A 72089-nucleotide genomic window follows, 5' to 3' on the forward strand; every position below is an offset into this window, starting at 1 on the left:
TGGTGGAACACTCTGGCCTGGCAAAATGACTGAGGCTTGATTCTGGAACCCTGTGGCCTGGGAACTTGACTGAGGTTTGGTGGCAGAAACCTGTGGAGTGGAAACATGACTGTGGTTTGATTGTGGAACCCTGTGCCCTGGCAACATGACTGAGGTTTGATTCTGGTTTCCTGTGGCCTGGGAACATGACTGAGGCGTGATTCTGGAAACCTGTGACCTGGGAACATGAAATCTGTTTAGATTGTGGAATACTGTGCCCTGGCAACCTGACTGAGGCTTGGTTCTAGAACCCTTTGGCCGGGGAACATAACTGAGGATTGATTCTGGAACCCTGGGGCCTGGAATCATGACATCAGTGGATTCTGGAACCCTGTGGCCTGGGAACATGAGAACGGTTTGATTCTGGAACCCTGTGGCCTGGGAACATGTCTGAGGTTTGATGGTGGAATCCTGTGGCCTGGCAACATGACTGAGGTTTGTTTCTGGAATCCTTTTCCCTGGGAACATGACTGAGGTTTGATTCTGCACACCTTTGTCCTGGGAACATGACTGAGGTTTGATAGTGGAACCCTGTGGCCTGCGAATATGACTGAGGTTTGATTCTGGAACCATGTGTCCTGGGAATATGACTGAGTTTTGATTGTGGAAATCTGTGACCAGGGAAAATAACTGAGGTTTTCGTTGTGGAAATATGTGGCCTGGGATCATGAGTGTGGTTTGATGGTGGAACACTCTGGCCTGGCAAAATGACTGAGGCTTGATTCTGGATACCTGTGGCCTGGGAACTTGACTGAGGTTTGATGGCAGAAACCTGTGGACTGGCAACATGACGGAGGTTTGATTGTGGAACCCTGTGCCCTGGAAACATGACTGTGGCCTGGTACTGGAAACCCATGGTCTGGGAACTTGACATTGGTTGATTCTGGAACCCTGTGTCCTGGGAACATGATTGAGGTTTGATGGAGGAACCCTGTGGCCTGGGAACATGACTGAGGTTTGATGGAGGAAACCTGTGGCCTGGGAACATGACTGAGGTTTGATGGTGGTACCCTGTGGCCTGGCAACATGACTGAGGCTTGATTCTGGAACCCTGTTGCCTGGAATTGACTCTGATTTGATCGCAGAAACCTGTGGACTGGCAACATGACTGCGGTTTCATGGTGGAACCCTGTGCACTGGGAACATGACTGAGGCCTGATACCGGAACCCCGTGGCCTGGGAACATGACATTGGTTTGATTCTGGAACCCTGTTTCCTGGGAAGGTGACTGAGGTTTGATGGTTCAACCCTGTGGCCTGGCAACATGACAGAGGTTTGATTGTGGAACCCTCAGGCTTGGGAACATGACTGAGGCTTGATGGTGGAACCCTGTGGCCTGGCAACAGGACTGAGGTTTGATGGTGGAATCCTGTGGCCTGGAAAGATGACTTAGGTTTGATTGTGGAAAACTCTGGCCTGGGAACATGACTGAGGCTTGATGGTGGAACCGTGGCCTGGCAACAGTACTGAGGTTTGATTGTGGAAACCTCTGGACTGGGAATATGTCTGAGGTTTAATTCTGGAAGCCTGTAGCCTGGGAATATGAGTGAGACTTGATTCAGGAACCCTGTGTCCTGGGAACATGACTGACGTTTGATTCTGGAACCATGGGGCCTGGGAATATGACTGAGGTTTGATTCTGGCAACCATTGGCCTGGGAACATGACTGATGTTAGATTGTGGAATTCTTTGGCCTGCGTACATGACATCGGTTTGGATTCTGGTACCCTGTTGCCTGGGAATATGAAATTAGTTTGATTCTGGAAACCTGTGGTCTGCGAATATGACTGAGGTTTGATGGTGGTACCCTATGGCCTGGCAACATGACTGAGGTTTGATTCTGGTTTCCTGTGGCCTGGGAACATGACTGAGGCGTGATTCTGGAAACCTGTGACCTGGGAACATAAAATCTGTTTAGATTGTGGAATACTGTGCCCTGGCAACCTGACTGAGGCTTGGTTCTGGAACCCTTTGGCCTGGGAACATAACTGAGGATTGATTCTGGAACCCTGGGGCCTGGAAACATGACTGAGGTTTGATTGTGGAACCCTCTGGCCTGGGAACATGACAGTGGATGATTCTGAAACCCTGTGGACTGGGAACATGACTGAGGTTTGGTTCTGGAACCCTGTTCCCTGGGAACATGACTGAGGTTTGATTCTGGACACCTGTGTCCTGTGAACATGACTGAGATTTGATTGTGGAACGCTGTGCCCTGGAAATATGACTGTGGCCTGGTACTGGAAACCCATGGCCTTGGAACTTGACATTGGTTTGATTCTGGAACCTTGTGTCCTGGGAACATCATTGAGGTTTGATTCTGGAAACCATTGGTCTGGGAACATGACTGATGTTAGATTGTGGAATCCTGTGGCCTGGGAACATGACATCGGTTTGGATTCTGGTACCCTGTTGCCTGGGAACATGAAATCGGTTTGATTCTGGAAACCTGTGTCCTGGGAACATGACTGAGGTTTGAATGTGGAACCCTGTGGCGGGGGAACATGAGTGAGGTTTGATTCTGGAACCATGGGTCCTGGGAATATGACTGAGGTTTGATTCTGGACACCTGTGGCCTGGGAAAATGACTGAGGTTTCAGTGTGGAAATATGTGGCCTGGGATCATGAGTGAGGTTTGATGGTGGAACACTCTGGCCTGGCAAAATGACTGAGGCTTGATTCTGGAACCCTGTGGCCTGGGAACTTGACTGAGGTTTGGTGGCAGAAACCTGTGGAGTGGAAACATGACTGTGGTTTGATTGTGGAACCCTGTACCCTGGAAACATGACTGTGGCCTGGTACTGGAAACCCATGGCCTGGGAACTTGACATTGGTTGATTCTGGAACCCTGTGTCTTGGGAACATGATGGAGGTTTGATTCTGGAAACCATTGGTCTGGGAACATGACTGATGTTAGACTGTGGATCCTGTGGCCTGGGAACATGACTGAGGTTTGATGGAGGAACACTGTGACCTGGGAACATGACTGAGGTTTGATGGTGGTACCCTGTGGCCTGGCAACATGACTGAGGCTTGATTCTGGAACCCTGTGGCCTGGGAACTTGACTCTGATTTGATCGCAGAAACCTGTGGACTGGCAACATGACTGCGGTTTGATGGTGGAACCCTGTGCACTGGGAATATGACTGAGGCCTGATACTGGAACCCCGTGGCCTGGGAACATGACATTGGTTTGATTCTGGAACCCTGTTTCCTGGGAACGTGACTGAGGTTTGATGGTTGAACCCTGTGGCCTGGCAACATGACAGAGGTTTGATTGTGGAACCCTCAGGCTTGGGAACATGACTGAGGCTTGATGGTGGAACCCTGTGGCCTGGCAAAAGGACTGAGGTTTGATGGTGGAATCCTGTGGCCTGGAAAGATGACTTAGGTTTGATTGTGGAACACTCTGGCCTGGGAACATGACTGAGGCTTGATGGTGGAACCGTGGCCTGGCAACAGTACTGAGGTTTGATTTTGGAAACCTGTGGCCTGGGACTGTGTCTGAGGTTTAATTCTGGAAGCCTGTGGCCTGGGAATATGAGTGAGACTTGATTCAGGTACCCTGAGTCCTGGGAACATGACTGGGGGTTTTTTTTTGAAACCTGTTTCCAGGGAACATGACTGAGGTTTTATTCTGGAACCCTGTATCCTGGGAACATGACTGAGGTTTGATTCTGGAACCATGGGGCCTGGGAATATGATGAGGTTTGATTCTGGAAACCATTGGCCTGGGAATATGACTGATGTTAGATTGTGGAATCCTGTGGCCTGCGAACATGACATCGGTTTGGATTCTGGTACCCTGTTGCCTGGGAACATGAAATTAGTTTGATTCTGGAAACCTGTGGTCTGCGAATATGACTGAGGTTTGATGGTGGTACCCTATGGCCTGGCAACATGACTGAGGTTTGATTCTGGTTTCCTGTGGCCTGGGAACATGACTGAGGCGTGATTCTGGAAACCTGTGACCTGGGAACATGAAATCTGTTTAGATTGTGGAATACTGTGCCCTGGCAAACTGACTGAGGCTTGGTTCTGGAACCCTTTGGCCTGGGAACATAACTGAGGATTGATTCTGGAACCCTGGGGCCTGGAATCATGACATCAGTGGATTCTGGAACCCTGTGGCCTGGGAACATGAGAACGGTTTGATTCTGGAACCCTGTGGCCTGGGAACATGTCTGAGGTTTGATGGTGGAATCCTGTGGCCTGGCAACATGACTGAGGTATGTTTCTGGAATCCTTTTCCCTGGGAACATGACTGAGGTTTGATTCTGCACACCTTTGTCCTGGGAACATGACTGAGGTTTGATAGTGGAACCCTGTGGCCTGCGAACATGACTGAGGTTTGATTCTGGAACCATGTGTCCTGGGAATATGACTGAGGTTTGATTGTGGAAATCTGTGACCAGGGAAAATAACTGAGGTTATCGTTGTGGAAATATGTGGCCTGGGATCATGAGTGAGGTTTGATGGTGGAACACTCTGGCCTGGCAAAATGACTGAGGCTTCATTCTGGAACCCTGTGGCCTGGGAACTTGACTGAGGTTTGATGGCAGAAACCTGTGGACTGGCAACATAACTGAGGTTTGATTGTGGAACGCTGTGCCCTGGAAACATGACTGTGGCCTGGTACTGGAAACCCATGGTCTGGGAAGTTGACATTGGTTTGATTCTGGAACCCTGTGTCCTGGGAACATGTTTGAGGTTTGATTCTGGAAACCATTGGTCTGGGAATATGACTGATGTTAGATTGTGGAACCTGTGGCCTGGGAACATGACTGAGGTTTGATGGAGGAACCCTGTGGCCTGGGAACATGACTGAGGTTTCATGGAGGAACCCTGTGGCCTGGGAACTTGACTCTGATTTCATCGCAGAAACCTGTGGACTGGCAACAGGACTGAGGTTTGATGGTGGAACCCTGTGCACTGGGAACATGACTGAGGCCTGATACTGGAACCCCGTGGCCTGGGAACATGACATTGGTTTGATTCTAGAACCCTGTTTCCTGGGAACATGACTGAGGTTTGATGGTTGAACCCTGTGGCCTGGCAACTTGACAGAGGTTTGACTGTGGAACCCTCAGGCTTGGGAACATGACTGAGGATTGATGGTGGGACCCAGTGGCCTGGGAACATGACATCGTTTTTGATTCTGATACCCTGTTGCCTGGGAACATGAAATCGTTTTGATTCTGGAAACCTGTGTCCTGGGAACATGACTGAGGTTTGAATGTGGAACCCTGTGGCGGGGGAACATGAGTGAGGTTTCATTCTGGAACCATGGGTCCTGGGAATATGACTGAGGTTTGATTCTGGATACCTGTGGCCTGGGAAAATGACTGAGGTTTCGTTGTGGAAATATGTGGCCTGGGATCATGAGTGAGGTTTGATGGTGGAACATTCTGGCCTGGCAAAATGACTGAGGCTTCATTCTGGAACCCTGTGGCCTGGGAACTTGACTGAGGTTTGATGGCAGAAACCTGTGGACTGGCAACATGACGGAGGTTTGATTGTGGAACCCTGTGCCCTGGAAACATGACTGTGGCCTGGTACTGGAAACCCATGGTCTGGGAACTTCACATTGGTTGATTCTGGAAACCTGTGTCCTGGGAACATGACTGAGGTTTGATGGAGGAAACCTGTGGCCTGGGAACATGACTGAGGTTTGATGGTGGTACCCTTTGGCCTGGCAACATGACTGAGGCTTGATTCTGGAACCCTGTTGCCTGGAATTGACTCTGATTTGATCGCAGAAACCTGTGGACTGGCAACATGACTGCGGTTTCTTGGTGGAACCCTGTGCACTGGGAAAATGACTGAGGCCTGATACTGGAACCCCGTGGCCAGGGAACATGACATTGGTTTGATTCTGGAACCCTGTTTCCTGGGAACGTGACTGAGGTTTGATGGTTGAACCCTGTGGCCTGGCAACATGACAGAGGTTTGATTGTTGAACCCTCAGGCTTGGGAACATGACTGAGGCTTGATGGTGGAACCCTGTGGCCTGCCAACAGGACTGAGGTTTGATGGTGGAATCCTGTGGCCTGGAAAGATGACTTAGGTTTGATTGTGGAAAACTCTGGCCTGGGAACATGACTGAGGCTTGATGGTGGAACCGTGGCCTGGGAACAGTACTGAGGTTTGAGTGTGGAAACCTCTGGCCTGGGAATATGTCTGAGGTTTAATTCTGGAAGCCTGTAGCCTGGGAATATGAGTGAGACTTGATTCAGGAACCCTGTGTCCTGGGAATATGACTGACGTTTGATTCTGGAACCATGGTGCCTGGGAATATGACTGAGGTTTGATTCTGGCAACCATTGGCCTGGGAACATGACTGATGTTATATTGTGGAATTCTTTGGCCTGCGTACATGACATCGGTTTGGATTCTGGTACCCTGTTGCCTGGGAACATGAAATTAGTTTGATTCTGGAAACCTGTGGTCTGCGAATATGACTGAGGTTTGATGGTGGTACCCTATGGCCTGGCAACATGACTGAGGATTGATTCTGGATTCCTGTGGCCTGGGAACATGACTGAGGCGTGATTCTGGAAACCTGTGACCTGGGAACATGAAATCTGTTTAGATTGTGGAATACTGTGCCCTGGCAACCTGACTGAGGCTTGGTTCTGGAACCCTTTGGCCTGGGAACATAACTGAGGATTGATTCTGGAACCCTGGGGCCTGGAAACATGACTGAGGTTTGATTGTGGAACCCTCTGGCCTGGGAACATGACTGTGGATGATTCTGAAAACCTGTTGCCTGGGAACATGACTGAGGTTTGGTTCTGGAACCCTGTTCCCTGGGAACATGACTGAGGTTTGATTCTGGACACCTGTGTCCTGTGAACATGACTGAGATTTGATTGTGGATCCCTGTGCCCTGGAAATATGACTGTGGCCTGTTACTGGAAACCCATGGCCTGGGAACTTGACATTGGTTTGATTCTGGAACCTTGTGTCCTGGGAACATCATTGAGGTTTGATTCTGGAAACCATTGGTCTGGGAACATGACTGATGTTAGATTGTGGAATCCTGTGGCCTGGGAACATGATATCGGTTTGGATTCTGGTACCCTGTTGCCTGGGAACATGAAATCGGTTTGATTCTGGAAACCTGTATCCTGGGAACATGACTGAAGTTTGAATGTGGAACCCTGTGGCGGGGGAACATGAATGAGGTTTGATTCTGGAACCATGGGTCCTGGGAATATGACTGAGGTTTGATTCTGGATACCTGTGGCCTGGGAAAATGACTGAGGTTTCAGTGTGGAAATATGTGGCCTGGATCATGAGTGAGGTTTGATGGTGGAACACTCTGGCCTGGCAAAATGACTGAGGCTTGATTCTGCAACCCTGTGGCCTGGGAACTTGACTGAGGTTTGGTGGCAGAAACCTGTGGAGTGGAAACATGACTGTGGTTTGATTGTGGAACCCTGTGCCCTGGAAACATGACTGAGTCCTGGTACAGGAAACCCATGGCCTGAGAACTTGACACTGGTTTGATTCTGGAACCCTGTGTCCTGGGAATATGATTGAGGTTTGATTTTGGAAACCATTGGTCTGGGAACATGACTGATGTTAGATTGTGGAATCCTGTGGCCTGGGAACATGACTGAGTTTTGATGGAGGAACCCTGTGGCCTGGGAATATGACTGAAGTTTGATGGTGGTACCCTGTGGCCTGGCAACATGACTGAGGTTTGATGGTGGAACCCTGTGCACTGGGAACATGACTGAGGCCTGATACTGGAACCCCATGGCCTGGGAACATGACATTGGTTTGACTCTGGAAACCTGTTTCCTGGGAACATGACTGAGGTTTGATAGTTGAACCCTGTGTCCTGGCAACATGACAGAGGTTTGACTGTGGAACCCTCAGGCTTGGGAACATGACTGAGGCTTGATGGTGGAACCCTGTGGCCTGGCAAAAGGACTGAAGTTTGATGGTGGAATCCTGTGGCCTGGAAAGATGACTTAGGTTTGATTGTGGAACACTCTGGCCTGGGAACATGACTGAGGCTTGATGGTGGAACCGTGGCCTGGCAACAGTACTGAGGGTGATTTTGGAAACCTCTGGCCTGGGACTGTGTCTGAGGTTTAATTCTGGAAGCCTGTGGCCTGGGAATATGAGTGAGACTTGATTCAGGTACCCTGTGTCCTGGGAACATGACTGGGGGTTTTTTTTTGAAACCTGTTTCCAGGGAACATGACTGAGGTTTTATTCTGGAACCCTGTGTCCTGGGAACATGACTGAGGTTTGATTCTCGAACCATGGGGCCTGGGAATATGACTGAGGTTTGATTCTGGCAACCATTGACCTGGGAACATGACTGATGTTAGATTGTGGAATCCTGTGGCCTGGGAACATGACATCGGTTTGGATTCTGGTACCCTGTTGCCTGGGAACATGAAATTAGTTTGATTCTGGAAACCTGTGGTCTGCGAATATGACTGAGGTTTGATGGTGGTACCCTATGGCCTGGCAACATGACTGAGGTTTGATTCTGGTTTCCTGTGGCCTGGGAACATGACTGAGGCGTGATTCTGGAAACCTGTGACCTGGGAACATGAAATCTGTTTAGATTGTGGAATACTGTGCCCTGGCAACCTGACTGAGGCTTGGTTCTGGAACCCTTTGGCCTGGGAACATAACTGAGGATTGATTCTGGAACCCTGGGGCCTGGAATCATGACATCAGTGGATTCTGGAACCCTGTGGCCTGGGAACATGAGAACGGTTTGATTCTGGAACCCTGTGGCCTGGGAACATGTCTGAGGTTTGATGGTGGAACCCTGTTCCCTGGCAACATGACTGAGGTTTGTTTCTGGAATCCTTTTCCCTGGGAACATGACTGAGGTTTGATTCTGCACACCTTTGTCCTGGGAACATGACTGAGGTTTGATAGTGGAACCCTGTGGCCTGCGAACATGACTGAGGTTTGATTCTGGAACCATGTGTCCTGGGAATATGACTGAGGTTTGATTGTGGAAATCTGTGACCAGGGAAAATAACTGAGGTTTTCGTTGTGGAAATATGTGGCCTGGGATCATGAGTGAGGTTTGATGGTGGAACACTCTGGCCTGGCAAAATGACTGAGGCTTCATTCTGGAACCCTGTGGCCTGGGAACTTGACTGAGGTTTGATGGCAGAAACCTGTGGACTGGCAACATAACTGAGGTTTGATTGTGGAACGCTGTGCCCTGGAAACATGACTGTGGCCTGGTACTGGAAACCCATGGTCTGGGAAGTTGACATTGGTTTGATTCTGGAACCCTGTGTCCTGGGAACATGTTTGAGGTTTGATTCTGGAAACCATTGGTCTGGGAATATGACTGATGTTAGATTGTGGAACCTGTGGCCTGGGAACATGACTGAGGTTTGATGGAGGAACCCTGTGGCCTGGGAACATGACTGAGGTTTCATGGAGGAACCCTGTGGCCTGGGAAATTGACTCTGATTTCATCGCAGAAACCTGTGGACTGGCAACAGGACTGAGGTTTGATGGTGGAACCCTGTGCACTGGGAACATGACTGAGGCCTGATACTGGAACTCCGTGGCCTGGGAACATGACATTGGTTTGATTCTAGAATCCTGTTTCCTGGGAACATGACTGAGGTTTGATGGTTGAACCCTGTGGACTGGCAACATGACTGAGGTTTGATTGTGGAACCCTGTGCCCTGGAAACATGACTGTGGCCTGGTACTGGAAACCCATGGTCTGGGAGGTTGACATTGGTTTGATTCTGGAACCCTGTGTCCTGGGAACATGTTTGAGGTTTGATTCTGGAAACCATTGGTCTGGGAATATGACTGATGTTAGATTGTGGAACACTCTGGCCTGGGAACATGACTGAGGCTTGATGGTGGAACCGTGGCCTGGCAACAGTACTGAGGTTTGATTTTGGAAAACTGTGGCCTGGGACTGTGTCTGAGGTTTAATTCTGGAAGCCTGTGGCCTGGGAATATGAGTGAGACTTGATTCAGATACCCTGTGTCCTGGGAACATGACTGGGGGTTTTTTTTTGAAACCTGTTTCCAGGGAATATGACTGAGGTTTTATTCTGGAACCCTGTGTCCTGGGAACATGACTGAGGTTTGATTCTGGAACCATGGGGCCTGGGAATATGACTGAGGTTTGATTCTGGAAACCATTGGCCTGGGAACATGACTGATGTTAGATTGTGGAATCCTGTGGCCTGCGAACATGACATCGGTTTGGATTCTGGTACCCTGTTGCCTGGGAACATGAAATTAGTTTGATTCTGGAAACCTGTGGTCTGCGAATATGACTGAGGTTTGATGGTGGTACCCTATGGCCTGGCAACATGACTGAGGTTTGATTCTGGTTTCCTGTGGCCTGGGAACATGACTGAGGCGTGATTCTGGAAACCTGTGACCTGGGAACATGAAATCTGTTTAGATTGTGGAATACTGTGCCCTGGCAACCTGACTGAGGCTTGGTTCTGGAACCCTTTGGCCTGGGAACATAAATGAGGATTGATTCTGGAACCCTGAGGCCTGGAATCATGACATCAGTGGATTCTGGAACCCTGTGGCCTGGGAACATGAGAACGGTTTGATTCTGGAACCCTGTGGCCTGGGAACATGTCTGAGGTTTGATGGTGGAATCCTGTGGCCTGGCAACATGACTGAGGTTTGTTTCTGGAATCCTTTTCCCTGGGAACATGACTGAGGTTTGATTCTGCACACCTTTGTCCTGGGAACATGACTGAGGTTTGACAGTGGAACCCTGTGGCCTGCGAACATGACTGAGGTTTGATTCTGGAACCATGTGTCCTGGGAATATGACAGAGGTTTGATTGTGGAAATCTGTGACCAGGGAAAATGACTGAGGTTTTCGTTGTGGAAATATGTGGCCTGGGATCATGAGTGAGGTTTGATGATGGAACACTCTGGCCTGGCAAAATGACTGAGGCTTCATTCTGGAACCCTGTGGCCTGGGAACTTGACTGAGGTTTGATGGCAGAAACCTGTGGACTGGCAACATGACTGAGGTTTGATTGTGGAACCCTGTGGCGGGGGAACATGAGTGAGGTTTGATTCTGGAACCATGGGTCCTGGGAATATGACTGAGGTTTGATTCTGGATACCTGTGGCCTGGGAAAATGACTGAGGTTTCGTTGTGGAAATATGTGGCCTGGGATCATGAGTGAGGTTTGATGGTGGAACACTCTGGCCTGGCAAAATGACTGAGGCTTGATTCTGGAAACCTCTGGCCTGGGAACTTGACTGAGGTTTGATGGCAGAAACCTGTGGACTGGCAACATGACTGAGGTTTGATTGTGGAACCCTGTGCCCTGGAAACATGACTGTGGCCTGGTACTGGAAACCCATGGTCTGGGAAGTTGACATTGGTTTGATTCTGGAACCCTGTGTCCTGGGAACATGTTTGAGGTTTGATTCTGGAAACCATTGGTCTGGGAATATGACTGATGTTAGATTGTGGAACCTGTGGCCTGGGAACATGACTGAGGTTTGATGGAGGAACCCTGTGGCCTGGGAACATGACTGAGGTTTCATGGAGGAACCCTGTGGCCTGGGAACTTGACTCTGATTTCATCGCAGAAACCTGTGGACTGGCAACAGGACTGAGGTTTGATGGTGGAACCCTGTGCACTGGGAACATGACTGAGGCCTGATACTGGAACCCCGTGGCCTGGGAACATGACATTGGTTTGATTCTAGAATCCTGTTTCCTGGGAACATGACTGAGGTTTGATGGTTGAACCCTGTGTCCTGGCAACTTGACAGAGGTTTGACTGTGGAACCCTCAGGCTTGGGAATATGACTGAGGATTGATGGTGAAACGCTGTGGTCTGGCAACAGGACTGAGGTTTGATGGTGGGACCCAGTGGCCTGGGAACATGACATCGTTTTTGATTCTGATACACTGTTGCCTGGGAACATGAAATCGTTTTGATTCTGGAAACCTGTGTCCTGGGAACATGACTGAGGTTTGAATGTGGAACCCTGTGGCGGGGGAACATGAGTGAGGTTTGATTCTGGAACCATGGGTCCTGGGAATATGACTGAGGTTTGATTCTGGATACCTGTGGCCTGGGAAAATGACTGAGGTTTCGTTGTGGAAATATGTGGCCTGGGATCCTGAGTGAGGTTTGATGGTGGAACACTCTGGCCTGGCAAAATGACTGAGGCTTGATTCTGGAACCCTGTGGCCTGGGAAATTGACTGAGGTTTGATGGCAGAAACCTGTGGACTGGCAACATGAATGAGGTTTGATTGTGGAACCCTGTGCCCTGGAAACATGACTGTGGCCTGGTACTGGAAACCCATGGCCTGGGAACTTGACATTGGTTGATTCTGGAACCCTGTGTCCTAGGAACATGATTGAGGTTTGATTCTGTAAACCATTGGTCTGGGAACATGACTGATGTTAGACTGTGGATCCTGTGGCCTGGGAACATGACTGAGGTTTGATGGAGGAACACTGTGACCTGGGAACATGACTGAGGTTTGATGGTGGTACCCTGTGGCCTGGCAACATGACTGAGGCTTGATTCTGGAACCCTGTGGCCTGGGAACTTGACTCTGATTTGATCGCAGAAACCTGTGGCCTGGCAACATGACTGCGGTTTGATGGTGGAACCCTGTGCACTGGGAATATGACTGAGGCCTGATACTGTAACCCCGTGGCCTGGGAACATGACATTGGTTTGATTCTGGAACCCTGTTTCCTGGGAACATGACTGAGGTTTGATGGTTGAACCCTGTGGCCTGGCAACATGACAGAGGTTTGATTGTGGAACCCTCAGGCTTGGGAACATGACTGAGGCTTGATGGTGGAACCCTGTGGCCTGGCAAAAGGACTGAGGTTTGATGGTGGAATCCTGTGGCCTGGAAAGATGACTTAGGTTTGATTGTGGAACACTCTGGCCTGGGAACATGACTGAGGCTTGATGGTGGAACCGTGGCCTGGCAACAGTACTGAGGTTTGATTTTGGAAACCTGTGGCCTGGGACTGTGTCTGAGGTTTAATTCTGGAAGCCTGTGGCCTGGGAATATGAGTGAGACTTGATTCAGGTACCCTGTGTCCTGGGAACATGACTGGGGGTTTTTTTTTGAAACCTGTTTCCAGGGAACATGACTGAGGTTTTATTCTGGAACCCTGTGTCCTGGGAACATGACTGAGGTTTGATTCTGGAACCATGGGGCCTGGGAATATGACTGAGGTTTGATTCTGGAAACCATTGGCCTGGGAACATGACTGATGTTAGATTGTGGAATCCTGTGGCCTGGGAACATGAAATTAGTTTGATTCTGGAAACCTGTGGTCTGCGAATATGACTGAGGTTTGATGGTGGTACCCTATGGCCTGGCAACATGACTGAGGTTTGATTCTGGTTTCCTGTGGCCTGGGAACATGACTGAGGCGTGATTCTGGAAACCTGTGACCTGGGAACATGAAATCTGTTTAGATTGTGGAATACTGTGCCCTGGCAACCTGACTGAGGCTTGGTTCTGGAACCCTTTGGCCTGGGAACATAACTGAGGATTGATTCTGGAACCCTGGGGCCTGGAATCATGACATCAGTGGATTCTGGAACCCTGTGGCCTGGGAACATGAGAACGGTTTGATTCTGGAACCCTGTGGCCTGGGAACATGTCTGAGGTTTGATGGTGGAACCCTGTTCCCTGGCAACATGACTGAGGTTTGTTTCTGGAATCCTTTTCCCTGGGAACATGACTGAGGTTTGATTCTGCACACCTTTGTCCTGGGAACATGACTGAGGTTTGATAGTGGAACCCTGTGGCCTGCGAACATGACTGAGGTTTGATTCTGAAACCATGTGTCCTGGGAATATGACTGAGGTTTGATTGTGGAAATCTGTGACCAGGGAAAATAACTGAGGTTTTCGTTGTGGAAATATGTGGCCTGGGATCATGAGTGAGGTTTGATGGTGGAACACTCTGGCCTGGCAAAATGACTGAGGCTTCATTCTGGAACCCTGTGGCCTGGGAACTTGACTGAGGTTTGATGGCAGAAACCTGTGGACTGGCAACATGACTGAGGTTTGATTGTGGAACGCTGTGCCCTGGAAACATGACTGTGGCCTGGTACTGGAAACCCATGGTCTGGGAAGTTGACATTGGTTTGATTCTGGAACCCTGTGTCCTGGGAACATGTTTGAGGTTTGATTCTGGAAACCATTGGTCTGGGAATATGACTGATGTTAGATTGTGGAACCTGTGGCCTGGGAACATGACTGAGGTTTGATGGAGGAACCCTGTGGCCTGGGAACATGACTGAGGTTTCATGGAGGAACCCTGTGGCCTGGGAAATTGACTCTGATTTCATCGCAGAAACCTTTGGACTGGCAACAGGACTGAGGTTTGATGGTGGAACCCTGTGCACTGGGAACATGACTGAGGCCTGATACTGGAACTCCGTGGCCTGGGAACATGACATTGGTTTGATTCTAGAATCCTGTTTCCTGGGAACATGACTGAGGTTTGATGGTTGAACCCTGTGGACTGGCAACATGACTGAGGTTTGATTGTGGAACCCTGTGCCCTGGAAACATGACTGTGGCCTGGTACTGGAAACCCATGGTCTGGGAAGTTGACATTGGTTTGATTCTGGAACCCTGTGTCCTGGGAACATGTTTGAGGTTTGATTCTGGAAACCATTGGTCTGGGAATATGACTGATGTTAGATTGTGGAACACTCTGGCCTGGGAACATGACTGAGGCTTGATGGTGGAACCGTGGCCTGGCAACAGTACTGAGGTTTGATTTTGGAAAACTGTGGCCTGGGACTGTGTCTGAGGTTTAATTCTGGAAGCCTGTGGCCTGGGAATATGAGTGAGACTTGATTCAGATACCCTGTGTCCTGGGAACATGACTGGGGGTTTTTTTTTGAAACCTGTTTCCAGGGAATATGACTGAGGTTTTATTCTGGAACCCTGTGTCCTGGGAACATGACTGAGGTTTGATTCTGGAACCATGGGGCCTGGGAATATGACTGAGGTTTGATTCTGGAAACCATTGGCCTGGGAACATGACTGATGTTAGATTGTGGAATCCTGTGGCCTGCGAACATGACATCGGTTTGGATTCTGGTACCCTGTTGCCTGGGAACATGAAATTAGTTTGATTCTGGAAACCTGTGGTCTGCGAATATGACTGAGGTTTGATGGTGGTACCCTATGGCCTGGCAACATGACTGAGGTTTGATTCTGGTTTCCTGTGGCCTGGGAACATGACTGAGGCGTGATTCTGGAAACCTGTGACCTGGGAACATGAAATCTGTTTAGATTTTGGAATACTGTGCCCTGGCAACCTGACTGAGGCTTGGTTCTGGAACCCTTTGGCCTGGGAACATAAATGAGGATTGATTCTGGAACCCTGAGGCCTGGAATCATGACATCAGTGGATTCTGGAACCCTGTGGCCTGGGAACATGAGAACGGTTTGATTCTGGAACCCTGTGGCCTGGGAACATGTCTGAGGTTTGATGGTGGAATCCTGTGGCCTGGCAACATGACTGAGGTTTGTTTCTGGGATCCTTTTCCCTGGGAACATGACTGAGGTTTGATTCTGCACACCTTTGTCCTGGGAACATGACTGAGGTTTGACAGTGGAACCCTGTGGCCTGCGAACATGACTGAGGTTTGATTCTGGAACCATGTGTCCTGGGAATATGACAGAGGTTTGATTGTGGAAATCTGTGACCAGGGAAAATGACTGAGGTTTTCGTTGTGGAAATATGTGGCCTGGGATCATGAGTGAGGTTTGATGATGGAACACTCTGGCCTGGCAAAATGACTGAGGCTTCATTCTGGAACCCTGTGGCCTGGGAATTTGACTGAGGTTTGATGGCAGAAACCTGTGGACTGGCAACATGACTGAGGTTTGATTGTGGAACCCTGTGGCGGGGGAACATGAGTGAGGTTTGATTCTGGAACCATGGGTCCTGGGAATATGACTGAGGTTTGATTCTGGATACCTGTGGCCTGGGAAAATGACTGAGGTTTCGTTGTGGAAATATGTGGCCTGGGATCATGAGTGAGGTTTGATGGTGGAACACTCTGGCCTGGCAAAATGACTGAGGCTTGATTCTGGAAACCTGTGGCCTGGGAACTTGACTGAGGTTTGATGGCAGAAACCTGTGGACTGGCAACATGACTGAGGTTTGATTGTGGAACCCTGTGCCCTGGAAACATGACTGTGGCCTGGTACTGGAAACCCATGGTCTGGGAAGTTGACATTGGTTTGATTCTGGAACCCTGTGTCCTGGGAACATGTTTGAGGTTTGATTCTGGAAACCATTGGTCTGGGAATATGACTGATGTTAGATTGTGGAACCTGTGGCCTGGGAACATGACTGAGGTTTGATGGAGGAACCCTGTGGCCTGGGAACATGACTGAGGTTTCATGGAGGAACCCTGTGGCCTGGGAACTTGACTCTGATTTCATCACAGAAACCTGTGGACTGGCAACAGGACTGAGGTTTGATGGTGGAACCCTGTGCACTGGGAACATGACTGAGGCCTGATACTGGAACCCCGTGGCCTGGGAACATGACATTGGTTTGATTCTAGAATCCTGTTTCCTGGGAACATGACTGAGGTTTGATGGTTGAACCCTGTGTCCTGGCAACTTGACAGAGGTTTGACTGTGGAACCCTCAGGCTTGGGAATATGACTGAGGATTGATGGTGAAACGCTGTGGTCTGGCAACAGGACTGAGGTTTGATGGTGGGACCCAGTGGCCTGGGAACATGACATCGTTTTTGATTCTGATACACTGTTGCCTGGGAACATGAAATCGTTTTGATTCTGGAAACCTGTGTCCTGGGAACATGACTGAGGTTTGAATGTGGAACCCTGTGGCGGGGGAACATGAGTGAGGTTTGATTCTGGAACCATGGGTCCTGGGAATATGACTGAGGTTTGATTCTGGATACCTGTGGCCTGGGAAAATGACTGAGGTTTCGTTGTGGAAATATGTGGCCTGGGATCCTGAGTGAGGTTTGATGGTGGAACACTCTGGCCTGGCAAAATGACTGAGGCTTGATTCTGGAACCCTGTGGCCTGGGAACTTGACTCTGATTTGATCGCAGAAACCTGTGGCCTGGCAACATGACTGCGGTTTGATGGTGGAACCCTGTGCACTGGGAATATGACTGAGGCCTGATACTGGAACCCCGTGGCCTGGGAACATGACATTGGTTTGATTCTGGAACCCTGTTTCCTGGGAACGTGACTGAGGTTTGATGGTTGAACCCTGTGGCCTGGCAACATGACAGAGGTTTGATTGTGGAACCCTCAGGCTTGGGAACATGACTGAGGCTTGATGGTGGAACCCTGTGGCCTGGCAAAAGGACTGAGGTTTGATGGTGGAATCCTGTGGCCTGGAAAGATGACTTAGGTTTGATTGTGGAACACTCTGGCCTGGGAACATGACTGAGGCTTGATGGTGGAACCGTGGCCTGGCAACAGTACTGAGGTTTGATTTTGGAAACCTGTGGCCTGGGACTGTGTCTGAGGTTTAATTCTGGAAGCCTGTGGCCTGGGAATATGAGTGAGACTTGATTCAGGTACCCTGTGTCCTGGGAACATGACGGGGTTTTTTTTTGAAACCTGTTTCCAGGGAACATGACTGAGGTTTTATTCTGGAACCCTGTGTCCTGGGAACATGACTGAGGTTTGATTCTGGAACCATGGGTCCTGGGAATATGATGAGGTTTGATTCTGGAAACATTGGCCTGGGAATATGACTGATGTTAGATTGTGGAATCCTGTGGCCTGCGAACATGACATCGGTTTGGATTCTGGTACCCTGTTGCCTGGGAACATGAAATTAGTTTGATTCTGGAAACCTGTGGTCTGCGAATATGACTGAGGTTTGATGGTGGTACCCTATGGCCTGGCAACATGACTGAGGTTTGATTCTGGTTTCCTGTGGCCTGGGAACATGACTGAGGCGTGATTCTGGAAACCTGTGACCTGGGAACATGAAATCTGTTTAGATTGTGGAATACTGTGCCCTGGCAACCTGACTGAGGCTTGGTTCTGGAACCCTTTGGCCTGGGAACATAACTGAGGATTGAGTCTGGAACCCTGGGGCCTGGAATCATGACATCAGTGGATTCTGGAACCCTGTGGCCTGGGAACATGAGAACGGTTTGATTCTGGAACCCTGTGGCCTGGGAACATGTCTGAGGTTTGATGGTGGAATCCTGTGGCCTGGCAACATGACTGAGGTTTGTTTCTGGAATCCTTTTCCCTGGGAACATGACTGAGGTTTGATTCTGCACACCTTTGTCCTGGGAACATGACTGAGGGTTGATAGTGGAACCCTGTGGCCTGCGAACATGACTGAGGTTTGATTCTGGAACCATGTGTCCTGGGAATATGACTGAGGTTTGATTGTGGAAATCTGTGACCAGGGAAAATAACTGAGGTTTTCGTTGTGGAAATATGTGGCCTGGGATCATGAGTGAGGTTTGATGGTGGAACACTCTGGCCTGGCAAAATGACTGAGGCTTGATTCTGGAACCCTGTGGCCTGGGAACTTGACTGAGGTTTGATGGCAGAAACCTGTGGACTGGCAACATGAATGAGGTTTGATTGTGGAACCCTGTGCCCTGGAAACATGACTGTGGCCTGGTACTGGAAACCCATGGTCTGGGAAGTTGACATTGGTTTGATTCTGGAACCCTGTGTCCTGGGAACATGTTTGAGGTTTGATTCTGGAAACCATTGGTCTGGGAATATGACTGATGTTAGATTGTGGAACCTGTGGCCTGGGAACATGACTGAGGTTTGATGGAGGAACCCTGTGGCCTGGGAACATGACTGAGGTTTCATGGAGGAACCCTGTGGCCTGGGAACTTGACTCTGATTTCATCGCAGAAACCTGTGGACTGGCAACAGGACTGAGGTTTGATGGTGGAACCCTGTGCACTGGGAACATGACTGAGGCCTGATACTGGAAGCCCGTGGCCTGGGAACATGACATTGGTTTGATGCTAGAACCCTGTTTCCTGGGAACATGACTGAGGTTTGATGGTTGAACCCTGTGTCCTGGCAACTTGACAGAGGTTTGACTGTGGAACCCTCAGGCTTGGGAACATGACTGAGGATTGATGGTAGAACGCTGTGGCCTGGCAACAGGACTGAGGTTTGATGGTGGGACCCAGTGGCCTGGGAACATGACATCGTTTTTGATTCTGATACCCTGTTGCTTGGGAAAATGAAATCGTTTTGATTCTGGAAACCTGTGTCCTGGGAACATGACTGAGGTTTGAATGTGGAACCCTGTGGCGGGGGAACATGAGTGAGGTTTGATTCTGGAACCATGGGTCCTGGGAATATGACTGAGGTTTGATTCTGGATACCTGTGGCCTGGGAAAATGACTGAGGTTTCGTTGTGGAAATATGTGGCCTGGGATCATGAGTGAGGTTTGATGGTGGAACACTCTGGCCTGGGAACATGACAGTGGATGATTCTGAAACCCTGTGGACTGGGAACATGACTGAGGTTTGGTTCTGGAACCCTGTTCCCTGGGAACATGACTGAGGTTTGATTCTGGACACCTGTGTCCTGTGAACATGACTGAGATTTGATTGTGGAACCCTGTGCCCTGGAAATATGACTGTGGCCTGGTACTGGAAACCCATGGCCTGGGAACTTGACATTGGTTTGATTCTGGAAAGTTGTGTCCTGGGAACATCATTGAGGTTTGATTCTGGAAACCATTGGTCTGGGAACATGACTGATGTTAGATTGTGGAATCCTGTGGCCTAGGAACATGACATCGGTTTGGATTCTGGTACCCTGTTGCCTGGGAACATGAAATCGGTTTGATTCTGGAAACCTGTGTCCTGGGAACATGACTGAGGTTTGAATGTGGAACCCTGTGGCGGGGGAACATGAGTGAGGTTTGATTCTGGAACCGTGGGTCCTGGGAATATGACTGAGGTTTGATTCTGGATACCTGTGGCCTGGGAAAATGACTGAGGTTTCAGTGTGGAAATATGTGGCCTGGGATCATGAGTGAGGTTTGATGGTGGAACACTCTGGCCTGGCAAAATGACTGAGGCTTGATTCTGGAACCCTGTGGCCTGGGAACTTGACTGAGGTTTGGTGGCAGAAACCTGTGGAGTGGAAACATGACTGTGGTTTGATTGTGGAACCCTGTGCCCTGGCAACATGACTGAGGTTTGATTCTGGTTTCCTGTGGCCTGGGAACATGTCTGAGGCGTGATTCTGGAAACCTGTGACCTGGGAACATGAAATCTGTTTAGATTGTGGAATACTGTGCCCTGGCAACCTGACTGAGGCTTGGTTCTAGAACCCTTTGGCCGGGGAACATAACTGAGGATTGATTCTGGAACCCTGGGGCCTGGAAACATGACATCAGTGGATTCTGGAACCCTGTGGCCTGGGAACATGATTGAGGTTTGATGGAGGAACCCTGTGGCCTGGGAACATGACTGAGGTTTGATGGAGGAAACCTGTGGCCTGGGAACATGACTGAGGTTTGATGGTGGTACCCTGTGGCCTGGCAACATGACTGAGGCTTGATTCTGGAACCCTGTTACCTGGAATTGACTCTGATTTGATCGCAGAAACCTGTGGACTGGCAACATGACTGCGGTTTCATGGTGGAACCCTGTGCACTGGGAACATGACTGAGGCCTGATACCGGAACCCCGTGGCCTGGGAACATGACATTGGTTTGATTCTGGAACCCTGTTTCCTGGGAACGTGACTGAGGTTTGATGGTTCAACCCTGTGGCCTGGCAACATGACAGAGGTTTGATTGTGGAACCCTCAGGCTTGGGAACATGACTGAGGCTTGATGGTGGAACCCTGTGGCCTGGCAACAGGACTGAGGTTTGATGGTGGAATCCTGTGGCCTGGAAAGATGACTTAGGTTTGATTGTGGAAAACTCTGGCCTGGGAACATGACTGAGGCTTGATGGTGGAACCGTGGCCTGGCAACAGTACTGAGGTTTGATTGTGGAAACCTCTGGACTGGGAATATGTCTGAGGTTTAATTCTGGAAGCCTGTAGCCTGGGAATATGAGTGAGACTTGATTCAGGAACCCTGTGTCCTGGGAACATGACTGACGTTTGATTCTGGAACCATGGGGCCTGGGAATATGACTGAGGTTTGATTCTGGCAACCATTGGCCTGGGAACATGACTGATGTTAGATTGTGGAATTCTTTGGCCTGCGTACATGACATCGGTTTGGATTCTGGTACCCTGTTGCCTGGGAACATGAAATTAGTTTGATTCTGGAAACCTGTGGTCTGCGAATATGACTGAGGTTTGATGGTGGTACCCTATGGCCTGGCAACATGACTGAGGTTTGATTCTGGTTTCCTGTGGCCTGGGAACATGACTGAGGCGTGATTCTGGAAACCTGTGACCTGGGAACATAAAATCTGTTTAGATTGTGGAATACTGTGCCCTGGCAACCTGACTGAGGCTTGGTTCTGGAACCCTTTGGCCTGGGAACATAACTGAGGATTGATTCTGGAACCCTGGGGCCTGGAAACATGACTGAGGTTTGATTGTGGAACCCTCTGGCCTGGGAACATGACAGTGGATGATTCTGAAACCCTGTGGACTGGGAACATGACTGAGGTTTGGTTCTGGAACCCTGTTCCCTGGGAACATGACTGAGGTTTGATTCTGGACACCTGTGTCCTGTGAACATGACTGAGATTTGATTGTGGAACGCTGTGCCCTGGAAATATGACTGTGGCCTGGTACTGGAAACCCATGGCCTGGGAACTTGACATTGGTTTGATTCTGGAACCTTGTGTCCTGGGAACATCATTGAGGTTTGATTCTGGAAACCATTGGTCTGGGAACATGACTGATGTTAGATTGTGGAATCCTGTGGACTGGGAACATGACATCGGTTTGGATTCTGGTACCCTGTTGCCTGGGAACATGAAATCGGTTTGATTCTGGAAACCTGTGTCCTGGGAACATGACTGAGGTTTGAATGTGGAACCCTGTGGCGGGGGAACATGAGTGAGGTTTGATTCTGGAACCATGGGTCCTGGGAATATGACTGAGGTTTGATTCTGGACACCTGTGGCCTGGGAAAATGACTGAGGTTTCGTTGTGGAAATATGTGGCCTGGGATCATGAGTGAGGTTTGATGGTGGAACACTCTGGCCTGGCAAAATGACTGAGGCTTGATTCTGGAACCCTGTGGCCTGGGAACTTGACTGAGGTTTGGTGGCAGAAACCTGTGGAGTGGAAACATGACTGTGGTTTGATTGTGGAACCCTGTACCCTGGAAACATGACTGTGGCCTGGTACTGGAAACCCATGGCCTGGGAACTTTACATTGGTTGATTCTGGAACCCTGTGTCCTGGGAACATGATGGAGGTTTGATTCTGGAAACCATTGGTCTGGGAACATGACTGATGTTAGACTGTGGATCCTGTGGCCTGGGAACATGACTGAGGTTTGATGGAGGAACACTGTGACCTGGGAACATGACTGAGGTTTGATGGTGGTACCCTGTGGCCTGGCAACATGACTGAGGCTTGATTCTGGAACCCTGTGGCCTGGGAACTTGACTCTGATTTGATCGCAGAAACCTGTGGCCTGGCAACCTGACTGCGGTTTGATGGTGGAACCCTGTGCACTGGGAATATGACTGAGGCCTGATACTGGAACCCCGTGGCCTGGGAACATGACATTGGTTTGATTCTGGAATCCTGTTTCCTGGGAACGTGACTGAGGTTTGATGGTTGAACCCTGTGGCCTGGCAACATGACAGAGGTTTGATTGTGGAACCCTCAGGCTTGGGAACATGACTGAGGCTTGATGGTGGAACCCTGTGGCCTGGCAAAAGGACTGAGGTTTGATGGTGGAATCCTGTGGCCTGGAAAGATGACTTAGGTTTGATTGTGGAACACTCTGGCCTGGGAACATGACTGAGGCTTGATGGTGGAACCGTGGCCTGGCAACAGTACTGAGGTTTGATTTTGGAAACCTGTGGCCTGGGACTGTGTCTGAGGTTTAATTCTGGAAGCCTGTGGCCTGGGAATATGAGTGAGACTTGATTCAGGTACCCTGAGTCCTGGGAACATGACTGGGGGTTTTTTTTTGAAACCTGTTTCCAGGGAACATGACTGAGGTTTTATTCTGGAACCCTGTATCCTGGGAACATGACTGAGGTTTGATTCTGGAACCATGGGGCCTGGGAATATGATGAGGTTTGATTCTGGAAACCATTGGCCTGGGAATATGACTGATGTTAGATTGTGGAATCCTGTGGCCTGCGAACATGACATCGGTTTGGATTCTGGTACCCTGTTGCCTGGGAACATGAAATTAGTTTGATTCTGGAAACCTGTGGTCTGCGAATATGACTGAGGTTTGATGGTGGTACCCTATGGCCTGGCAACATGACTGAGGTTTGATTCTGGTTTCCTGTGGCCTGGGAACATGACTGAGGCGTGATTCTGGAAACCTGTGACCTGGGAACATGAAATCTGTTTAGATTGTGGAATACTGTGCCCTGGCAAACTGACTGAGGCTTGGTTCTGGAACCCTTTGGCCTGGGAACATAACTGAGGATTGATTCTGGAACCCTGGGGCCTGGAATCATGACATCAGTGGATTCTGGAACCCTGTGGCCTGGGAACATGAGAACGGTTTGATTCTGGAACCCTGTGGCCTGGGAACATGTCTGAGGTTTGATGGTGGAATCCTGTGGCCTGGCAACATGACTGAGGTATGTTTCTGGAATCCTTTTCCCTGGGAACATGACTGAGGTTTGATTCTGCACACCTTTGTCCTGGGAACATGACTGAGGTTTGATAGTGGAACCCTGTGGCCTGCGAACATGACTGAGGTTTGATTCTGGAACCATGTGTCCTGGGAATATGACTGAGGTTTGATTGTGGAAATCTGTGACCAGGGAAAATAACTGAGGTTTTCGTTGTGGAAATATGTGGCCTGGGATCATGAGTGAGGTTTGATGGTGGAACACTCTGGCCTGGCAAAATGACTGAGGCTTCATTCTGGAACCCTGTGGCCTGGGAACTTGACTGAGGTTTGATGGCAGAAACCTGTGGACTGTCAACATAACTGAGGTTTGATTGTGGAACGCTGTGCCCTGGAAACATGACTGTGGCCTGGTACTGGAAACCCATGGTCTGGGATGTTGACATTGGTTTGATTCTAGAACCCTGTGTCCTGGGAACATGTTTGAGGTTTGATTCTGGAAAGCATTGGTCTGGGAATATGACTGATGTTAGATTGTGGAACCTGTGGCCTGGGAACATGACTGAGGTTTGATGGAGGAACCCTGTGGCCTGGGAACATGACTGAGGTTTCATGGAGGAACCCTGTGGCCTGGGAACTTGACTCTGATTTCATCGCAGAAACCTGTGGACTGGCAACAGGACTGAGGTTTGATGGTGGAACCCTGTGCACTGGGAACATGACTGAGGCCTGATACTGGAACCCCGTGGCCTGGGAACATGACATTGGTTTGATTCTAGAACCCTGTTTCCTGGGAACATGACTGAGGTTTGATGGTTGAACCCTGTGTCCTGGCAACTTGACAGAGGTTTGACTGTGGAACCCTCAGGCTTGGGAACATGACTGAGGATTGATGGTGGGACCCAGTGGCCTGGGAACATGACATCGTTTTTGATTCTGATACCCTGTTGCCTGGGAACATGAAATCGTTTTGATTCTGGAAACCTGTGTCCTGGGAACATGACTGAGGTTTGAATGTGGAACCCTGTGGCGGGGGAACATGAGTGAGGTTTCATTCTGGAACCATGGGTCCTGGGAATATGACTCAGGTTTGATTCTGGATAACTGTGGCCTGGGAAAATGACTGAGGTTTCGTTGTGGAAATATGTGGCCTGGGTTCATGAGTGAGGTTTGATGGTGGAACATTCTGGCCTGGCAAAATGACTGAGGCTTCATTCTGGAACCCTGTGGCCTGGGAACTTGACTGAGGTTTGATGGCAGAAACCTGTGGACTGGCAACATGACGGAGGTTTGATTGTGGAACCCTGTACCCTGGAAACATGACTGTAGTCTGGTACTGGAAACCCATGGTCTGGGAACTTCACATTGGTTGATTCTGGAAACCTGTGTCCTGGGAACATGACTGAGGTTTGATGGAGGAAACCTGTGGCCTGGGAACATGACTGAGGTTTGATGGTGGTACCCTTTGGCCTGGCAACATGACTGAGGCTTGATTCTGGAACCCTGTTGCCTGGAATTGACTCTGATTTGATCGCAGAAACCTGTGGACTGGCAACATGACTGCGGTTTCTTGGTGGAACCCTGTGCACTGGGAAAATGACTGAGGCCTGATACTGGAACCCCGTGGCCAGGGAACATGACATTGGTTTGATTCTGGAACCCTGTTTCCTGGGAACGTGACTGAGGTTTGATGGTTGAACCCTGTGGCCTGGCAACATGACAGAGGTTTGATTGTGGAACCCTCAGGCTTGGGAACATGACTGAGGCTTGATGGTGGAACCCTGTGGCCTGGCAACAGGACTGAGGTTTGATGGTGGAATCCTGTGGCCTGGAAAGATGACTTAGGTTTGATTGTGGAAAACTCTGGCCTGGGAACATGACTGAGGCTTGATGGTGGAACCGTGGCCTGGGAACAGTACTGAGGTTTGAGTGTGGAAACCTCTGGCCTGGGAATATGTCTGAGGTTTAATTCTGGAAGCCTGTAGCCTGGGAATATGAGTGAGACTTGATTCAGGAACCCTGTGTCCTGGGAACATGACTGACGTTTGATTCTGGAACCATGGGGCCTGGGAATATGACTGAGGTTTGATTCTGGCAACCATTGGCCTGGGAACATGACTGATGTTATATTGTGGAATTCTTTGGCCTGCGTACATGACATCGGTTTGGATTCTGGTACCCTGTTGCCTGGGAACATGAAATTAGTTTGATTCTGGAAACCTGTGGTCTGCGAATATGACTGAGGTTTGATGGTGGTACCCTATGGCCTGGCAACATGACTGAGGATTGATTCTGGATTCCTGTGGCCTGGGAACATGACTGAGGCGTGATTCTGGAAACCTGTGACCTGGGAACATAAAATCTGTTTAGATTGTGGAATACTGTGCCCTGGCAACCTGACTGAGGCTTGGTTCTGGAACCCTTTGGCCTGGGAACATAACTGAGGATTGATTCTGGAACCCTGGGGCCTGGAAACATGACATCAGTGGATTCTGGAACCCTGTGGCCTGGGAACATGAGAACGGTTTGATTCTGGAACCCTGTGGCCTGGGAACATGTCTGACGTTTGATGGTGGAATCCTGTGGCCTGGCAACATGACTGCGGTTTGTTTCTGGAATTCTTTTCCCTGGGAACATGACTGAGGTTTGATTCTGCACACTTTTGTCCTGGGAACATGACTGAGGTTTGATAGTGGAACCCTGTGGCCTGCGAACATGACTGAGGTTTGATTCTGGAACCATGTGTCCTGGGAATATGACTGAGGTTTTAATTGTGGAAATCTGTGACCAGGGAAAATAACTGAGGTTTTCGTTGTGGAAATATGTGGCCTGGGATCATGAGTGAGGTTTGATGGTGGAACACTCTGGCCTGGCAAAATGACTGAGGCTTCATTCTGGAACCCTGTGGCCTGGGAACTTGACTGAGGTTTGATGGCAGAAACCTGTGGACTGGCAACATGACTGAGGTTTGATTGTGGAAACCTGTGCCCTGGAAACATGACTGTGGCCTGGTACTGGAAACCCATGGTCTGGGAATTTGACATTGGTTTGATTCTGGAACCCTGTGTCCTGGGAACATGTTTGAGGTTTGATTCTGGAAACCATTGGTCTGGGAATATGACTGATGTTAGATTGTGGAACCTGTGGCCTGGGAACATGACTGAGGTTTGATGGAGGAAACCTGTGGCCTGGGAACATGACTGAGGTTTCATGGAGGAACCCTGTGGCCTGGGAACTTGACTCTGATTTCATCGCAGAAACCTGTGGACTGGCAACAGGACTCAGGTTTGATGGTGGAACCCTGTGCACTGGGAACATGACTGAGGCCTGATACTGGAACCCCGTGGCCTGGGAACATGACATTGGTTTGATTCTAGAACCCTGTTTCCTGGGAACATGACTGAGGTTTGATGGTTGAACCCTGTGTCCTGGCAACTTGACAGAGGTTTGACTGTGGAACCCTCAGGCTTGGGAACATGACTGAGGATTGATGGTAGAACGCTGTGGCCTGGCAACAGGACTGAGGTTTGATGGTGGGACCCAGTGGCCTGGGAACATGACATCGTTTTTGATTCTGATACCCTGTTGCCTGGGAACATGAAATCGTTTTGATTCTGGAAACCTGTGTCCTGGGAACATGACTGAGGTTTGAATGTGGAACCCTGTGGCGGGGGAACATGAGTGAGGTTTCATTCTGGAACCATGGGTCCTGGGAATATGACTGAGGTTTGATTCTGGATACCTGTGGCCTGGGAAAATGACTGAGGTTTCGTTGTGGAAATATGTGGCCTGGGATCATGAGTGAGGTTTGATGGTGGAACATTCTGGCCTGGCAAAATGACTGAGGCTTGATTCTAGAACCCTGTGGCCTGGGAACTTGACTGAGGTTTGATGGCAGAAACCTGTGGACTGGCAACATGACGGAGGTTTGATTGTGGAACCCTGTGACCTGGAAACATGACTGTGGCCTGGTACTGGAAACCCATGGTCTGGGAACTTGACATTGGTTGATTCTGGAACCCTGTGTCCTGGGAACATGATTGAGGTTTGGTGGAGGAACCCTGTGGCCTGGGAACATGACTGAGGTTTGATGGAGGAAACCTGTGGCCTGGGAACATGACTGAGGTTTGATGGTGGTACCCTGTGGACTGGCAACATGACTGAGGCTTGATTCTGGAACCCTGTTGCCTGGAATTGACTCTGATTTGATCGCAGAAACCTGTGGACTGGCAACATGACTGCGGTTTCTTGGTGGAACCCTGTGCACTGGGAACATGACTGAGGCCTGATACTGGAACCCCGTGGCCTGGGAACATGACATTGGTTTGATTCTGGAACCCTGTTTCCTGGGAACGTGACTGAGGTTTGATGGTTGAACCCTGTGGCCTGGCAACATGACAGAGGTTTGATTGTGGAACCCTCAGGCTTGGGAACATGACTGAGGCTTGATGGTGGAACCCTGTGGCCTGGCAACAGGACTGAGGTTTGATGTTGGAATCCTGTGGCCTGGAAAGATGACTTAGGTTTGATTGTGGAAAACTCTGGCCTGGGAACATGACTGAGGCTTGATGGTGGAACCGTGGACTGGCAACAGTACTGAGGTTTGATTGTGGAAACCTCTGGCCTGGGAATATGTCTGAGGTTTAATTCTGGAAGCCTGTAGCCTGGGAATATGAGTGAGACTTGATTCAGGAATCCTGTGTCCTGGGAACATGACTGAGATTTGATTCTGGAACCATGGGGCCTGGGAATATGACTGAGGTTTGATTCTGGCAACCATTGGCCTGGGAACATGACTGATGTTATATTGTGGAATTCCTTGGCCTGCGTACATGACATCGGTTTGGATTCTGGTACCCTGTTGCCTGGGAACATGAAATTAGTTTGATTCTGGAAACCTGTGGTCTGCGAATATGACTGAGGTTTGATGGTGGTACCCTATGGCCTGGCAACATGACTGAGGTTTGATTCTGGTTTCCTGTGGCCTGGGAACATGACTGAGGCGTCATTCTGGAAACCTGTGACCTGGGAACATGAAATCTGTTTAGATTGTGGAATACTGTGCCCTGGCAACCTGACTGAGGCTTGGTTCTGGAACCCTTTGGCCTGGGAACATAACTGAGGATTGATTCTGGAACCCTGGGGCCTGGAAACATGACTGAGGTTTGATTGTGGAACCCTCTGGCCTGGGAACATGACTGTGGATGATTCTGAAACCCTGTGGACTGGGAACATGACTGAGGTTTGGTTCTGGAACCCTGTTCCCTGGGAACATGACTGAGGTTTGATTCTGGACACCTGTGTCCTGTGAACATGACTGAGATTTGATTGTGGATCCCTGTGCCCTGGAAATATGACTGTGGCCTGTTACTGGAAACCCATGGCCTGGGAACTTGACATTGGTTTGATTCTGCAACCTTGTGTCCTGGGAACATCATTGAGGTTTGATTCTGGAAACCATTGGTCTGGGAACATGACTGATGTTAGATTGTGGAATCCTGTGGCCTGGGAACATGACATCGGTTTGGATTCTGGTACCCTGTTGCCTGGGAACATGAAATCGGTTTGATTCTGGAAACCTGTGTCCTGGGAACATGACTGAGGTTTGAATGTGGAACCCTGTGGCGGGGGAACATGAATGAGGTTTGATTCTGGAACCATGGGTCCTGGGAATATGACTGAGGTTTGATTCTGGATACCTGTGGCCTGGGAAAATGACTGAGGTTTCAGTGTGGAAATATGTGGCCTGGATCATGAGTTAGGTTTGATGGTGGAACACTCTGGCCTGGCAAAATGACTGAGGCTTGATTCTGCAACCCTGTGGCCTGGGAACTTGACTGAGGTTTGGTGGCAGAAACCTGTGGAGTGGAAACATGACTGTGGTTTGATTGTGGAACCCTGTGCCCTGGAAACATGACTGAGTCCTGGTACAGGAAACCCATGGCCTGAGAACTTGACACTGGTTTGATTCTGGAACCCTGTGTCCTGGGAATATGATTGAGGTTTGATTTTGGAAACCATTGGTCTGGGAACATGACTGATGTTAGATTGTGGAATCCTGTGGCCTGGGAACATGACTGAGTTTTGATGGAGGAACCCTGTGGCCTGGGAATATGACTGAAGTTTGATGGTGGTACCCTGTGGCCTGGCAACATGACTGAGGTTTGATGGTGGAACCCTGTGCACCGGGAACATGACTGAGGCCTGATACTGGAACCCCATGGCCTGGGAACATGACATTGGTTTGACTCTGGAAACCTGTTTCCTGGGAACATGACTGAGGTTTGATAGTTGAACCCTGTGGCCTGGCAACATGACAGAGGTTTGATTGTGGAACCCTCAGGCTTGGGAACATGACTGAGGCTTGATGGTGGAACCCTGTGGCCTGGCAAAAGGACTGAAGTTTGATGGTGGAATCCTGTGGCCTGGAAAGATGACTTAGGTTTGATTGTGGAACACTCTGGCCTGGGAACATGACTGAGGCTTGATGGTGGAACCGTGGCCTGGCAACAGTACTGAGGTTTGATTTTGGAAACCTGTGACCTGGGACTGTGTCTGAGGTTTAATTCTGGAAGCCTGTGGCCTGGGAATATGAGTGAGACTTGATTCAGGTACCCTGTGTCCTGGGAACATGACTGGGGGTTTTTTTTTGAAACCTGTTTCCAGGGAACATGACTGAGGTTTTATTCTGGAACCCTGTGTCCTGGGAACATGACTGAGGTTTGATTCTGGAACCATGGGGCCTGGGAATATGACTGAGGTTTGATTCTGGAAACCATTGGCCTGGGAACATGACTGATGTTAGATTGTGGAATCCTGTGTCCTGCGAACATGACATCGGTTTGGATTCTGGTACCCTGTTGCCTGGGAACATGAAATTAGTTTGATTTTGGAAACCTGTGGTCTGCGAATAGGACTGAGGTTTGATGGTGGTACCCTATGGCCTGGCAACATGACTGAGGTTTGATTCTGGTTTCCTGTGGCCTGGGAACATGACTGAGGCGTGATTCTGGAAACCTGTGACCTGGGAACATGAAATCTGTTTAGATTGTGGAATACTGTGCCCTGGCAACCTGACTGAGGCTTGGTTCTGGAACCCTTTGGCCTGGGAACATAACTGAGGATTGATTCTGGAACCCTGGGGCCTGGAATCATGACATCAGTGGATTCTGGAACCCTGTGGCCTGGGAACATGAGAACGGTTTGATTCTGGAACCCTGTGGCCTGGGAACATGTCTGAGGTTTGATGGTGGAATCCTGTGGCCTGGCAACATGACTGAGGTATGTTTCTGGAATCCTTTTCCCTGGGAACATGACTGAGGTTTGATTCTGCACACCTTTGTCCTGGGAACATGACTGAGGTTTGATAGTGGAACCCTGTGGCCTGCGAACATGACTGAGGTTTGATTCTGGAACCATGTGTCCTGGGAATATGACTGAGGTTTGATTGTGGAAATCTGTGACCAGGGAAAATAACTGAGGTTTTCGTTGTGGAAATATGTGGCCTGGGATCATGAGTGAGGTTTGATGGTGGAACACTCTGGCCTGGCAAAATGACTGAGGCTTGATTCTGGAACCCTGTGGCCTGGGAACTTGACTGAGGTTTGATGGCAGAAACCTGTGGACTGGCAACATGAATGAGGTTTGATTGTGGAACCCTGTGCCCTGGAAACATGACTGTGGCCTGGTACTGGAAACCCATGGTCTGGGAAGTTGACATTGGTTTGATTCTGGAACCCTGTGTCCTGGGAACATGTTTGAGGTTTGATTCTGGAAACCATTGGTCTGGGAATATGACTGATGTTAGATTGTGGAACCTGTGGCCTGGGAACATGACTGAGGTTTGATGGAGGAACCCTGTGGCCTGGGAACATGACTGAGGTTTCATGGAGGAACCCTGTGGCCTGGGAACTTGACTCTGATTTCATCGCAGAAACCTGTGGACTGGCAATAGGACTGAGGTTTGATGGTGGAACCCTGTGCACTGGGAACATGACTGAGGCCTGATACTGGAACCCCGTGGCCTGGGAACATGACATTGGTTTGATGCTAGAACCCTGTTTCCTGGGAACATGACTGAGGTTTGATGGTTGAACCCTGTGTCCTGGCAACTTGACAGAGGTTTGACTGTGGAACCCTCAGGCTTGGGAACATGACTGAGGATTGATGGTAGAACGCTGTGGCCTGGCAACAGGACTGAGGTTTGATGGTGGGACCCAGTGGCCTGGGAACATGACATCGTTTTTGATTCTGATACCCTGTTGCCTGGGAACATGAAATCGTTATGATTCTGGAAACCTGTGTCCTGGGAACATGACTGAGGTTTGAATGTGGAACCCTGTGGCGGGGGAACATGAGTGAGGTTTCATTCTGGAACCATGGGTCCTGGGAATATGACTGAGGTTTGATTCTGGATACCTGTGGCCTGGGAAAATGACTGAGGTTTCGTTGTGGAAATATGTGGCCTGGGATCATGAGTGAGGTTTGATGGTGGAACATTCTGGCCTGGCAAAATGACTGAGGCTTGATTCTGGAACCCTGTGGCCTGGGAACTTGACTGAGGTTTGATGGCAGAAACCTGTGGACTGGCAACATGACGGAGGTTTGATTGTGGAACCCTGTGCCCTGGAAACATGACTGTGGCCTGGTACTGGAAACCCATGGTCTGGGAACTTGACATTGGTTGATTCTGGAACCCTGTGTCCTGGGAACATGATTGAGGTTTGATGGAGGAACCCTGTGGCCTGGGAACATGACTGAGGTTTGATGGAGGAAACCTGTGGCCTGGGAACATGACTGAGGTTTGATGGTGGTACCCTGTGGACTGGCAACATGACTGAGGCTTGATTCTGGAACCCTGTTGCCTGGAATTGACTCTGATTTGATCGCAGAAACCTGTGGACTGGCAACATGACTGCGGTTTCTTGGTGGAACCCTGTGCACTGGGAACATGACTGAGGCCTGATACTGGAACCCCGTGGCCTGGGAACATGACATTGGTTTGATTCTGGAACCCTGTTTCCTGGGAACGTGACTGAGGTTTGATGGTTGAACCCTGTGGCCTGGCAACATGACAGAGGTTTGATTGTGGAACCCTCAGGCTTGGGAACATGACTGAGGCTTGATGGTGGAACCCTGTGGCCTGGCAACAGGACTGAGGTTTGATGTTGGAATCCTGTGGCCTGGAAAGTTGACTTAGGTTTGATTGTGGAAAACTCTGGCCTGGGAACATGACTGAGGCTTGATGGTGGAACCGTGGACTGGCAACAGTACTGAGGTTTGATTGTGGAAACCTCTGGCCTGGGAATATGTCTGAGGTTTAATTCTGGAAGCCTGTAGCCTGGGAATATGAGTGAGACTTGATTCAGGAACCCTGTGTCCTGGGAACATGACTGACATTTGATTCTGGAACCATGGGGCCTGGGAATATGACTGAGGTTTGATTCTGGCAACCATTGGCCTGGGAACATGACTGATGTTATATTGTGGAATTCCTTGGCCTGCGTACATGACATCGGTTTGGATTCTGGTACCCTGTTGCCTGGGAACATGAAATTAGTTTGATTCTGGAAACCTGTGGTCTGCGAATATGACTGAGGTTTGATGGTGATACCCTATGGCCTGGCAACATGACTGAGGTTTGATTCTGGTTTCCTGTGGCCTGGGAACATGACTGAGGCGTGATTCTGGAAACCTGTGACCTGGGAACATGAAATCTGTTTAGATTGTGGAATACTGTGCCCTGGCAACCTGACTGAGGCTTGGTTCTGGAACCCTTTGGCCTGGGAACATAACTGAGGATTGATTCTGGAACCCTGGGGCCTGGAAACATGACTGAGGTTTGATTGTGGAACCCTCTGGCCTGGGAACATGACTGTGGATGATTCTGAAACCCTGTGGCCTGGGAACATGACTGAGGTTTGGTTCTGGAACCCTGTTCCCTGGGAACATGACTGAGGTTTGATTCTGGACACCTGTGTCCTGTGAACATGACTGAGATTTGATTGTGGAACCCTGTGCCCTGGAAATATGACTGTGGCCTGGTACTGGAAACCCATGGCCTGGGAACTTGACATTGGTTTGATTCTGGAACCTTGTGTCCTGGGAACATCATTGAGGTTTGATTCTGGAAACCATTGGTCTGGGAACATGACTGATGTTAGATTGTGGAATCCTGTGGCCTGGGAACATGACATCGGTTTGGATTCTGGTACCCTGTTGCCTGGGAACATGAAATCGGTTTGATTCTGGAAACCTGTGTCCTGGGAACATGACTGAGGTTTGAATGTGGAACCCTGTGGCGGGGGAACATGAATGAGGTTTGATTCTGGAACCATGGGTCCTGGGAATATGACTGAGGTTTGATTCTGGATACCTGTGGCCTGGGAAAATGACTGAGGTTTCAGTGTGGAAATATGTGGCCTGGATCATGAGTGAGGTTTGATGGTGGAACACTCTGGCCTGGCAAAATGACTGAGGCTTGATTCTGCAACCCTGTGGCCTGGGAACTTGACTGAGGTTTGGTGGCAGAAACCTGTGGAGTGGAAACATGACTGTGGTTAGATTGTGGAACCCTGTGCCCTGGAAACATGACTGAGTCCTAGTACAGGAAACCCATGGCCTGAGAACTTGACACTGTTTTGATTCTGGAACCCTGTGTCCTGGGAATATGATTGAGGTTTGATTTTGGAAACCATTGGTCTGGGAACATGACTGATGTTAGATTGTGGAATCCTGTGGCCTGCGAACATGACTGAGGTTTGATGGAGGAACCCTGTGGCCTGGGAATATGACTGAAGTTTGATGGTGGTACCCTGTGGCCTGGCAACATGACTGAGGCTTGATCATGGAACCCTGTGGCCTGGGAACTTGAATGTTGTTTGATTCCAGAAACCTGTGGACTGGCAACATGACTGAGGTTTGATGGTGGAACCCTGTGCACTGGGAACATGACTGAGGCCTGATACTGGAACCCCATGGCTTGGGAACATGACATTGGTTTGACTCTGGGAACCTGTTTCCTGGGAACATGACTGAGGTTTGATAGTTGAACCCTGTGTCCTGGCAACATGACAGAGGTTTGATTGTGGAACCCACAGGATTTGGAACATGACTGAGGTTTGATGGTGGAAACCTGTGGCCTGGCAACAGGACTGAAATTTGATGCTGGAATCCTGTGGCCTGGCTAGATGACTAAGGTTTGATTGTGGAACACTCTGGCCTGGGAACATGACTGAGGCTTGATGGTGGAATCATGGCCTGGCAACATGACTGAGGTTTGATTGTGGAACCCTCTGGCCTGGGAATATGACTGAGGTTTAATTGTGGAACCTTGTTTCCTGGGAATATGAGTGAGGCTTGATTCTGGAACCCTGTGGCCTGGGAACATGACTAGGGTTTTATTTTTGAATGCTACGTCCAGGGAACATGACTGAGGTTTTATTCTGGAACCCTGTGTCCTGAGAACATGTCTGAGGTTTGATTCTGGAAACCATTGGCCTGGGAACATGACTGACGTTAGATTGTGGAATCCTGTGGCCTGGGAACATGACATCGGTTTGGATTCTGGTACCCTGTTGCCTGGGAACATGAAATCGGGGTGATTCTGGAAACCTGTGGTCTGGGAATATGACTGAGGTTTGATGGTGGTACCCTATGGCCTTGCAACATGACTGAGGTTTCATTCTGGATTCCTGTGGCCTGGGAACATGACTGAGGCGTGATTCTGGAAACCTGTGGCCTGGCAACATGACATCTGCTTACATTGTCCAATAATGTGCCCTGGGAAACTGACTGAGGCTTGGTTCTGGAATCCTGTGGACTGAGAACATGACTGAGGTTTTATTCTGGAAACCTGTAGCCTGGGAACATAACTGAGGATTGATTCTGGAAACCTGCGGCCTGGAAACATGACATCAGTGGATTCTGGAACCGTGTGGCCTGGGAAAATGAGAACGGTTTGATTCTGGAACCCTGTGGCCTGGGAATATGTCTGAGGTTTGATGGTGGAATCCTGTGGCCTGGCAACATGACTGAGGTGTGTTTCTGGAATCCTTTTGCCTGGCAACATGACTGAGGTTTGATTCTGCACACCTTTGTCCTGGGAACATGTCTGAGGTTTCATAGTGGAACCCTGTGGCCTGCGAACATGACTGAGTTTCATTCTGGACCAATGTGTCCTGGGAATATGACTGAGGTTTGATTGTGGAAATCTGTGGCCTGGGAACTTGACTGAGGTTTGATGGCAGAAACCTGTGGACTGGCAACATGACGGAGGTTTGATTGTGGAACCCTGTGCCCTGGAAACATGACTGAGGTCTGGTACTGGAAACCCATGGCCTGGGAACTTGACATTGGTTGATTCTGGAACCCTGTGTCCTGTGAACATGATTGAGGTTTCATGGAGGAAACCTGTGGCCTGGGAACATGACTGAGGTTTGATGGAGGAAAATTGTGGCCTGGGAACATGACTGAGGTTTGATGGTGGTACCCTGTGGCCTGGCAACATGACTGAGGCTTGATTCTGGAACCCTGTGGCCAGGAACTTGACTCTGATTTGATAGCAGAAACCTGTGGACTGGCAACATGACTGCGGTTTCATGGTGGAACCCTGTGCACTGGGAACATGACTGAGGCCTGATACTGGAACCCCGTGGCCTGGGAACATGACATTGGTTTGATTCTGGAACCCTGTTTCCTGGGAACGTGACTGAGGTTTGATGGTTGAACCCTGTGGCCTGGCAACATGACAGAGGTTTGATTGTGGAACCCTCAGGCTTGGGAACATGACTGAGGCTTGATGGTGGAACCCTGTGGCCTGGCAACAGGACTGAGGTTTGATGTTGGAATCCTGTGGCCTGGAAAGATGACTTAGGTTTGATTGTGGAAAACTCTGGCCTGGGAACATGACTGAGGCTTGATGGTGGAACCGTGGACTGGCAACAGTACTGAGGTTTGATTGTGGAAACCTCTGGCCTGGGAATATGTCTGAGGTTTAATTCTGGAAGCCTGTAGCCTGGGAATATGAGTGAGACTTGATTCAGGAATCCTGTGTCCTGGGAACATGACTGACGTTTGATTCTGGAACCATGGGGCCTGGGAATATGACTGAGGTTTGATTCTGGCAACCATTGGCCTGGGAACATGACTGATGTTATATTGTGGAATTCCTTGGCCTGCGTACATGACATCGGTTTGGATTCTGGTACCCTGTTGCCTGGGAACATGAAATTAGTTTGATTCTGGAAACCTGTGGTCTGCGAATATGACTGAGGTTTGATGGTGGTACCCTATGGCCTGGCAACATGACTGAGGTTTGATTCTGGTTTCCTGTGGCCTGGGAACATGACTGAGGCGTGATTCTGGAAACCTGTGACCTGGGAACATGAAATCTGTTTAGATTGTGGAATACTGTGCCCTGGCAACCTGACTGAGGCTTGGTTCTGGAACCCTTTGGCCTGGGAACATAACTGAGGATTGATTCTGGAACCCTGGGGCCTGGAAACATGACTGAGGTTTGATTGTGGAACCCTCTGGCCTGGGAACATGACTGTGGATGATTCTGAAACCCTGTGGACTGGGAACATGACTGAGGTTTGGTTCTGGAACCCTGTTCCCTGGGAACATGACTGAGGTTTGATTCTGGACACGTGTGTCCTGTGAACATGACTGAGATTTGATTGTGGATCCCTGTGCCCTGGAAATATGACTGTGGCCTGTTACTGGAAACCCATGGCCTGGGAACTTGACATTGGTTTGATTCTGCAACCTTGTGTCCTGGGAACATCATTGAGGTTTGATTCTGGAAACCATTGGTCTGGGAACATGACTGATGTTAGATTGTGGAATCCTGTGGCCTGGGAACATGACATCGGTTTGGATTCTGGTACCCTGTTGCCTGGGAACATGAAATCGGTTTGATTCTGGAAACCTGTGTCCTGGGAACATGACTGAGGTTTGAATGTGGAACCCTGTGGCGGGGGAACATGAATGAGGTTTGATTCTGGAACCATGGGTCCTGGGAATATGACTGAGGTTTGATTCTGGATACCTGTGGCCTGGGAAAATGACTGAGGTTTCAGTGTGGAAATATGTGGCCTGGATCATGAGTTAGGTTTGATGGTGGAACACTCTGGCCTGGCAAAATGACTGAGGCTTGATTCTGCAACCCTGTGGCCTGGGAACTTGACTGAGGTTTGGTGGCAGAAACCTGTGGAGTGGAAACATGACTGTGGTTTGATTGTGGAACCCTGTGCCCTGGAAACATGACTGAGTCCTGGTACAGGAAACCCATGGCCTGAGAACTTGACACTGGTTTGATTCTGGAACCCTGTGTCCTGGGAATATGATTGAGGTTTGATTTTGGAAACCATTGGTCTGGGAACATGACTGATGTTAGATTGTGGAATCCTGTGGCCTGGGAACATGACTGAGTTTTGATGGAGGAACCCTGTGGCCTGGGAATATGAATGAAGTTTGATGGTGGTACCCTGTGGCCTGGCAACATGACTGAGGTTTGATGGTGGAACCCTGTGCACCGGGAACATGACTGAGGCCTGATACTGGAACCCCATGGCCTGGGAACATGACATTGGTTTGACTCTGGAAACCTGTTTCCTGGGAACATGACTGAGGTTTGATAGTTGAACCCTGTGGCCTGGCAACATGACAGAGGTTTGATTGTGGAACCCTCAGGCTTGGGAACATGACTGAGGCTTGATGGTGGAACCCTGTGGCCTGGCAAAAGGACTGAAGTTTGATGGTGGAATCCTGTGGCCTGGAAAGATGACTTAGGTTTGATTGTGGAACACTCTGGCCTGGGAACATGACTGAGGCTTGATGGTGGAACCGTGGCCTGGCAACAGTACTGAGGTTTGATTTTGGAAACCTGTGGCCTGGGACTGTGTCTGAGGTTTAATTCTGGAAGCCTGTGGCCTGGGAATATGAGTGAGACTTGATTCAGGTACCCTGTGTCCTGGGAACATGACTGGGGGTTTTTTTTTGAAACCTGTTTCCAGGGAACATGACTGAGGTTTTATTCTGGAACCCTGTGTCCTGGGAACATGACTGAGGTTTGATTCTGGAACCATGGGGCCTGGGAATATGACTGAGGTTTGATTCTGGAAACCATTGGCCTGGGAACATGACTGATGTTAGATTGTGGAATCCTGTGTCCTGCGAACATGACATCGGTTTGGATTCTGGTACCCTGTTGCCTGGGAACATGAAATTAGTTTGATTCTGGAAACCTGTGGTCTGCGAATAGGACTGAGGTTTGATGGTGGTACCCTATGGCCTGGCAACATGACTGAGGTTTGATTCTGGTTTCCTGTGGCCTGGGAACATGACTGAGGCGTGATTCTGGAAACCTGTGACCTGGGAACATGAAATCTGTTTAGATTGTGGAATACTGTGCCCTGGCAACCTGACTGAGGCTTGGTTCTGGAACCCTTTGGCCTGGGAACATAACTGAGGATTGATTCTGGAACCCTGGGGCCTGGAATCATGACATCAGTGGATTCTGGAACCCTGTGGCCTGGGAACATGAGAACGGTTTGATTCTGGAACCCTGTGGCCTGGGAACATGTCTGAGGTTTGATGGTGGAATCCTGTGGCCTGGCAACATGACTGAGGTATGTTTCTGGAATCCTTTTCCCTGGGAACATGACTGAGGTTTGATTCTGCACACCTTTGTCCTGGGAACATGACTGAGGTTTGATAGTGGAACCCTGTGGCCTGCGAACATGACTGAGGTTTGATTCTGGAACCATGTGTCCTGGGAATATGACTGAGGTTTGATTGTGGAAATCTGTGACCAGGGAAAATAACTGAGGTTTTCGTTGTGGAAATATGTGGCCTGGGATCATGAGTGAGGTTTGATGGTGGAACACTCTGGCCTGGCAAAATGACTGAGGCTTGATTCTGGAACCCTGTGGCCTGGGAACTTGACTGAGGTTTGATGGCAGAAACCTGTGGACTGGCAACATGAATGAGGTTTGATTGTGGAACCCTGTGCCCTGGAAACATGACTGTGGCCTGGTACTGGAAACCCATGGTCTGGGAAGTTGACATTGGTTTGATTCTGGAACCCTGTGTCCTGGGAACATGTTTGAGGTTTGATTCTGGAAACCATTGGTCTGGGAATATGACTGATGTTAGATTGTGGAACCTGTGGCCTGGGAACATGACTGAGGTTTGATGGAGGAACCCTGTGGCCTGGGAACATGACTGAGGTTTCATGGAGGAACCCTGTGGCCTGGGAACTTGACTCTGATTTCATCGCAGAAACCTGTGGACTGGCAATAGGACTGAGGTTTGATGGTGGAACCCTGTGCACTGGGAACATGACTGAGGCCTGATACTGGAACCCCGTGGCCTGGGAACATGACATTGGTTTGATTCTAGAACCCTGTTTCCTGGGAACATGACTGAGGTTTGATGGTTGAACCCTGTGTCCTGGCAACTTGACAGAGGTTTGACTGTGGAACCCTCAGGCTTGGGAACATGACTGAGGATTGATGGTAGAACGCTGTGGCCTGGCAACAGGACTGAGGTTTGATTTTGGAAACCTGTGGCCTGGGACTGTGTCTGAGGTTTAATTCTGGAAGCCTGTGGCCTGGGAATATGAGTGAGACTTGATTCAGGTACCCTGTGTCCTGGGAACATGACTGGGGTTTTTTTTTTGAAACCTGTTTCCAGGGAACATGACTGAGGTTTTATTCTGGAACCCTGTGTCCTGGGAACATGACTGAGGTTTGATTCTGGAACCATGGGGCCTGGGAATATGACTGAGGTTTGATTCTGGAAACCATTGGCCTGGGAACATGACTGATGTTAGATTGTGGAATCCTGTGTCCTGCGAACATGACATCGGTTTGGATTCTGGATCCCTGTTGCCTGGGAACATGAAATTAGTTTGATTCTGGAAACCTGTGGTCTGCGAATAGGACTGAGGTTTGATGGTGGTACCCTATGGCCTGGCAACATGACTGAGGTTTGATTCTGGTTTCCTGTGGCCTGGGAACATGACTGAGGCGTGATTCTGGAAACCTGTGACCTGGGAACATGAAATCTGTTTAGATTGTGGAATACTGTGCCCTGGCAACCTGACTGAGGCTTGGTTCTGGAACCCTTTGGCCTGGGAACATAACTGAGGATTGATTCTGGAACCCTGGGGCCTGGAATCATGACATCAGTGGATTCTGGAACCCTGTGGCCTGGGAACATGAGAACGGTTTGATTCTGGAACCCTGTGGCCTGGGAACATGTCTGAGGTTTGATGGTGGAATCCTGTGGCCTGGCAACATGACTGAGGTATGTTTCTGGAATCCTTTTCCCTGGGAACATGACTGAGGTTTGATTCTGCACACCTTTGTCCTGGGAACATGACTGAGGTTTGATAGTGGAACCCTGTGGCCTGCGAACATGACTGAGGTTTGATTCTGGAACCATGTGTCCTGGGAATATGACTGAGGTTTGATTGTGGAAATCTGTGACCAGGGAAAATAACTGAGGTTTTCGTTGTGGAAATATGTGGCCTGGGATCATGAGTGAGGTTTGATGGTGGAACACTCTGGCCTGGCAAAATGACTGAGGCTTGATTCTGGAACCCTGTGGCCTGGGAACTTGACTGAGGTTTGATGGCAGAAACCTGTGGACTGGCAACATGAATGAGGTTTGATTGTGGAACCCTGTGCCCTGGAAACATGACTGTGGCCTGGTACTGGAAACCCATGGTCTGGGAAGTTGACATTGGTTTGATTCTGGAACCCTGTGTCCTGGGAACATGTTTGAGGTTTGATTCTGGAAACCATTGGTCTGGGAATATGACTGATGTTAGATTGTGGAACCTGTGGCCTGGGAACATGACTGAGGTTTGATGGAGGAACCCTGTGGCCTGGGAACATGACTGAGGTTTCATGGAGGAACCCTGTGGCCTGGGAACTTGACTCTGATTTCATCGCAGAAACCTGTGGACTGGCAATAGGACTGAGGTTTGATGGTGGAACCCTGTGCACTGGGAACATGACTGAGGCCTGATACTGGAACCCCGTGGCCTGGGAACATGACATTGGTTTGATTCTAGAACCCTGTTTCCTGGGAACATGACTGAGGTTTGATGGTTGAACCCTGTGTCCTGGCAACTTGACAGAGGTTTGACTGTGGAACCCTCAGGCTTGGGAACATGACTGAGGATTGATGGTAGAACGCTGTGGCCTGGCAACAGGACTGAGGTTTGATGGTGGGACCCAGTGGCCTGGGAACATGACATCGTTTTTGATTCTGATACCCTGTTGCCTGGGAACATGAAATCGTTATGATTCTGGAAACCTGTGTCCTGGGAACATGACTGAGGTTTGAATGTGGAACCCTGTGGCGGGGGAACATGAGTGAGGTTTCATTCTGGAACCATGGGTCCTGGGAATATGACTGAGGTTTGATTCTGGATACCTGTGGCCTGGGAAAATGACTGAGGTTTCGTTGTGGAAATATGTGGCCTGGGATCATGAGTGAGGTTTGATGGTGGAACATTCTGGCCTGGCAAAATGACTGAGGCTTGATTCTGGAACCCTGTGGCCTGGGAACTTGACTGAGGTTTGATGGCAGAAACCTGTGGACTGGCAACATGACGGAGGTTTGATTGTGGAACCCTGTGCCCTGGAAACATGACTGTGGCCTGGTACTGGAAACCCATGATCTGGGAACTTGACATTGGTTGATTCTGGAACCCTGTGTCCTGGGAACATGATTGAGGTTTGATGGAGGAACCCTGTGGCCTGGGAACATGACTGAGGTTTGATGGAGGAAACCTGTGGCCTGGGAACATGACTGAGGTTTGATGGTGGTACCCTGTGGACTGGCAACATGACTGAGGCTTGATTCTGGAACCCTGTTGCCTGGAATTGACTCTGATTTGATCGCAGAAACCTGTGGACTGGCAACATGACTGCGGTTTCTTGGTGGAACCCTGTGCACTGGGAACATGACTGAGGCCTGATACTGGAACCCCGTGGCCTGGGAACATGACATTGGTTTGATTCTGGAACCCTGTTTCCTGGGAACGTGACTGAGGTTTGATGGTTGAACCCTGTGGCCTGGCAACATGACAGAGGTTTGATTGTGGAACCCTCAGGCTTGGGAACATGACTGAGGCTTGATGGTGGAACCCTGTGGCCTGGCAACAGGACTGAGGTTTGATGTTGGAATCCTGTGGCCTGGAAAGATGACTTAGGTTTGATTGTGGAAAACTCTGGCCTGGGAACATGACTGAGACTTGATGGTGGAACCGTGGACTGGCAACAGTACTGAGGTTTGATTGTGGAAACCTCTGGCCTGGGAATATGTCTGAGGTTTAATTCTGGAAGCCTGTAGCCTGGGAATATGTGTGAGACTTGATTCAGGAACCCTGTGTCCTGGGAACATGACTGACATTTGATTCTGGAACCATGGGGCCTGGGAATATGACTGAGGTTTGATTCTGGCAACCATTGGCCTGGGAACATGACTGATGTTATATTGTGGAATTCCTTGGCCTGCGTACATGACATCGGTTTGGATTCTGGTACCCTGTTGCCTGGGAACATGAAATTAGTTTGATTCTGGAAACCTGTGGTCTGCGAATATGACTGAGGTTTGATGGTGATACCCTATGGCCTGGCAACATGACTGAGGTTTGATTCTGGTTTCCTGTGGCCTGGGAACATGACTGAGGCGTGATTCTGGAAACCTGTGACCTGGGAACATGAAATCTGTTTAGATTGTGGAATACTGTGCCCTGGCAACCTGACTGAGGCTTGGTTCTGGAACCCTTTGGCCTGGGAACATAACTGAGGATTGATTCTGGAACCCTGGGGCCTGGAAACATGACTGAGGTTTGATTGTGGAACCCTCTGGCCTGGGAACATGACTGTGGATGATTCTGAAACCCTGTGGCCTGGGAACATGACTGAGGTTTGGTTCTGGAACCCTGTTCCCTGGGAACATGACTGAGGTTTGATTCTGGACACCTGTGTCCTGTGAACATGACTGAGATTTGATTGTGGAACCCTTTGCCCTGGAAATATGACTGTGGCCTGGTACTGGAAACACATGGCCTGGGAACTTGACATTGGTTTGATTCTGGAACCTTGTGTCCTGGGAACATCATTGAGGTTTGATTCTGGAAACCATTGGTCTGGGAACATGACTGATGTTAGATTGTGGAATCCTGTGGCCTGGGAACATGACATCGGTTTGGATTCTGGTACCCTGTTGCCTGGGAACATGAAATCGGTTTGATTCTGGAAACCTGTGTCCTGGGAACATGACTGAGGTTTGAATGTGGAACCCTGTGGCGGGGGAACATGAATGAGGTTTGATTCTGGAACCATGGGTCCTGGGAATATGACTGAGGTTTGATTCTGGATACCTGTGGCCTGGGAAAATGACTGAGGTTTCAGTGTGGAAATATGTGGCCTGGATCATGAGTGAGGTTTGATGGTGGAACACTCTGGCCTGGCAAAATGACTGAGGCTTGATTCTGCAACCCTGTGGCCTGGGAACTTGACTGAGGTTTGGTGGCAGAAACCTGTGGAGTGGAAACATGACTGTGGTTAGATTGTGGAACCCTGTGCCCTGGAAACATGACTGAGTCCTAGTACAGGAAACCCATGGCCTGAGAACTTGACACTGGTTTGATTCTGGAACCCTGTGTCCTGGGAATATGATTGAGGTTTGATTTTGGAAACCATTGGTCTGGGAACATGACTGATGTTAGATTGTGGAATCCTGTGGCCTGCGAACATGACTGAGGTTTGATGGAGGAACCCTGTGGCCTGGGAATATGACTGAAGTTTGATGGTGGTACCCTGTGGCCTGGCAACATGACTGAGGCTTGATCATGGAACCCTGTGGCCTGGGAACTTGAATGTTGTTTGATTCCAGAAACCTGTGGACTGGCAACATGACTGAGGTTTGATGGTGGAACCCTGTGCACTGGGAACATGACTGAGGCCTGATACTGGAACCCCATGGCTTGGGAACATGACATTGGTTTGACTCTGGGAACCTGTTTCCTGGGAACATGACTGAGGTTTGATAGTTGAACCCTGTGTCCTGGCAACATGACAGAGGTTTGATTGTGGAACCCACAGGATTTGGAACATGACTGAGGTTTGATGGTGGAAACCTGTGGCCTGACAACAGGACTGAAATTTGATGCTGGAATCCTGTGGCCTGGCTAGATGACTAAGGTTTGATTGTGGAACACTCTGGCCTGGGAACATGACTGAGGCTTGATGGTGGAATCATGGCCTGGCAACATGACTGAGGTTTGATTGTGGAACCCTCTGGCCTGGGAATATGACTGAGGTTTAATTGTGGAACCTTGTTTCCTGGGAATATGAGTGAGGCTTGATTCTGGAACCCTGTGGCCTGGGAACATGACTAGGGTTTTATTTTTGAATGCTACGTCCAGGGAACATGACTGAGGTTTTATTCTGGAACCCTGTGTCCTGAGAACATGTCTGAGGTTTGATTCTAGAAACCATTGGCCTGGGAACATGACTGACGTTAGATTGTGGAATCCTGTGGCCTGGGAACATGACATCGGTTTGGATTCTGGTACCCTGTTGCCTGGGAACATGAAATCGGGGTGATTCTGGAAACCTGTGGTCTGGGAATATGACTGAGGTTTGATGGTGGTACCCTATGGCCTTGCAACATGACTGAGGTTTCATTCTGGATTCCTGTGGCCTGGGAACATGACTGAGGCGTGATTCTGGAAACCTGTGGCCTGGCAACATGACATCTGCTTACATTGTCCAATAATGTGCCCTGGGAAACTGACTGAGGCTTGGTTCTGGAATCCTGTGGACTGAGAACATGACTGAGGTTTTATTCTGGAAACCTGTAGCCTGGGAACATAACTGAGGATTGATTCTGGAACCCTGCGGCCTGGAAACATGACATCAGTGGATTCTGGAACCGTGTGGCCTGGGAAAATGAGAACGGTTTGATTCTGGAACCCTGTGGCCTGGGAATATGTCTGAGGTTTGATGGTGGAATCCTGTGGCCTGGCAACATGACTGAGGTGTGTTTCTGGAATCCTTTTGCCTGGCAACATGACTGAGGTTTGATTCTGCACACCTTTGTCCTGGGAACATGTCTGAGGTTTCATAGTGGAACCCTGTGGCCTGCGAACATGACTGAGTTTCATTCTGGACCCATGTGTCCTGGGAATATGACTGAGGTTTGATTGTGGAAATCTGTGGCCTGGGAACTTGACTGAGGTTTGATGGCAGAAACCTGTGGACTGGCAACATGACGGAGGTTTGATTGTGGAACCCTGTGCCCTGGAAACATGACTGAGGTCTGGTACTGGAAACCCATGGCCTGGGAACTTGACATTGGTTGATTCTGGAACCCTGTGTCCTGTGAACATGATTGAGGTTTCATGGAGGAAACCTGTGGCCTGGGAACATGACTGAGGTTTGATGGAGGAAAATTGTGGCCTGGGAACATGACTGAGGTTTGATGGTGGTACCCTGTGGCCTGGCAACATGACTGAGGCTTGATTCTGGAACCCTGTGGCCAGGAACTTGACTCTGATTTGATAGCAGAAACCTGTGGACTGGCAACATGACTGCGGTTTCATGGTGGAACCCTGTGCACTGGGAACATGACTGAGGCCTGATACTGGAACCCCGTGGCCTGGGAACATGACATTGGTTTGATTCTGGAACCCTGTTTCCTGGGAACGTGACTGAGGTTTGATGGTTGAACCCTGTGGCCTGGCAACATGACAGAGGTTTGATTGTGGAACCCTCAGGCTTGGGAACATGACTGAGGCTTGATGGTGGAACCCTGTGGCCTGGCAACAGGACTGAGGTTTGATGGTGGAATCCTGTGTCCTGGAAAGATGACTTAGGTTTGACTGTGGAACACTCTGGCCTGGGAACATGACTGAGGCTTGATGGTGGAACCGTGGCCTGGCAACAGTACTGAGGTTTGATTTTGGAAACCTGTGGCCTGGGACTGTGTCTGAGGTTTAATTCTGGAAGCCTGTGGCCTGGGAATATGAGTGAGACTTGATTCAGGTAACCTGTGTCCTGGGAACATGACTGGGTTTTTTTTTTTGAAACCTGTTTCCAGGGAACATGACTGAGGTTTTATTCTGGAACCCTGTGTCCTGGGAATATGACTGAGGTTTGATTCTGGAACCATGGGGCCTGGGAATATGATGAGGTTTGATTCTGGAAACCATTGGCCTGGGAATAAGACTGATGTTAGATTGTGGAATCCTGTGGCCTGCGAACATGACATCTGTTTGGATTCTGGTACCCTGTTGCCTGGGAACATGAAATTAGTTTGATTCTGGAAACCTGTGGTCTGCGAATATGACTGAGGTTTGATGGTGGTACCCTATGGCCTGGCAACATGACTGAGGTTTGATTCTGGTTTCCTGTGGCCTGGGAACATGACTGAGGCGTGACTCTGGAAACCTGTGACCTGGGAACATGAAATCTGTTTAGATTGTGGAATACTGTGCCCTGGCAACCTGACTGAGGCTTGGTTCTGGAACCCTTTGGCCTGGGAACATAAATGAGGATTGATTCTGGAAACTTGAGGCCTGGAATCATGACATCAGTGGATTCTGGAAACCTGTGGCCTGGGAACATGAGAACGGTTTGATTCTGGAACCCTGTGGCCTGGGAACATGTCTGAGGTTTGATGGTGGAATCCTGTGGCCTGGCAAAATGACTGAGGTTTGTTTCTGGAATCCTTTTCCCTGGGAACATGACTGAGGTTTGATTCTGCACACCTTTGTCCTGGGAACATGACTGAGGTTTGATAGTGGAACCCTGTGGCCTGCGAACATGACTGAGGTTTGATTCTGGAACCATGTGTCCTGGGAATATGACTGAGGTTTGATTGCGGAAATCTGTGACCAGGGAAAATGACTGAGGTTTTCGTTGTGGAAATATGTGGCCTGGGATCATGAGTGAGGTTTGATGGTGGAACACTCTGGCCTGGCAAAATGACTGAGGCTTCATTCTGGAACCCTGTGGCCTGGGAACTTGACTGAGGTTTGATGGCAGAAACCTGTGGACTGGCAACATGACTGAGGTTTGATTGTGGAACCCTGTGCCCTGGAAACATGACTGTGGCCTGGTACTGGAAACCCATGGTCTGGGAAGTTGACATTGGTTTGATTCTGGAACCCTGTGTCCTGGGAACATGTTTGAAGTTTGATTCTGGCAACCATTGTCCTGGGAACATGACTGATGTTATATTGTGGAATTCTTTGGCCTGCGTACATGACATTGGTTTGGATTCTGGTACCCTGTTGCCTGGGAACATGAAATTAGTTTGATTCTGGAAACCTGTGGTCTGCGAATATGACTGAGGTTTGATGGTGGTACCCTATGGCCTGGCAACATGACTGAGGTTTGATTCTTGTTTCCTGTGGCCTGGGAACATGACTGAGGCGTGATTCTGGAAACCTGTGACCTGGGAACATGAAATCTGTTTAGATTGTGGAATACTGTGCCCTGGCAACCTGACTGAGGCTTGGTTCTGGAACCCTTTGGCCTGGGAACATAACTGAGGATTGATTCTGGAACCCTGGGGCCTGGAAACATGACATCAGTGGATTCTGGAACCCTGTGGCCTGGGAACATGTCTGAGGTTTGATGGTGGAATCCTGTGGCCTGGCAAAATGACTGAGGTTTGTTTCTGGAATCCTTTTCCCTGGGAACATGACTGAGGTTTGATTCTGCACACCTTTGTCCTGGGAACATGACTGAGGTTTGATAGTGGAACCCTGTGTCCTGCGAACATGACTGAGGTTTGATTCTGGAACCATGTGTCCTGGGAATATGACTGAGGTTTGATTGTGGAAATCTGTGACCAGGGAAAATAACTGAGGTTTTCGTTGTGGAAATATGTGGCCTGGGATCATGAGTGAGGTTTGATGGTGGAACACTCTGGCCTGGCAAAATGACTGAGGCTTCATTCTGGAACCCTGTGGCCTGGGAACTTGACTGAGGTTTGATGGCAGAAACCTGTGGACTGGCAACATGACTGAGGTTTGATTGTGGAACCCTGTGCCCTGGAAACATGACTGTGGCCTGGTACTGGAAACCCATGGTCTGGGAAGTTGACATTGGTTTGATTCTGGAACCCTGTGTCCTGGGAACATGTTTGAGGTTTGATTCTGGAAACCATTGGTCTGGGAATATGACTGATGTTAGATTGTGGAACCTGTGGCCTGGGAACATAACTGAGGTTTGATGGAGGAAACCTGTGGCCTGGGAACATGACTGAGGTTTCATGGAGGAACCCTGTGGCCTGGAAACTTGACTCCAATTTCATCGCAGAAACCTGTGAACTGGCAACAGGAATGAGGTTTGATGGTGGAACCCTGTGCACTGGGAAGATGACTGAGGCCTGATACTGGAACCCCGTTGCCTGGGAACATGACATTGGTTTGATTCTAGAACCCTGTTTCCTGGGTACATGACTGAGGTTTGATGGTTGAACCCTGTGGCCTGGCAACTTGACAGAGGTTTGACTGTGGAACCCTCAGGCTTGGGAACATGACTGAGGATTGATGGTAGAACGCTGTGGCCTGGCAACAGGACTGAGGTTTGATGGTGGGACCCAGTGGCCTGGGAACATGACATCGTTTTTGATTCTGATACCCTGTTGCCTGGGAACATGAAATCGGTTTGATTCTGGAAACCTGTGTCCTGGGAACATGACTGAGATTTGAATGTGGAACCTTGTGGCGGGGGAACATGAGTGAGGTTTGATTCTGGAACCATGGGTCCTGGGAATATGACTGAGGTTTGATTCTGGATACCTGTGGCCTGGGAAAATGACTGAGGTTTCGTTGTGGAAATATGTGGCCTGGGATCATGAGTGAGGTTTGATGGTGGAACACTCTGGCCTGGCAAAATGACTGAGGCTTGATTCTGGAACCCTGTGGCCTGGGAACTTGACTGAGGTTTGATGGCAGAAACCTGTGGACTGGCAACATGTATGAGGTTTGATTGTGGAACCCTGTGCCCTGGAAACATGACTGTGGCCTGGTACTGGAATCCCATGGTCTGGGAAGTTGACATTGGTTTGATTCTGGAACACTGTGTCCTGGGAACATGTTTGAGGTTTGATTCTGGAATCCATTGGTCTTGGAATATGACTGATGTTAGATTGTGGAACCTGTGGCCTGGGAACATGACTGAGGTTTGATGGAGGAACCCTATGGCCTGGGAACATGACTGAGGTTTCATGGAGGAACCCTGTGGCCTGGGAACTTGACTCAGATTTCATCGCAGAAACCTGTGGACTGGCAACAGGACTGAGGTTTGATGGTGGAACCCTGTGCACTGGGAACATGACTGAGGCCTGATACTGGAACCCCGTGGCCTGGGAACATGACATTGGTTTGATTCTAGAACCCTGTTTCCTGGGAACATGACTGAGGTTTGATGGTTGAACCCTGTGTCCTGGCAACTTGACAGAGGTTTGACTGTGGAACCCTCAGGCTTGGGAACATGACTGAGGATTGATGGTAGAACGCTGTGGCCTGGCAACAGGACTGAGGTTTGATGGTGGGACCCAGTGGCCTGGGAACATGACATCGTTTTTGATTCTGATACCCTGTTGCCTGGGAACATGAAATCGTTTTGATTCTGGAAACCTGTGTCCTGGGAACATGACTGAGGTTTGAATGTGGAACCCTGTGGCGGGGGAACATGAGTGAGGTTTCATTTTGGAACCATGGGTCCTGGGAATATGACTGAGGTTTGATTCTGGATACCTGTGGCCTGGGAAAATGACTGAGGTTTCGTTGTGGAAATATGTGGCCTGGGATCATGAGTGAGGTTTGATGGTGGAACATTCTGGCCTGGCAAAATGACTGAGGCTTGATTCTGGAACCCTGTGGCCTGGGAACTTGACTGAGGTTTGATGGCAGAAACCTGTGGACTGGCAATATGACGGAGGTTTGATTGTGGAACCCTGTGCCCTGGAAACATGACTGTGGCCTGGTACTGGAAACCCATGGTCTGGGAACTTGACATTGGTTGATTCTGGAACCCTGTGTCCTGGGAACATGATTGAGGTTTCATGGAGGAAACTTGTGGCCTGGGAACATGACTGAGGTTTGATGGTGGTACCCTGTGGCCTGTCAACATGACTGAGGCTTGATTCTGGAACCCTGTGGCCTGGAATTGACTCTGATTTGATCGCAGAAACCTGTGGACTGGCAACATGACTGCGGTTTCTTGGTGGAACCCTGTGCACTGGGAACATGACTGAGGCCTGATACTGGAACCCCGTGGCCTGGGAACATGACATTGGTTTGATTCTGGAACCCTGTTTCCTGGGAACGTGACTGAGGTTTGATGGTTGAAACCTGTGGCCTGGCAACATGACAGAGGTTTGATTGTGGAACCCTCAGGCTTGGGAACATGACTGAGGCTTGATGGTGGAACCCTGTGGCCTGGCAACAGGACTGAGGTTTGATGGTGGAATCCTGTGGCCTGGAAAGATGACTTAGGTTTGATTGTGGAAAACTCTGGCCTGGGAACATGACTGAGGCTTGATGGTGGAACCGTGGCCTGGCAACAGTACTGAGGTTTGATTGTGGAAACCTCTGGCCTGGGAATATGTCTGAGGTTTAATTCTGGAAGCCTGTAGCCTGGGAATATGAGTGAGACTTGATTCAGGAACCCTGTGTCCTGGGAACATGACTGACGTTTGATTCTGGAACCATGGGGCCTGGGAATATGACTGAGGTTTGATTCTGGCAACCATTGGCCTGGGAGCATGACTGATGTTATATTGTGGAATTCTATGGCCTGCGTACATGACATCGGTTTGGATTCTGGTACCCTGTTGCCTGGGAACATGAAATTAGTTTGATTCTGGAAACCTGTGGTCTGCGAATATGACTGAGGTTTGATGGTGGTACCCTATGGCCTGGCAACATGACTGAGGTTTGATTCTGGTTTTCTGTGGCCTGGGAACATGACTGAGGCGTGATTCTGGAAACCTGTGACCTGGGAACATGAAATCTGTTTAGATTGTGGAATACTGTGCCCTGGCAACCTGACTGAGGCTTGGTTCTGGAACCCTTTGGCCTGGGAACATAACTGAGGATTGATTCTGGAACCCTGGGGCCTGGAAACATGACTGAGGTTTGATTGTGGAACCCTCTGGCCTGGGAACATGACAGTGGATGATTCTGAAACCCTGTGGCCTAGGAACATGACTGAGGTTTGGTTCTGGAACCCTGTTCCCTGGGAACATGACTGAGGTTTGATTCTGGACACCTGTGTCCTGTGAACATGACTGAGATTTGATTGTGGAACCCTGTGCCCTGGAAATATGACTGTGGCCTGGTACTGGAAACCCATGGCCTGGGAACTTGACATTGGTTTGATTCTGGAACCTTGTGTCCTGGGAACATCATTGAGGTTTGATTCTGGAAACCATTGGTCTGGGAACAGGACTGATGTTAGATTGTGGAATCCTGTGACCTGGGAACATGACATCGGTTTGGATTCTGGTACCCTGTTGCCTGGGAACATGAAATCGGTTTGATTCTGGAAACCTGTGTCCTGGGAACATGACTGAGGTTTGAATGTGGAACCCTGTGGCGGGGGAACATGAGTGAGGTTTGATTCTGGAACCATGGGTCCTGGGAATATGACTGAGGTTTGATTCTTGATACCTGTGGCCTGGGAAAATGACTGAGGTTTCAGTGTGGAAATATGTGGCCTGGGATCATGAGCGAGGTTTGATGGTAGAACACTCTGGCCTGGCAAAATGACTGAGGCTTGATTCTGGAACCCTGTGGCCTGGGAACTTGACTGAGGTTTGGTGGCAGAAACCTGTGGAGTGGAAACATGACTGTGGTTAGATTGTGGAACCCTGTGCCCTGGAAACATGACTGAGTCCTAGTACAGGAAACCCATGGCCTGAGAACTTGACACTGGTTTGATTCTGGAACCCTGTGTCCTGGGAATATGATTGAGGTTTGATTTTGGAAACCATTGGTCTGGGAACATGACTGATGTTAGATTGTGGAATCCTGTGGCCTGCGAACATGACTGAGGTTTGATGGAGGAACCTTGTGGCCTGGGAATATGACTGAAGTTTGATGGTGGTACCCTGTGGCCTGGCAACATGACTGAGGCTTGATCATGGAACCCTGTGGCCTGGGAACTTGAATGTTGTTTGATTCCAGAAACCTGTGGACTGGCAACATGACTGAGGTTTGATGGTGGAACCCTGTGCACTGGGAACATGACTGAGGCCTGATACTGGAACCCCATGGCTTGGGAACATGACATTGGTTTGACTCTGGGAACCTGTTTCCTGGGAACATGACTGAGGTTTGATAGTTGAACCCTGTGTCCTGGCAACATGACAGAGGTTTGATTGTGGAACCCACAGGATTTGGAACATGACTGAGGTTTGATGGTGGAAACCTGTGGCCTGGCAACAGGACTGAAATTTGATGCTGGAATCCTGTGGCCTGGCAAGATGACTAAGGTTTGATTGTGGAACACTCTGGCCTGGGAACATGACTGAGGCTTGATGGTGGAATCATGGCCTGGCAACATGACTGAGGTTTGATTGTGGAACCCTCTGGCCTGGGAATATGACTGAGGTTTAATTGTGGAACCTTGTTTCCTGGGAATATGAGTGAGGCTTGATTCTGGAACCCTGTGGCCTGGGAACATGACTAGGGTTTTATTTTTGAATGCTATGTCCAGGGAACATGACTGAGGTTTTATTCTGGAACCCTGTGTCCTGAGAACATGTCTGAGGTTTGATTCTGGAAACCATTGGCCTGGGAACATGACTGACGTTAGATTGTGGAATCCTGTGGCCTGGGAACATGACATCGGTTTGGATTCTGGTACCCTGTTGCCTGGGAACATGAAATCGGGGTGATTCTGGAAACCTGTGGTCTGGGAATATGACTGAGGTTTGATGGTGGTACCCTATGGCCTGGCAACATGACTGAGGTTTCATTCTGGATTCCTGTGGCCTGGGAACATGACTGAGGCGTGATTCTGGAAACCTGTGGCCTGGCAACATGACATCTGCTTACATTGTCCAATAATGTGCCCTTGGAAACTGACTGAGGCTTGGTTCTGGAATCCTGTGGACTGAGAACATGACTGAGGTTTTATTCTGGAAACCTGTAGCCTGGGAACATAACTGAGGATTGATTCTGGAACCCTGGGGCCTGGAAACATGACATCAGTGGATTCTGGAACCGTGTGGCCTGGGAAAATGAGAACGGTTTGATTCTGGAACCCTGTGGCCTGGGAATATGTCTGAGGTTTGATGGTGGAATCCTGTGGCCTGGCAACATGACTGAGGTGTGTTTCTGGAATCCTTTTGCCTGGCAACATGACTGAGGTTTGATTCTGCACACCTTTGTCCTGGGAACATGACTGAGGTTTCATAGTGGAACCCTGTGGCCTGCGAAAATGACTGAGTTTGATTCTGGACCCATGTGCCCTGGGAATATGACTGAGGTTTGATTGTGGAAATCTGTGGCCTGGGAACTTGACTGAGGTTTGATGGCAGAAACCTGTGGACTGGCAACATGACGGAGGTTTGATTGTGGAACCCTGTGCCCTGGAAACATGACTGAGGCCTGGTACTGGAAACCCATGGCCTGGGAACTTGACATTGGTTGATTCTGGAACCCTGTGTCCTGTGAACATGATTGAGGTTTCATGGAGGAAACCTGTGGCCTGGGAACATGACTGAGGTTTGATGGAGGAAAATTGTGGCCTGGGAACATGACTGAGGTTTGATGGTGGTACCCTGTGGCCTGGCAACATGACTGAGGCTTGATTCTGGAACCCTGTGGCCAGGAACTTAACTCTGATTTGATAGCAGAAACCTGTGGACTGGCAACATGACTGCGGTTTCATGGTGGAACCCTGTGCACTGGGAACATGACTGAGGCCTGATACTGGAACCCCGTGGCCTGGGAACATGACATTGGTTTGATTCTGGAACCCTGTTTCCTGGGAACGTGACTGAGGTTTGATGGTTGAACCCTGTGGCCTGGCAATATGACAGAGGTTTGATTGTGGAACCCTCAGGCTTGGGAACATGACTGAGGCTTGATGGTGGAACCCTGTGGCCTGGCAACAGGACTGAGGTTTGATGGTGGAATCCTGTGTCCTGGAAAGATGACTTAGGTTTGACTGTGGAACACTCTGGCCTGGGAACATGACTGAGGCTTGATGGTGGAACCGTGGCCTGGCAACAGTACTGAGGTTTGATTTTGGAAACCTGTGGCCTGGGACTGTGTCTGAGGTTTAATTCTGGAAGCCTGTGGCCTGGGAATATGAGTGAGACTTGATTCAGGTAACCTGTGTCCTGGGAACATGACTGGGGTTTTTTTTTTGAAACCTGTTTCCAGGGAACATGACTGAGGTTTTATTCTGGAACCCTGTGTCCTGGGAATATGACTGAGGTTTGATTCTGGAACCATGGGGCCTGGGAATATGATGAGGTTTGATTCTGGAAACCATTGGCCTGGGAATAAGACTGATGTTAGATTGTGGAATCCTGTGGCCTGCGAACATGACATCTGTTTGGATTCTGGTACCCTGTTGCCTGGGAACATGAAATTAGTTTGATTCTGGAAACCTGTGGTCTGCGAATATGACTGAGGTTTGATGGTGGTACCCTATGGCCTGGCAACATGACTGAGGTTTGATTCTGGTTTCCTGTCGCCTGGGAACATGACTGAGGCGTGACTCTGGAAACCTGTGACCTGGGAACATGAAATCTGTTTAGATTGTGGAATACTGTGCCCTGGCAACCTGACTGAGGCTTGGTTCTGGAACCCTTTGGCCTGGGAACATAAATGAGGATTGATTCTGGAACCCTGAGGCCTGGAATCATGACATCAGTGGATTCTGGAACCCTGTGGCCTGGGAACATGAGAACGGTTTGATTCTGGAACCCTGTGGCCTGGGAACATGTCTGAGGTTTGATGGTGGAATCCTGTGGCCTGGCAAAATGACTGAGGTTTGTTTCTGGAATCCTTTTCCCTGGGAACATGACTGAGGTTTGATTCTGCACACCTTTGTCCTGGGAACATGACTGAGGTTTGATAGTGGAACCCTGTGGCCTGCGAACATGACTGAGGTTTGATTCTGGAACCATGTGTCCTGGGAATATGACAGAGGTTTGATTGTGGAAATCTGTGACCAGGGAAAATGACTGAGGTTTTCGTTGTGGAAATATGTGGCCTGGGATCATGAGTGAGGTTTGATGGTGGAACACTCTGACCTGGCAAAATGACTGAGGCTTCATTCTGGAACCCTGTGGCCTGGGAACTTGACTGAGGTTTGATGGCAGAAACCTGTGGACTGGCAACATGACTGAGGTTTGATTGTGGAACCCTGTGCCCTGGAAACATGACTGTGGCCTGGTACTGGAAACCCATGGTCTGGGAAGTTGACATTGGTTTGATTCTGGAACCCTGTGTCCTGGGAACATGTTTGAGGTTTGATTCTGGCAACCATTGTCCTGGGAACATGACTGATGTTATATTGTGGAATTCTTTGGCCTGCGTACATGACATCGGTTTGGATTCTGGTACCCTGTTGCCTGGGAACATGAAATTAGTTTGATTCTGGAAACCTGTGGTCTGCGAATATGACTGAGGTTTGATGGTGGTACCCTATGGCCTGGCAACATGACTGAGGTTTGATTCTGGTTTCCTGTGGCCTGGGAACATGACTGAGGCGTGATTCTGGAAACCTGTGACCTGGGAACATGAAATCTGTTTAGATTGTGGAATACTGTGCCCTGGCAACCTGACTGAGGCTTGGTTCTGGAACCCTTTGGCCTGGGAACATAACTGAGGATTGATTCTGGAACCCTGGGGCCTGGAAACATGACATCAGTGGATTCTGGAACCCTGTGGCCTGGGAACATGTCTGAGGTTTGATGGTGGAATCCTGTGGCCTGGCAAAATGACTGAGGTTTGTTTCTGGAATCCTTTTCCCTGGGAACATGACTGAGGTTTGATTCTGCACACCTTTGTCCTGGGAACATGACTGAGGTTTGATAGTGGAACCCTGTGGCCTGCGAACATGACTGAGGTTTGATTCTGGAACCATGTGTCCTGGGAATATGACTGAGGTTTGATTGTGGAAATCTGTGACCAGGGAAAATAACTGAGGTTTTCGTTGTGGAAATATGTGGCCTGGGATCATGAGTGAGGTTTGATGGTGGAACACTCTGACCTGGCAAAATGACTGAGGCTTCATTCTGGAACCCTGTGGCCTGGGAACTTGACTGAGGTTTGATGGCAGAAACCTGTGGACTGGCAACATGACTGTGGTTTGATTGTGGAACCCTGTGCCCTGGAAACATGACTGTGGCCTGGTACTGGAAACCCATGGTCTGGGAAGTTGACATTGGTTTGATTCTGGAACCCTGTGTCCTGGGAACATGTTTGAGGTTTGATTCTGGAAACCATTGGTCTGGGAATATGACTGATGTTAGATTGTGGAACCTGTGGCCTGGGAACATGACTTAGGTTTGATGGAGGAAACCTGTGGCCTGGGAACATGACTGAGGTTTCATGGAGGAACCCTGTGGCCTGGGAACTTGACTCCAATTTCATCGCAGAAACCTGTGAACTGGCAACAGGAATGAGGTTTGATGGTGGAACCCTGTGCACTGGGAAGATGACTGAGGCCTGATACTGAAACCCCGTGGCCTGGGAACATGACATTGGTTTGATTCTAGAACCCTGTTTCCTGGGAACATGACTGAGGTTTGATGGTTGAACCCTGTGGCCTGGCAACTTGACAGAGGTTTGACTGTGGAACCCTCAGGCTTGGGAACATGACTGAGGATTGATGGTAGAACGCTGTGGCCTGGCAACAGGACTGAGGTTTGATGGTGGGACCCAGTGGCCTGGGAACATGACATCGTTTTTGATTCTGATACCCTGTTGCCTGGGAACATGAAATCGGTTTGATTCTGGAAACCTGTGTCCTGGGAACATGACTGAGATTTGAATGTGGAACCTTGTGGCGGGGGAACATGAGTGAGGTTTGATTCTGGAACCATGGGTCCTGGGAATATGACTGAGGTTTGATTCTGGATACCTGTGGCCTGGGAAAATGACTGAGGTTTCGTTGTGGAAATATGTGGCCTGGGATCATGAGTGAGGTTTGATGGTGGAACACTCTGGCCTGGCAAAATGACTGAGGCTTGATTCTGGAACCCTGTGGCCTGGGAACTTGACTGAGGTTTGATGGCAGAAACCTGTGGACTGGCAACATGAATGAGGTTTGATTGTGGAACCCTGTGCCCTGGAAACATGACTGTGGCCTGGTACTGGAATCCCATGGCTTGGGAACTTGACATTGGTTGATTCTGGAACCCTGTGTCCTGGGAACATGATTGAGGTTTGATTCTGGAAACCATTGGTCTGGGAACATGACTGATGTTTGACTGTGGAACCTGTGGCCTGGGAACATGACTGAGGTTTGATGGAGGAACACTGTGACCTGGGAACATGACTGAGGTTTGATGGTGGTACCCTGTGGCCTGGCAACATGACTGAGGCTTGATTCTGGAACCCTGTGGCCTGGGAACTTGACTCTGATTTGATCGCAGAAACCTGTGGACTGGCAACATGACTGCGGTTTGATGGTGGAACCCTGTGCACTGGGAATATGACTGAGGCCTGATACTGGAACCCCGTGGCCTGGGAACATGACATTGGTTTGATTCTGGAACCCTGTTTCCTAGGAACATGACTGAGGTTTGATGGTTGAACCCTGTGTCCTGGCAACATGACAGAGGTTTGATTGTGGAACCCTCAGGCTTGGGAACATGACTGAGGCTTGATGGTGGAACCCTGTGGCCTGGCAAAAGGACTGAGGTTTGATGGTGGAATCCTGTGGCCTGGAAAGATGACTTAGGTTTGATTGTGGAACACTCTGGCCTGGGAACATGACTGAGGCTTGATGGTGGAACCGTGGCCTGGCAACAGTACTGAGGTTTGATTTTGGAAACCTGTGGCCTGGGACTGTGTCTGAGATTTAATTCTGGAAGCCTGTGGCCTGGGAATATGTGTGAGACTTGATTCAGGTACCCTGTGTCCTGGGAACATGACTGGGGGTTTTTTTTTGAAACCTGTTTCCAGGGAACATGACTGAGGTTATATTCTGGAACCCTGTGTCCTGGGAACATGACTGAGGTTTGATTCTGGAACCATGGGGCCTGGCAATATGACTGAGGTTTGATTCTGGCAACCATTGGCCTGGGAACATGACTGATGTTAGATTGTGGAATCCTGTGGCCTGCGAACATGACATCGGTTTGGATTCTGGTACCCTGTTGCCTGGGAACATGAAATTAGTTTGATTCTGGAAACGTGTGGTCTGCGAATATGGCTGAGGTTTGATGGTAGTACCCTATGGCCTGGCAACATGACTGAGGTTTGATTCTGGTTTCCTGTGGCCTGGGAACATGACTGAGGCGTGATTCTGGAAACCTGTGACCTGGGAACATGAAATCTGTTTAGATTGTGGAATACTGTGCCCTGGCAACATGACTGAGGCTTGGTTCTGGAACCCTTTGGCCTGGGTATATAACTGAGGATTGATTCTGGAACCCTGGGGCCTGGAATCATGACATCAGTGGATTCTGGAACCCTGTGGCCTGGGAACATGAGAACGGTTTGATTCTGGAACCCTGTGGCCTGGGAATATGTCTGAGGTTTGATGGTGGAATCCTGTGGCCTGGCAACATGACTGAGGTTTGTTTCTGGAATCCTTTTCCCTGGGAACATGACTGAGGTTTGATTCTGCACACCTTTGTCCTGGGAACATGACTGAGGTTTGATAGTGGAACCCTGTGTCCTGCGAACATGACTGAGGTTTGATTCTGGAACCATGTGTCCTGGGAATATGACTGAGGTTTGATTGTGGAAATCTGTGACCAGGGAAAATAACTGAGGTTTTCGTTGTGGAAATATGTGGCCTGGGATCATGAGTGAGGTTTGATGGTGGAACACTCTGGCCTGGCAAAATGACTGAGGCTTCATTCTGGAACCCTGTGGCCTGGGAACTTGACTGAGGTTTGATGGCAGAAACCTGTGGACTGGCAACATGACTGAGGTTTGATTGTGGAACGCTGTGCCCTGGAAACATGACTGTGGCCTGGTACTGGAAACCCATGGTCTGGGAAGTTGACATTGGTTTGATTCTGGAACCCTGTGTCCTGGGAACATGTTTGAGGTTTGATTCTGGAAACCATTGGTCTGGGAATATGACTGATGTTAGATTGTGGAACCTGTGCCCTGGGAACATGACTGAGGTTTGATGGAGGAAACCTGTGACCTGGGAACATGACTGAGGTTTCATGGAGGAACCCTGTGGCCAGGGAACTTGACTCTGATTTCATCGCAGAAACCTGTGGACTGGCAACAGGACTGAGGTTTGATGGTGGAACCCTGTGCACTGGGAACATGACTGAGGCCTGATACTGGAACCCCGTGGCCTGGGAACATGACATTGGTTTGATTCTAGAACCCTGTTTCCTGGGAACATGACTGAGGTTTGATGGTTGAACCCTGTGTCCCGGCAACTTGACAGAGGTTTCACTGTGGAACCCTCAGGCTTGGGAACATGACTGAGGATTGATGGTAGAACGCTGTGGCCTGGCAACAGGACTGAGGTTTGATGGTGGAATCCTGTGGCCTAGAAAGATGACTTAGGTTTGATTGTGGAACACTCTGGCCTGGGAACATGAATGAGGTTTGATTCTGGAACCATGGGGCCTGGGAATATGACTGAGGTTTGATTCTGGAAACCATTGGCCTGGGAACATGACTGATGTTAGATTGTGGAATCCTGTGGCCTGCGAACATGACATCGGTTTGGATTCTGGTACCCTGTTGCCTGGGAACATGAAATTAGTTTGATTCTGGAAACCTGTGGTCTGCGAATATGACTGAGGTTTGATGGTGGTACCCTATGGCCTGGCAACATGACTGAGGTTTGATTCTGGTTTCCTGTGGCCTGGGAACATGACTGAGGCGTGATTCTGGAAACCTGTGACCTGGGAACATGAAATCTGTTTAGATTGTGCAATACTGTGCCCTGGCAACCTGACTGAGGCTTGGTTCTGGAACGCTGTGGCCTGGGAACATGAAATAGGTTTGTTCTGGAAACCTGTGTCCTGGGAACATAACTGAGGTTTGAATGTGGAACCCTGTGGCGGGGGAACATGTGTGAGGTTTGATTCTGGAACCATGGATCCTGGGAATATGACTGAGGTTTGATTCTGGATACCTGTGGCCTGGGAAAATGACTGAAGTTTCAGTGTGGAAATATGTGGCCTTGGATCATGACTGAGGTTTGATGGTGGAACACTCTGGCCTGGCAAAATGACTGAGGCTTGATTCTGGAACCCCGTGGCCTGGGAAATTGACTGAGGTTTGATGGCAGAAACCTGTGGACTGGCAACATGAATGAGGTTTGATTGTGGAACCCTGTGCCCTGGAAACATGACTGTGGCCTGGTACTGGAAACCCATGGCCTGGGAACTTGACATTGGTTTGATTCTGGAACCCTGTTTCCTGGGAACATGACTGAGGTTTGATGGTTGAACCCTGTGGCCTGGCAACATGACAGACGTTTGATTGTGGAACCCTCAGGCTTGGGAACATGACTGAGGCTTGATGGTGGAACCCTGTGGCCTGGCAAAAGGACTGAGGTTTGATGGTGGAATCCTGTGGCCTGGAAAGATGACTTAGGTTTGATTGTGGAACACTCTGGCCTGGGAACATGACTGAGGCTTGATGGTGGAACCGTGGCCTGGCAACAGTACTGAGGTTTGATTTTGGAAACCTGTGGCCTGGGACTGTGTCTGAGGTTTAATTCTGGAAGCCTGTGGCCTGGGCATATGAGTGAGACTTGATTCAGGTACCCTGTGTCCTGGGAACATGACTGGGGGTTTTTTTTTGAAACCTGTTTCCAGGGAACATGACTGAGGTTTTATTCTGCAACCCTGTGTCCTGGGAACATGACTGATATTTGATTCTGGAACCATGGGGCCTGGGAATATGACTGAGGTTTGATTCTGGACACCATTGGCCTGGGAACATGACTGATGTTAGATTGTGGAATCCTGTGGCCTGCGAACATGACATCGGTTTGGATTCTGGTACCCTGTTGCCTGGGAACATGAAATTAGTTTGATTCTGGAAACCTGTGGTCTGCGAATATGACTGAGGTTTGATGGTGGTACCCTATGGCCTGGCAACATGACTGAGGTTTGATTCTGGTTTCCTGTGGCCTGGGAACATGACTGAGGCGTGATTCTGGAAACCTGTGACCTGGGAACATGAAATCTGTTTAGATTGTGCAATACTGTGCCCTGGCAACCTGACTGAGGCTTGGTTCTGGAACCCTTTGGCCTGGGAACATAACTGAGGATTGATTCTGGAACCCTGGGGCCTGGAATCATGACATCAGTGGATTCTGGAACCCTGTGGCCTGGGAACATGAGAACGGTTTGATTCTGGAACCCTGTGGCCTGGGAACATGTCTGAGGTTTGATGGTGGAATCCTGTGGCCTGGCAACATGACTGAGGTTTGTTTCTGGAATCCTTTTCCCTGGGAACATGACTGAGGTTTGATTCTGCACACCTTTGTCCTGGGAACATGACTGAGGGTTGATAGTGGAACCCTGTGGCCTGCGAACATGACTGAGGTTTGATTCTGGAACCATGTGTCCGGGGAATATGACTGAGGTTTGATTGTGGAAATCTGTGACCAGGGAAAATAACTGAGGTTTTCGTTGTGGAAATATGTGGCCTGGGATCATGAGTGAGGTTTGATGGTGGAACACTCTGGCCTGGCAAAATGACTGAGGCTTCATTCTGGAACCCTGTGGCCTGGGAACTTGACTGAGGTTTGATGGCAGAAACCTGTGGACTGGCAACATGACTGAGGTTTGATTGTGGAACCCTGTGCCCTAGAAACATGACTGTGGCCTGGTACTGGAAACCCATGGTCTGGGAAGTTGACATTGGTTTGATTCTGGAACCCTGTGTCCTGGGAACATGTTTGAGGTTTGATTCTGGAAAACATTGGGCTGGGAATATGACTGATGTTAGATTGTGGAACCTGTGGCCTGGGAATATGACTGAGGTTTGATGGAGGAACCCTGTGGCTTGGGAACATGACTGAGGTTTCATGGAGGAACCCTGTGGCCTGGGAACTTGACTCTGATTTCATTGCAGAAACCTGTGGAGTGGCAACAGGACTGAGGTTTGATGGTGGAACCCTGTGCACTGGGAACATGACTGAGGCCTGATACTGGAACCCCGTGGCCTGGGAACATGACATTGGTTTGATTCTAGAACCCTGTTTCCTGGGAACATGACTGAGGTTTGATGGTTGAACCCTGTGGCCTGGCAACTTGACAGAGGTTTGACTGTGGAACCCTCAGGCTTGGGAACATGACTGAGGATTGATGGTAGAACGCTGTGGCCTGGCAACAGGACTGAGGTTTGATGGTGGGACCCAGTGGCCTGGGAACATGACATCGTTTTTGATTCTGATACCCTGTTGCCTGGGAACATGAAATCGTTTTGATTCTGGAAACCTGTGTCCTGGGAACATGACTGAGGTTTGAATGTGGAACCCTGTGGCGGGGGAACATGAGTGAGGTTTCATTTTGGAACCATGGGTCCTGGGAATATGACTGAGGTTTGATTCTGGATACCTGTGGCCTGGGAAAATGACTGAGGTTTCGTTGTGGAAATATGTGGCCTGGGATCATGAGTGAGGTTTGATGGTGGAACATTCTGGCCTGGCAAAATGACTGAGGCTTGATTCTGGAACCCTGTGGCCTGGGAACTTGACTGAGGTTTGATGGCAGAAACCTGTGGACTGGCAACATGACGGAGGTTTGATTGTGGAACCCTGTGCCCTGGAAACATGACTGTGGCCTGGTACTGGAAACCCATGGTCTGGGAACTTGACATTGGTTGATTCTGGAACCCTGTGTCCTGGGAACATGATTGAGGTTTCATGGAGGAAACTTGTGGCCTGGGAACATGACTGAGGTTTGATGGTGGTACCCTGTGGCCTGTCAACATGACTGAGGCTTGATTCTGGAACCCTGTGGCCTGGAATTGACTCTGATTTGATCGCAGAAACCTGTGGACTGGCAACATGCCTGCGGTTTCTTGGTGGAACCCTGTGCACTGGGAACATGACTGAGGCCTGATACTGGAACCCCGTGGCCTGGGAACATGACATTGGTTTGATTCTGGAACCCTGTTTCCTGGGAACGTGACTGAGGTTTGATGGTTGAAACCTGTGGCCTGGCAACATGACAGAGGTTTGATTGTGGAACCCTCAGGCTTGGGAACATGACTGAGGCTTGATGGTGGAACCCTGTGGCCTGGCAACAGGACTGAGGTTTGATGGTGGAATCCTGTGGCCTGGAAAGATGACTTAGGTTTGATTGTGGAAAACTCTGGCCTGGGAACATGACTGAGGCTTGATGGTGGAACCGTGGCCTGGCAACAGTACTGAGGTTTGATTGTGGAAACCTCTGGCCTGGGAATATGTCTGAGGTTTAATTCTGGAAGCCTGTAGCCTGGGAATATGAGTGAGACTTGATTCAGGAACCCTGTGTCCTGGGAACATGACTGACGTTTGATTCTGGAACCATGGGGCCTGGGAATATGACTGAGGTTTGATTCTGGCAACCATTGGCCTGGGAGCATGACTGATGTTATATTGTGGAATTCTTTGGCCTGCGTACATGACATCGGTTTGGATTCTGGTACCCTGTTGCCTGGGAACATGAAATTAGTTTGATTCTGGAAACCTGTGGTCTGCGAATATGACTGAGGTTTGATGGTGGTACCCTATGGCCTGGCAACATGACTGAGGTTTGATTCTGGTTTTCTGTGGCCTGGGAACATGACTGAGGCGTGATTCTGGAAACCTGTGACCTGGGAACATGAAATCTGTTTAGATTGTGGAATACTGTGCCCTGGCAACCTGACTGAGGCTTGGTTCTGGAACCCTTTGGCCTGGGAACATAACTGAGGATTGATTCTGGAACCCTGGGGCCTGGAAACATGACTGAGGTTTGATTGTGGAACCCTCTGGCCTGGGAACATGACAGTGGATGATTCTGAAACCCTGTGGCCTAGGAACATGACTGAGGTTTGGTTCTGGAACCCTGTTCCCTGGGAACATGACTGAGGTTTGATTCTGGACACCTGTGTCCTGTGAACATGACTGAGATTTGATTGTGGAACCCTGTGCCCTGGAAATATGACTGTGGCCTGGTACTGGAAACCCATGGCCTGGGAACTTGACATTGGTTTGATTCTGGAACCTTGTGTCCTGGGAACATCATTGAGGTTTGATTCTGGAAACCATTGGTCTGGGAACAGGACTGATGTTAGATTGTGGAATCCTGTGACCTGGGAACATGACATCGGTTTGGATTCTGGTACCCTGTTGCCTGGGAACATGAAATCGGTTTGATTCTGGAAACCTGTGTCCTGGGAACATGACTGAGGTTTGAATGTGGAACCCTGTGGCGGGGGAACATGAGTGAGGTTTGATTCTGGAACCATGGGTCCTGGGAATATGACTGAGGTTTGATTCTTGATACCTGTGGCCTGGGAAAATGACTGAGGTTTCAGTGTGGAAATATGTGGCCTGGGATCATGAGCGAGGTTTGATGGTGGAACACTCTGGCCTGGCAAAATGACTGAGGCTTGATTCTGGAACCCTGTGGCCTGGGAACTTGACTGAGGTTTGGTGGCAGAAACCTGTGGAGTGGAAACATGACTGTGGTTAGATTGTGGAACCCTGTGCCCTGGAAACATGACTGAGTCCTAGTACAGGAAACCCATGGCCTGAGAACTTGACACTGGTTTGATTCTGGAACCCTGTGTCCTGGGAATATGATTGAGGTTTGATTTTGGAAACCATTGGTCTGGGAACATGACTGATGTTAGATTGTGGAATCCTGTGGCCTGCGAACATGACTGAGGTTTGATGGAGGAACCTTGTGGCCTGGGAATATGACTGAAGTTTGATGGTGGTACCCTGTGGCCTGGCAACATGACTGAGGCTTGATCATGGAACCCTGTGGCCTGGGAACTTGAATGTTGTTTGATTCCAGAAACCTGTGGACTGGCAACATGACTGAGGTTTGATGGTGGAACCCTGTGCACTGGGAACATGACTGAGGCCTGATACTGGAACCCCATGGCTTGGGAACATGACATTGGTTTGACTCTGGGAACCTGTTTCCTGGGAACATGACTGAGGTTTGATAGTTGAACCCTGTGTCCTGGCAACATGACAGAGGTTTGATTGTGGAACCCACAGGATTTGGAACATGACTGAGGTTTGATGGTGGAAACCTGTGGCCTGGCAACAGGACTGAAATTTGATGCTGGAATCCTGTGGCCTGGCAAGATGACTAAGGTTTGATTGTGGAACACTCTGGCCTGGGAACATGACTGAGGCTTGATGGTGGAATCATGGCCTGGCAACATGACTGAGGTTTGATTGTGGAACCCTCTGGCCTGGGAATATGACTGAGGTTTAATTGTGGAACCTTGTTTCCTGGGAATATGAGTGAGGCTTGATTCTGGAACCCTGTGGCCTGGGAACATGATTAGGGTTTTATTTTTGAATGCTATGTCCAGGGAACATGACTGAGGTTTTATTCTGGAACCCTGTGTCCTGAGAACATGTCTGAGGTTTGATTCTGGAAACCATTGGCCTGGGAACATGACTGACGTTAGATTGTGGAATCCTGTGGCCTGGGAACATGACATCGGTTTGGATTCTGGTACCCTGTTGCCTGGGAACATGAAATCGGGGTGATTCTGGAAACCTGTGGTCTGGGAATATGACTGAGGTTTGATGGTGGTACCCTATGGCCTGGCAACATGACTGAGGTTTCATTCTGGATTCCTGTGGCCTGGGAACATGACTGAGGCGTGATTCTGGAAACCTGTGGCCTGGCAACATGACATCTGCTTACATTGTCCAATAATGTGCCCTTGGAAACTGACTGAGGCTTGGTTCTGGAATCCTGTGGACTGAGAACATGACTGAGGTTTTATTCTGGAAACCTGTAGCCTGGGAACATAACTGAGGATTGATTCTGGAACCCTGGGGCCTGGAAACATGACATCAGTGGATTCTGGAACCGTGTGGCCTGGGAAAATGAGAACGGTTTGATTCTGGAACCCTGTGGCCTGGGAATATGTCTGAGGTTTGATGGTGGAATCCTGTGGCCTGGCAACATGACTGAGGTGTGTTTCTGGAATCCTTTTGCCTGGCAACATGACTGAGGTTTGATTCTGCACACCTTTGTCCTGGGAACATGACTGAGGTTTCATAGTGGAACCCTGTGGCCTGCGAAAATGACTGAGTTTGATTCTGGACCCATGTGCCCTGGGAATATGACTGAGGTTTGATTGTGGAAATCTGTGGCCTGGGAACTTGACTGAGGTTTGATGGCAGAAACCTGTGGACTGGCAACATGACGGAGGTTTGATTGTGGAACCCTGTGCCCTGGAAACATGACTGAGGCCTGGTACTGGAAACCCATGGCCTGGGAACTTGACATTGGTTGATTCTGGAACCCTGTGTCCTGTGAACATGATTGAGGTTTCATGGAGGAAACCTGTGGCCTGGGAACATGACTGAGGTTTGATGGAGGAAAATTGTGGCCTGGGAACATGACTGAGGTTTGATGGTGGTACCCTGTGGCCTGGCAACATGACTGAGGCTTGATTCTGGAACCCTGTGGCCAGGAACTTAACTCTGATTTGATAGCAGAAACCTGTGGACTGGCAACATGACTGCGGTTTCATGGTGGAACCCTGTGCACTGGGAACATGACTGAGGCCTGATACTGGAACCCCGTGGCCTGGGAACATGACATTGGTTTGATTCTGGAACCCTGTTTCCTGGGAACGTGACTGAGGTTTGATGGTTGAACCCTGTGGCCTGGCAATATGACAGAGGTTTGATTGTGGAACCCTCAGGCTTGGGAACATGACTGAGGCTTGATGGTGGAACCCTGTGGCCTGGCAACAGGACTGAGGTTTGATGGTGGAATCCTGTGTCCTGGAAAGATGACTTAGGTTTGACTGTGGAACACTCTGGCCTGGGAACATGACTGAGGCTTGATGGTGGAACCGTGGCCTGGCAACAGTACTGAGGTTTGATTTTGGAAACCTGTGGCCTGGGACTGTGTCTGAGGTTTAATTCTGGAAGCCTGTGGCCTGGGAATATGAGTGAGACTTGATTCAGGTAACCTGTGTCCTGGGAACATGACTGGGGTTTTTTTTTTGAAACCTGTTTCCAGGGAACATGACTGAGGTTTTATTCTGGAACCCTGTGTCCTGGGAATATGACTGAGGTTTGATTCTGGAACCATGGGGCCTGGGAATATGATGAGGTTTGATTCTGGAAACCATTGGCCTGGGAATAAGACTGATGTTAGATTGTGGAATCCTGTGGCCTGCGAACATGACATCTGTTTGGATTCTGGTACCCTGTTGCCTGGGAACATGAAATTAGTTTGATTCTGGAAACCTGTGGTCTGCGAATATGACTGAGGTTTGATGGTGGTACCCTATGGCCTGGCAACATGACTGAGGTTTGATTCTGGTTTCCTGTGGCCTGGGAACATGACTGAGGCGTGACTCTGGAAACCTGTGACCTGGGAACATGAAATCTGTTTAGATTGTGGAATACTGTGCCCTGGCAACCTGACTGAGGCTTGGTTCTGGAACCCTTTGGCCTGGGAACATAAATGAGGATTGATTCTGGAACCCTGAGGCCTGGAATCATGACATCAGTGGATTCTGGAACCCTGTGGCCTGGGAACATGAGAACGGTTTGATTCTGGAACCCTGTGGCCTGGGAACATGTCTGAGGTTTGATGGTGGAATCCTGTGGCCTGGCAAAATGACTGAGGTTTGTTTCTGGAATCCTTTTCCCTGGGAACATGACTGAGGTTTGATTCTGCACACCTTTGTCCTGGGAACATGACTGAGGTTTGATAGTGGAACCCTGTGGCCTGCGAACATGACTGAGGTTTGATTCTGGAACCATGTGTCCTGGGAATATGACAGAGGTTTGATTGTGGAAATCTGTGACCAGGGAAAATGACTGAGGTTTTCGTTGTGGAAATATGTGGCCTGGGATCATGAGTGAGGTTTGATGGTGGAACACTCTGACCTGGCAAAATGACTGAGGCTTCATTCTGGAACCCTGTGGCCTGGGAACTTGACTGAGGTTTGATGGCAGAAACCTGTGGACTGGCAACATGACTGAGGTTTGATTGTGGAACCCTGTGCCCTGGAAACATGACTGTGGCCTGGTACTGGAAACCCATGGTCTGGGAAGTTGACATTGGTTTGATTCTGGAACCCTGTGTCCTGGGAACATGTTTGAGGTTTGATTCTGGCAACCATTGTCCTGGGAACATGACTGATGTTATATTGTGGAATTCTTTGGCCTGCGTACATGACATCGGTTTGGATTCTGGTACCCTGTTGCCTGGGAACATGAAATTAGTTTGATTCTGGAAACCTGTGGTCTGCGAATATGACTGAGGTTTGATGGTGGTACCCTATGGCCTGGCAACATGACTGAGGTTTGATTCTGGTTTCCTGTGGCCTGGGAACATGACTGAGGCGTGATTCTGGAAACCTGTGACCTGGGAACATGAAATCTGTTTAGATTGTGGAATACTGTGCCCTGGCAACCTGACTGAGGCTTGGTTCTGGAACCCTTTGGCCTGGGAACATAACTGAGGATTGATTCTGGAACCCTGGGGCCTGGAAACATGACATCAGTGGATTCTGGAACCCTGTGGCCTGGGAACATGTCTGAGGTTTGATGGTGGAATCCTGTGGCCTGGCAAAATGACTGAGGTTTGTTTCTGGAATCCTTTTCCCTGGGAACATGACTGAGGTTTGATTCTGCACACCTTTGTCCTGGGAACATGACTGAGGTTTGTTAGTGGAACCCTGTGGCCTGCGAACATGACTGAGGTTTGATTCTGGAACCATGTGTCCTGGGAATATGACTGAGGTTTGATTGTGGAAATCTGTGACCAGGGAAAATAACTGAGGTTTTCGTTGTGGAAATATGTGGGCTGGGATCATGAGTGAGGTTTGATGGTGGAACACTCTGACCTGGCAAAATGACTGAGGCTTCATTCTGGAACCCTGTGGCCTGGGAACTTGACTGAGGTTTGATGGCAGAAACCTGTGGACTGGCAACATGACTGTGGTTTGATTGTGGAACCCTGTGCCCTGGAAACATGACTGTGGCCTGGTACTGGAAACCCATGGTCTGGGAAGTTGACATTGGTTTGATTCTGGAACCCTGTGTCCTGGGAACATGTTTGAGGTTTGATTCTGGAAACCATTGGTCTGGGAATATGACTGATGTTAGATTGTGGAACCTGTGGCCTGGGAACATGACTTAGGTTTGATGGAGGAAACCTGTGGCCTGGGAACATGACTGAGGTTTCATGGAGGAACCCTGTGGCCTGGGAACTTGACTCCAATTTCATCGCAGAAACCTGTGAACTGGCAACAGGAATGAGGTTTGATGGTGGAACCCTGTGCACTGGGAAGATGACTGAGGCCTGATACTGAAACCCCGTGGCCTGGGAACATGACATTGGTTTGATTCTAGAACCCTGTTTCCTGGGAACATGACTGAGGTTTGATGGTTGAACCCTGTGGCCTGGCAACTTGACAGAGGTTTGACTGTGGAACCCTCAGGCTTGGGAACATGACTGAGGATTGATGGTAGAACGCTGTGGCCTGGCAACAGGACTGAGGTTTGATGGTGGGACCCAGTGGCCTGGGAACATGACATCGTTTTTGATTCTGATACCCTGTTGCCTGGGAACATAAAATCGGTTTGATTCTGGAAACCTGTGTCCTGGGAACATGACTGAGATTTGAATGTGGAACCTTGTGGCGGGGGAACATGAGTGAGGTTTGATTCTGGAACCATGGGTCCTGGGAATATGACTGAGGTTTGATTCTGGATACCTGTGGCCTGGGAAAATGACTGAGGTTTCGTTGTGGAAATATGTGGCCTGGGATCATGAGTGAGGTTTGATGGTGGAACACTCTGGCCTGGCAAAATGACTGAGGCTTGATTCTGGAACCCTGTGGCCTGGGAACTTGACTGAGGTTTGATGGCAGAAACCTGTGGACTGGCAACATGAATGAGGTTTGATTGTGGAACCCTGTGCCCTGGAAACATGACTGTGGCCTGGTACTGGAATCCCATGGCTTGGGAACTTGACATTGGTTGATTCTGGAACCCTGTGTCCTGGGAACATGATTGAGGTTTGATTCTGGAAACCATTGGTCTGGGAACATGACTGATGTTTGACTGTGGAACCTGTGGCCTGGGAACATGACTGAGGTTTGATGGAGGAACACTGTGACCTGGGAACATGACTGAGGTTTGATGGTGGTACCCTGTGGCCTGGCAACATGACTGAGGCTTGATTCTGGAACCCTGTGGCCTGGGAACTTGACTCTGATTTGATCGCAGAAACCTGTGGACTGGCAACATGACTGCGGTTTGATGGTGGAACCCTGTGCACTGGGAATATGACTGAGGCCTGATACTGGAACCCCGTGGCCTGGGAACATGACATTGGTTTGATTCTGGAACCCTGTTTCCTAGGAACATGACTGAGGTTTGATGGTTGAACCCTGTGTCCTGGCAACATGACAGAGGTTTGATTGTGGAACCCTCAGGCTTGGGAACATGACTGAGGCTTGATGGTGGAACCCTGTGGCCTGGCAAAAGGACTGAGGTTTGATGGTGGAATCCTGTGGCCTGGAAAGATGACTTAGGTTTGATTGTGGAACACTCTGGCCTGGGAACATGACTGAGGCTTGATGGTGGAACCGTGGCCTGGCAACAGTACTGAGGTTTGATTTTGGAAACCTGTGGCCTGGGACTGTGTCTGAGATTTAATTCTGGAAGCCTGTGGCCTGGGAATATGTGTGAGACTTGATTCAGGTACCCTGTGTCCTGGGAACATGACTGGGGGTTTTTTTTTGAAACCTGTTTCCAGGGAACATGACTGAGGTTATATTCTGGAACCCTGTGTCCTGGGATCATGACTGAGGTTTGATTCTGGAACCATGGGGCCTGGCAATATGACTG

This window comes from Eschrichtius robustus, chromosome 20 (genome assembly GCF_028021215.1).
Source record: "Eschrichtius robustus isolate mEscRob2 chromosome 20, mEscRob2.pri, whole genome shotgun sequence".
NCBI lineage: Eukaryota > Metazoa > Chordata > Mammalia > Artiodactyla > Eschrichtiidae > Eschrichtius > Eschrichtius robustus.